General features: G+C 36.5%; 1 protein-coding gene across 2 annotated transcripts; it reads left to right on the forward strand.

The window, feature by feature from the left end:
* The first annotated feature begins 14,455 nt into the window (after positions 1–14,455).
* Positions 14,456–56,063, forward strand: PCDH10 (protocadherin 10). Of its 2 annotated transcripts, none has more exons than XM_081538317.1 (5): positions 14,456–17,935; positions 19,527–19,585; positions 20,138–20,244; positions 28,263–28,568; positions 35,650–35,924. In XM_081538317.1, exons 1-5 carry the CDS (start codon positions 15,305–15,307, stop codon positions 35,688–35,690), a joined length of 3,144 nt encoding a protein of 1,047 aa, XP_081394443.1. In that variant the 5' UTR covers positions 14,456–15,304; the 3' UTR covers positions 35,691–35,924. The 2 variants fall into 2 exon arrangements, with proteins under 2 accessions (XP_081394443.1, XP_081394442.1); XM_081538316.1 differs by lacking the exon at positions 35,650–35,924 and adding an exon at positions 55,450–56,063 and having other exon boundaries at positions 15,305–17,935.
* Positions 56,064–72,089: the final 16,026 nt, after the last annotated feature.

A 72,089-nucleotide genomic window follows, 5' to 3' on the forward strand; every position in this document is an offset into this window, starting at 1 on the left:
AGCCACTTACTGAGAACACAATCTACTTCATGTCTGAGTTCTATTACCCTCACAAATTTGAGAAGGAAAAATTGATCTCCTTAATTTTAAATTAAGAGATCCTCTTAACCTGTTCTGCTTTTCCTATTCTCCATGGCACTTTTCACTTTCCAACATACTGGTTTATTTATTTATTACACACACACACACACACACACACACACACAAACACACACACACAAACAGTTGAAAACATCTGTATATTTTATTCATAATGTATTCCAGACACCCTAGTACATCATGGTGGTGGTGAGTCACCAAGTAGTGTCCGACTCTGTGCGACCCCATGGACTGTAGCCTGCCAGGCTCCTCTGTCCATGAGGATTTCCAGCCAAGAATACTGGAGTGGGTTTCTATTTCCTTCCCCAGGGGAATCTTCCTGGACCAGGGATCAAAACCGCATCTGCTGCCCTGGCAGGTGATTCTTCACCACTGAGCCACCAGAGAAGCCCCAAGTACATGGTAGGTGCTCCATATGTATTTCTTGAATGAATAAATGAATTAATCAATCAACCAAAATGTCTTGCCATTTTTCATTTCAAATTCAAGTCATATGGCACATTACGTGTTATTAACTTTGGAAGGACCCTATAGTTGATAAATTTGAGTTCATAAAAGTAAAAGATATAAAATCTAGATTATAATACAGCTCTATGCAAGCACTATGCAAACACAACCTAAAGAAATGGTCTTTTTGTTTTCTCTTAGGCTCTAGCTAAATATACAAAATAAGTCAGCTGTACTTATATTGCAATATCCACATCTTAAAGATGTTTATTTATTTTTTATTAAACCTAAGTATCAATAGGCTGTGGTTTTTCCAGTGGTCATGTATGGATGTGAAAGTTGGACTATAAAGAAAGCTGAGAGCTGAAGAATTGATGCTTTTGAACTGTGGTGTTGGAGAAGACTCTTGAGAGTCCCTTGGACTGCAAGGAGATCCAGCCAGTCCATCCTTAGGGAGATCAGTCCTGGGTGTTCATTGAAAGGACTGATGTTGAAGCTAAAACTCCAATACTTTGGCCACCTGATGCAAAGAGCTGACTCATTTGAAAATACCCTGATGCTGGGAAAGATTGAGGGCAGGAGGAGAAGGGGACAACAGAGGATGAGATGGCTGGATGGCATCACCAACTCAATGGACATGGGTTTGGGTGGACTCCGGGAGTTGGTGATGGACAGGGAGGCCTGTCATGCTGCAGTTCATGGGGTCGCAAAGAGTTGGACACGACTGATCAACTGAACTAAACTGAAGTATCAATAGTGGGAAGGATTGAGATCTCAACCAAAACTTTCTTAGGGAGTCATATCCAGTGGGACTAGGTTAGCACTAAACATATCTGTTTCAAGTGAAAAGATACTCATACTTAACTTGCTATTTCACTCAGAAGCTATCCAGGAGAGTAAATTATTCAAAAATAGGGAGGATAAAACCTGGGGCCCATTTTATTTCTCCAATCCAAAAAGGAGACTATGGATTAGCCTTCTATTTTAGCAGATGTCCATGCCTTCATTTTATTTTAAAAATGAACTTAATACATTTAGCCAACGTCTCCTTGGGTTTCTAGAGGTTTGTTTCTATTTCAAACTCCAAATGCCTAAGAACGTTCAGACTTCAGAATGTTGGAGAACTTACACTTCATCAAAAAACAATAAATTTCATTGGGAAGTACTTTAAAAATACTCAAGTTTAGAGAATTTATCTTACTGACCTTGGAAAAGGGCAGGAAAAAAAATCTGAAGAAATAGTTTCTGAATTTCTTTGTCTGCTTATTTCATATCGGAATTCATCATGCTTATACATCAGCTTGAGAGAACCAAATGATCCTAAAACAACCGGCCAGCAGTGATGTGAGCATTTGCAAGCAAGCACATCTCCTTGAAAATTATAAGCTACATATGGGCCAAAAATTGCAGAATAATTGAGTGCATTAAGATAAATAAACAAATTATAGTGGCAAAGAGGACAAACCTAACAAAGAAATACTGGAGAAAACATAAATCCAAAGTTAGGATTGCTTACTTCTCCATATAATAGTGTGTAATGTCTGCCCTACACTGATAATTACTGTCTTGACCCTGGGTAAGTGTCTATCTACTCAGCTCTCAATGTTCTTCTCTATACATGAAGAATTTGAATTAGATAAAAGGATTTTAGCTTAAGAGAAAAAGGGGTGTAGTATTTCACAAAGTTCAGTAAGTAAATTAAAACAACAGAAAAACTGCAAGACACCAGGTCAGACCTGCTTACCTCTTAGGCTCTCACTTCCACTATCCCTGCCCTCCCCGTGCCACTCCTACCCCATTTGTCTGTGGGTAACTTTCAGGAAACCCTAGATGCACTTTGTGAAAAATCTCTGGAAGAAATGGTTTCAGTGGACTGCTAACTTTCTTATTCTCCATGAGGTGCCACAGTATGGCTATAGATCATCAATTTAAGCTTATTCTGTTTTGCTACATCATTCATAATTGTATTATTGTTCTCATGAATATAATGCATTTAGAGTGGATAGCAGGCGTAAAGAATAGCAATTGTGTACTTCACATGCTCAAAGATAGCTATCCCACCTCAGGACAGTAAATTGAGAAAGTATTGCATTTTTACAACTTAGCAATCAAATCGTATTTGCCTATAACTATTATAACAGAAAATGTAAAGAGACAATAAAAATTTCTCTGTCTTTGGTTTGATATATAATTCTTAAAAATCCTTTCAGCATTAAAATTATGATTTTAATATTAAATCAACTGCCTAGGTGAATATTATACTCTTTCTAGTGTATCTTTATTTGATAACATTAAAAAGAAACTTCTTAAAAATGTTTCAGAATAAACCTGATACTGAAAACACTTTTTTTTATCTAACGGAGTTTATTTCATGCTCTTACAATGACAAAGAAAGAGGAAGGAGGGGTTTAAAATGGGGCTAAAGAGACAAAAAGCTAAAAAATAAAATTGTTAACCAACTGAAATATCTTCTATATACCTGCAGTAAAACATGGAATTTAGCTGTGTATACTGCCACCTATAATTCACCAAACTATAACACATTTCTCTCAAATAAAAGAAGGAAATGCACAAATGCTCTTGAACACAATAAAAATTCTGCAGTGACTGTGTGACCATCAGCAATTTAAGACAGCACCATATTACAATAATGTCCTAAATGCCATAGCCTTTTTTTCTCTATCCATTTTATTCTTAATTATTACAGTTGAAATAAAACTCTAACAGTAATAACATTTCTGCCTTTACATCTAAAACTCATCTTCACATGTGGGTAAAATTTAAGAGCATAGAAATAAAAAGAGGAATTCCTATTACAGTTTCCGTCTATGAATCAGATCTCATGTTCCCATGCATGTATGTCCTTATTTTAAACACAAAAATATTACATAGTTATGAGATTGCCAACTAAATCCAAACTACTCGCTTAAGGAGGAAGAAGAGCGGGTTTTTAGACGGGCCTTTATTTTTAAATTATAATTAAAATTTCCTATCTCAACAGAGCTTATTTCATAAGTGTTATTAAAAAGAATCATGACAAAGAACAATAGATCTTTAAAATAAATAAATCATATAAATTATATGTTCTAGGATGATATCTACTCATTCCTGCCTTTCTGAGACAAACACAACCTTAAACTACTTCAGTTCTATCAACAGAAGAAATATAGTTAGTCTGACAAGGAATAATACACTAAAATACAAATAAATGAAGAAACAGAAACGTTTAGAAAAAATCGAACGTGAATTCAGTAAGAAATAACCATACAACAACCAGTAATTTAGTTTTTTCTGATGAGAAGAAATCGTCAAAACTATCTATGCATGTTAGAAGCATTCTCAGCATTCCAAAAGGACTCTCCATTAGGAATCTGAAAAACAGGTCATTATTTAAGGATTCTCCAACTGAGAGAGGGCTTTCCAGGTGGCCTAGTGGTAAAGTATCTGCCTGCCAATGCAGAAGACACAGAGACACCAGTTAGATCCCTGGATTTCTGGGTTGGGAAGATCCCCTGGAGAAGGAAATGGCAACCCACTCCAGTATTCCTGCCTGGAGAATCCCATGGACAGAGGAGCCTGGTGGGCTACAGTCCATGTGGTCACAGAGTCGAACACGATTGAGCACACAACTGAAAGAAGCCTCTTTCTAGAGTTTCTAGAACCTCAGTATCAAAAACTGGGATTTTTTTTTTTTTTTTTTACCCAGCTAGTGAAGAATGTATGTAAAGGCTAACAATCCTAATTCCTTCTCTTTTCAGTGTCAAAAGGAACTCATCGTGCTGCTAACAGAGATGTCCGAACTGTGAATCCTGGAGTTCCCCTTCTAGAATCTGCCTGTGTTGTCACCATCAGCAGGTTCGGTTGACAGAGGCTACTGAGCAGCAGCTTCCAGGAAAGGATGACAGCTCTGCTCTAGAAGCGCTTCCTGTTTCTGCTGCCCCTTAGATATTTGGGGATTTTTTTTTTTTCTCCTGCTTTCTGGAATAGATCTGAACAACAGGACATTAAACCCTTTTGAGAAACTTAGCTGGAGGGATGTAAATACTCTATATGTGAAAGGTGGTTTTCAATTCTAAATGGAAAAGAGGTATGAAAAGGATAACCTCATCAACTTGCCCTCAGGAAAACAAATTGATTTCCTGTAAATGCCTGATTTACATAAGACGGAAACTGACCAATGAATAGCTGCCATCAATCCTGCTCAAGCCAATGAACTTACCGCTTGGACTCCGGCTGTGCTCCCGCTCTTTCTTTGCGCTCCCGCTGTGGACCCCCTACAGACTTGAGCCTGGGTTGCTGCAGTTTGCATTTACCAATTCTGGAATGAACTCAATTTCTGGTAATTCAAGCTTGACTCAGTTTACTCCATTATTCAGGCTGACAGATAACTACTGTAGATCTAGTTATTCCGTGGTTTTATATTTGAATTAATGCTCAAATCCACCCCGAGTTCATTTTTGTATATTGCGTAAGATGAAAAACTAAATCTTTCCTTCATCACAGACATGGAACTTTTCCATTGTAAATCAAGCAAACATATAGTATCCTCCAACTCTGATCCATCCTGTTTCACTGATGCATTTATATATTTTCTTACACGGAAAAATACAGTTTTATCTACTGTGCCCTTTTTCTTTCTTATGTGTGTGTACTTTATATTTACACTTAAACCCTTTCATTCTGGTCAGCTAATCCTGGTTTTATTAGCCTGTGAAAAACCTCTCAGATTATTCTTAATCCTTCATGTATAAAATAATTATGATATAATTACAGAACTGTTTCTAAAGTCCATAATATCTAAACCACAAACAATACAGGCCTGTCAGTTATGAAAAAGGAAGCAGGGGAATAAGAAAAAAAAATACACATACTATGGTAATCAAAGTTCTTTTTGGAACTGACATCCCTTCATTTCAGGAGACTGAAGAACAGAAGGTAAAAGCAAGACAGTGTCCCCTCTGACTTAAAATTCAGGACATTCATTGCTTTGAATCTATCAAGTCAATCAACCTTTCTTTTAAATTTAACCCTGAAACACTTCTAAATTATAATATCTCCTGATTCTACCTGAGGCAGCAAATGTCCTCCCATCTCAGTCATATTTACTTTTAACATCTTAACATGCTAATCGTGGGGGACTGCTTCTTAGCTTGCCCTTCTGACCTTATAAAAACAATAAAACAATTCAGAATACTAGCAGTTGTACTTATTCTAGTCATAGTTATATAGTCAATGCAGTATATACGAAATAGGATGAAAACTAGAAAACAAAGAACATTAGAAGTTGATAACATCACTTTTGAGTAGTAGCAGTTCTGAGAGAGAAGGAATGCATTTCATGAGTTGTAAATGAGAGATCAAGTGTTTTGCACACACTTGTACAGTGATTTTCCATTTTAATTTGGGTTTCTTTAGAAATAACCCACTTCAAAGACCTTTCTCAAATACAGATTATTAAAAATATAGCCTGTGGAATTGAGTATAACATCTTAGGTATATTTTAAAGATGAATAACAGTGGAAAGTTAAAAGGTCAAGCATTCATTCATTTAGTCAGCACATCTTTATTAAGCATTGGTTATGCAGCCAACAACTCTATCAAAAGTGGGACCATTCAGCTGAATGTTTGTTAGGTTCCTTGGGCTTATGCAATACATTTCTCCCTTATTCGCCTAGCAGAATGAAAATACGTTTTTGTTAGATACTTGGTTAGGTGGTCTAACCAGACAAGATTTTTAAAGTATTTTGAGAAAAGCAGCTATCCTCACGTCACTATTAAATTAGAAGCAGCAGCCAGGATTCTCAAATATATATGCTAATAAATAAGCAATAATATTAGGTTTTACTATAATTCTAAGGCTAAGCACTGGCTATTAGCCCAATCCATACCAAAAGCATTACTCAGGTGTGAAAGCTAAATGAGGCTCTCAGCCAACTCTGCTGACCTTAAATCTGGCCAAATTCTTGTGGGTGGGGATAGGGAGGAATAAATCCAATGAAACAAAATTGAAGCTGCCTTGGCATTATAGATGTAAGTAACTGGGTCCAAAGTCAGGATGTTGGCCTGTAATTGAAAAGCTCAATTTGCTGTTTTTATGATCTCCATAGAAAAGCTTTTTGCTATCACTATTTTCACTTCTTTACTGTGCAAATCCCTCTCATCTACTTTAGATATGTTTTTTTCTGCTAATCTGTATAGTACTGTCACCTTTAAAATCATAACACAAACTCCCCTTTTCTGGAAATCTTTCACACAATCCTAAAATGTTGACAATTTTAGAAATAAAACAACATTATTTTATAATGAAGCACCATGTTTCATTTAAATGACTTTCTGAATCTACACATGTTTTATCATATAAACTAAAACGTATAGAAAATTTAAACTTATCTAGAAGAAAATTAAAGTGTTAAAATAAAAAAACATGATTATGAAGAGAAACTCGTTGATTTTTATATTTTGATGTTTAATTAACATTTAGCTAGTTTGGTCTTCTTCATTTATGACTTGCATTCTCTTTAAAATTATAATATCCTGCAAAACAAGGACAATGCAAAATTGTCCTCAAAGTAAATACTTTAGTATGGATTTCATAAAGAAAATTAAAAACACCAAGAAAACCAATACTAATTATTCTTCATAAATATCTTATTTAAGGACTATCTCATTCAAAACATCTTGCTAAAAAAAAAAAATCTTGCTATAATATTAGTTAAAATTTATTGAAAGTCTACTATGGGTTAAGAGTTTTACATGTATCACTTCAATTTAAGCCTCACAATGACTCAACAAGGTCAATTTTTGTCATATTTTAACAGATGTTTAGGATGTTTAACACACTTTGACAATGTTTCAAAGAAGTTAAGTAATTTGACCAAGTTCAGATATTTGCAGAAGCAGGGATTTGAGCCCAGTTTGGTTTAATTCTTCATAATTTACTGTATCATCACCCACCACAGTTAAGTGCCTTCAGAAATAAGTGACATACAGAACCTTCCTTTGAGGGCCTATATTACACATATTCTGAGTTATTGGGCACACTTCTAAAAGAAATATTATATTTTTCTTCTATCAGTACTTATTACCAAAATAATAATACATATTTCATACTTACAGTAAGTAAATAAGATTCCATCTTCTTCTTCCTTTGGTGATTTCTTCCTATATTTAAAATTGTTTCTATGTCATTTCCTTTCATTTCCTGCAGGCACAAGATTATCAAATAAATTTCATTGATTTTCAGAAATTTCAAATTTAAACAATCTTTTTTGGAGTAACATTGATGAAATTAGTATAAAAATGATGGTTGAAATTTTGCTTAACAAAACACTCTTTCCTTTTTAAAGATCAGTTCAGAAATACATACCAAAAAAAACCCCCGTATTTGCTCTGTGTAAAATAGGTACATGTCTTAGTTCTTCCTAGCTTTTAACAATCTCTAATAAACTAAGTGAAAAAGCCAGTACTTCTTGGACCATTGATCAACTTATATTTGTTTCAGGAATGGATGAAGTAGAAGTGTCCTCCGTTTGGACATTGTTGTATTATTAGTTTCTATTTTCAGTCACTAAAATCCATGATTCCCATACCACACACTTCAAATGTGAGAAAGAGATGGATGCTTCATAACCTCACTTGTAAGAAAACGTATTCAAGTTTTGGTCTCCTAATAAATCTCAAAAAAAAAAAAAAAAGCCTCCTCAAATATGTTTATGAACTCCTCCTTGGCTCAACTCAATGAGGTACTAGCCATTTTGACTGGTCTAAAATCAGTACTTCTATTTTACAAAATCTGGATTAAAGATGAACTTTAAAGATTGAACTCCATCTTTAATCTGTAAATTAATTCATTTTTTGTTTTATCTCCAAAGTAAATCCAATCAGATAGACCAGAGGAACATCATAGTGGAGCCTCAACCTGAGAGCATCAGAAGGCCGGGATTTGAATTTTGTACTAATTTGCTGAGTTACTTAAATTCTGAACATCCTGAGTATCATTTATCTGTAACATTGGGATGATATTACCTGTAGACATGGGGGGAAATACTACAACTTATCTAAGAATGCTTGACATATACTGGCTGTTTAAAAACCATGAGCCACTTTGACCTTAAAAAAAAAAAAAACAACAACGAGAAATTGCAATCAAATAAAGCATTTTACAGTATAGCATAGACAAGCCTATTTAAATAAGACATCATAGAAATCAAGTTTCTTATACAAAGAATTATAGTAACCAGCCAAACTGAGAAAGATACTTTTCTTAAACTGAAATATCTGTTCTACTATTTGTTCTGTTTACTATTATAATTATAATTACCAATGTAATTCTCACTCTACCTGTGATAGTCTCTCTGTGGTGCCTATCTCCAATAACATTTTCAAATCCTTTAGAAAATAATGCTATGACTTGTAACCCTAATCACAATTTGAGTAATCTCATTCTGTATTTATAAAATCAAGGGGCTTCCCCTTAAGAAAACAATTTATACTTGTCAGAAAACCACTAGTATTTTGCTGACTGTATCAGTGTCAAAAAAGAAGCAAACTCACTGGGGAAGAAAAAAGAATTCTAGACATCTTTACTCTTACTCATATGAACTTAATCAGGGCTTGCAATTAAATTTTTGAAATTGTTCTGTATCATCCTTAATGTTTAAAGCTTCATTTCTACCTCTGGGCCCATCAGTAAAACCCACATATCATCCCTGTTAGCTAGCTTTCTAAAATGTGATGTCTTGTAGTTTTATTTACAATCCTAATCACATCATTGATTTCAGTAATCTTCAGTAAGAGTAATTATTAATGCTGTCAAAAGCAGAGGCTAGGATTCCATTTTTTTCTTTTCCTTTAAAAAAAAAAAAAAAACCTGGATAATTAAGATTAAGCTTAATAATGTGACTCTAGAGGCCTCTGGGTAATTAGAAGTTTCCTATGATTGACTATGTAATACAGCAAAGATAATGTCTTCACTTAAAATTCTACACATACCCCCAAAATACTTATATGAGCCACAAACGGTTAAAAAAATGCTAGGAGTAGTCACTCATCATAACACAGAAGTAACTTAAGTTTCTTTTTCAAACAGGCACCCCACCAAATTCTATCTGATTGAATATTTTTCTGTAATTTAAGACAACAATAAATCTATCTTGTCTACTAATGCCCCCAAAACTAAGGCACATGACATTTTTACTAACTCAGGTGTGTCTTAAGGATACTAAGAAAAATTAAAAAATAAAAAACAGGATAAACCAATATAAAGAGATGAGACATTTTAAAGAAATCAGATTTTTCAGTATCCAAGGCAATTTTTTATAGAAGGATAGGATGAGGTAATGCATTTTGATTTTCAGAAAAAGAGGTCATGATGTAATAAAGATTGTCATTCCATATCAGATCTCTTTATATACATTCTGAAAGAAGGTGTGGAGCAAAGCATAAGTTTCCAAAGGATTACCTATTTTTCACTAAAAGACACAATATGTGAAGGAGCTGACAAGAATGTGAGTGTGCTCAATGTTGATCACCCACCCCATACTCAGGAAATATATTTGGAAACAGTATCAAACACTATTGCCTGATTTTAAAATACTCCTGGACTTCTTACTGATCAATATCTCTTAGAGAAAGGATACGAGTATAGCATCTGAACTGAAACAGTATTATTAGAAAATGATATTTTGAGCATTAGGATATATAATTCATGTTGCTTTCATTTGCTCAGACCATTGTAAAAAAATCCATAAATCATTTTCTTGTTCATGTATTGCTTAAGTGCAATTTGTCATTTTGCATTAAAGGGCTGCTTCAGCTCATCAGTGCTTTTAATTCACTGTTTAGAGTTTAACAAAATGCTGGCCCTGTCTGATAATTGAAAAGACACTGAAATGTGAAGCCACACCAATATTAACAAGGTTAAACAAAATGGAGAAAACGTTTCTACATTGAAAATCAAGCAACACTTAATAGCTAGTATTCTCAGTCCCCCAAACAGGTTGGTTTGTCCTCCATTGGGTTCAAAGCATTAGAACACAGTAATTGAAGAGTTACCTGAATGCTTATAACATATAGCATGTATATGTTATAAATCTTTTCCAGCAACTCTCATCAACACTCACTCTCCTGAAGATGAACAAAAACGAACAGTATGGCATTGGTTCCAAAGCCTTGTCTTCCCACCTCTGAAGTTAGGTTACTCTGCTACAAACAAACCGATTTCATGGTTACCCATAAGAGCTGCCATACAGTCCAGGTCCTTTGCGGTTGCTCTCTGCACTGTGCTTGCTGGGAATAAGTACAGTGAATCACCCAGCTCAACCCTGGCAGGGGTTTGGCATTTGAAAGACTCCTTATTGACAATTAAAAATTTTTTTTCTTCAATTTCTTAAAAAAAAAAAATTCTCTCAAAGCTCTGGGCACACTGCAATAATAAGAGGATTTAGAAACAAATTGCTTTCAAGTCAAGTTAAATCACTGCAAACACTCACTCATCCAAATGCTAGTTAACAAACTTGTTTGCCTTCCGCCTTTCCCTGAAAAGGGTAGGGAGGAAAGCAGCCCCGTTAGTTAGTTTCAAAGTTTGTAACTACTGTATACAGAAAACGTGACTGTGAGATTCTTAGTGCCCACCCTCGCCTGCTGCCCTTAGAGGACAATGAAATTAACGAGGATGGTTTATCACTCACACACCAACGAGAACTTCTATGAAAACTGATTTTGATAACCAACCCTCCAAATAATAATAATAGCTACTTTCCCCCATCTGTTTTAGGATACAGTTTGCGTTGGCACAAAGAGTTGGCGCCCCTGGGAAGGGCGTGGGGAGGGAGGAGGGTTATGTTAGGGATTGCTTCTCTCCGCCGGTTTCAGTTATGGGGGGGAGGGGGTGAAGGACGCTGCATTACAAAATATTCTGTACGTCAAAGAGGTTGTCAGCCCCACCACCCGGGCTGTTATTTAAGTAATCACGGCCTCACTAAATTCTGGGGTCCGCCGAGTGAAAAAGCAAAGGGGGAAATCTGCTCCATTGACACAGCAAGGAAGAAAGTACACGGGTTTTATTTAAGAAGTATATTTAAAAGACAGATTTAAAGTGTTGTTTTGTTTCTTGGGTGACGGGGTTGGGCTATTTAATGGTTCCAGGGTAAGGAGGCAGAGAAGGTTGCTAACGCCAATGTCTGAATCTTGGCCCGGGACAACATGCTCTTGCAATTACCCTTGGCTGGAGCGACTTAGAGGGAGGCGGACCGAGGGCTCGTGTTTGTTCTCACAAGAGGAAGACCCCGTCGTCACCCAACCGATTCCAGGGCGCCTCGGAGACAAGAAGTCAGAGAGGCGAGACCTCTAGAGGACCCCGGCCGGCTTCGCCGGCGCGGATCCTAGCCTCTGCGACCCAAGAAATCCTGCAGAGCCCCCAACAGGCCGGCCCAGCCGAACCAGAGCCCCAAAGCACAATTCGCTGGCTTGTCCTGAGCCACTTTCGCCGCTAGGAGACGCCTGTAACACACGTTTGTGGCGAGTTTCCCTTTCAAACACAACTGCTATCAAAAAAAAAAAAATGCAGCTCAAGTATTACAGTGGATGTAGCGATTATTTACAGGAAAATCTGGCCATCTCTCCACGTTCTCATCTCCACCTCGAGAAGCTCTCTGGCTCTAAGCGAACGTTCAAAGTCTGCTCAAACTTCATCTACGTTTTGAGAACACAAACCCCCTCCCGCAAACAGTTTCTGGATCTGCATTGTCATTCAGCCGCATACTTCTCCCACGCAAACACGCGCGCACACACAAGTGTTTCCGTACGTACAAATGAAATATTAGAAAATTACCGTCATTTAAAAAATGCTCCAGGATTATTCTGATGAGTCAGCTTGAAGACCTCAAAACATTTCATTTCAATCCTGCAGATCTAAGGAAAAATCAGGAAGGGGAGGGGGAGAAAGTACAGATGCAATGCCATTATTAATATTCAGATACACTATAATCTCCTTTTCATTGATCCACAGGTCTTTTTAAAAACTGACGCTCCATTCTCAGCTGCAGACGTGACGCTAAAATCATTTTAACTGCAGCGGTTTTCACTTGGCTTTGGCCAATCGTCAGTTTACTGCAGCTGGAAAAGGAATAGCCATTTTTGCTAGCATCCTTTCCTTCCAACCGCTCAAAGGCTGGACCTATCTCCATGAAAGAGCCAATGGGGGGCGGGGGTGCCTAGAGCAGCAGACAGACACTCGCGGGACTCGCAGAGGCAAGCCTCCGTCTATATTCCTGGCCATGGCCACTCACTCTTCTTAATTCCCTGCCAGGAGGGAATGACAACATACCTCAGGATCGAGTAAACGACTCTCCTTTTCCCGCAGGTTGTGGCGGTGTTACTCCCGGGTCATTCATTACCAGAAAGCCCCAAGGGATCTTTCTATCTTGTAGCATAAGAAGGCAACTGAACAAGGGCTGCATTGGTTGAATAAACAACCCCCTACAGCCCGTTAATTAATACACAATTATGCCTTTAGGAATCTTTTTGGAGAATTAACATTCAATCCACTCTAGCATTGAAGAGTTCGCGCTATATTTTAACTTCACAAGAACTGGGTGCGTTTACGCGCCGCTTTGCCCCCGCGCTTCGCCGGGAATGAGCACTCGGAGCTCCTCAAGCGCATCCTTCGGGGCCCCGGAGGTGTTGTGGGGATGCTCCGTTGGGGCTTATACAGAGCGGTGCGCGGGACCATGCAGGATGGATACGAGCGCCGTGGATGGATGTGCAAGCGCGTTCGCAGATACTCGCAGCCTCACACACACTGGGGCCCCGCGTGTGCACGGCCCCAGCCCACGCACCTGCCCCCAACCCCGCCCACACACGCGTTCACAGCCGCCCCGCTGCCCTCATCCTGCGGTCTTGCTCCAGGCTGGGCAAGAATCGGTGCTCGGGTCTCGTGTAGGGAGGAGGGGGAGATCGCCAATTGTCAGAAAAAGCAGAAAAACGCTTGTGCGCGCCGCCGCAGCGTCGCACTTGGCAGGGGGAGGCGCAGGGATATTCAAGGCGCCTTGCAGCGAACGGCAGAGCTCCGTGCCCGAGGCCAGAGAGTCAGCGCTAGGCTGGCGGGCTGGAAAGCAGAGCTCAAATGAAACTCCTCAGTCGTTGATCAAAGGGCTCACAGCTCAAAACAGGCCCCCAAGCGAATTAATCTTTTGGTAAGATACTGTGTATGTACGTTTAGGAAGGGAAGAGGCGAGTATAAAGCGTCTGCACGTCTATAGAAGCCGCCAGCGTTCATCCCTGGGCTTGCATCCCCTGGCTGTTTGGGACCCACCTCCGCTCCACACTCCAGCTGTCTCACCCCTTTCCCCCGCGGCCTCTTCAGACCTTCACACTTAGTTTGACACAGCCTACGCCATATCTGTTTTTAAATGTCCTGCTAATCTCCGCCAGGGTCCCTTAATTAGGTAACCCCTACCAATTAGTGGCTTCTCTGCAACTTTTTCCTGTTTTTCTCGGTGACTTATTTCCACGATCAGCAGCAAGGAAAACACCTTAAAAGAAAACGAATGTTAGCGTCATTGGAAACCCCGCTCCTGGGAGAGGATACCGCTGCTGCTATTATGTTTTCGCACTTGCTGATGCAAACAGGGAAACCTCTCTATTCCCTCTCCATTACCTGCGGCTGGGGACTGGGAACTTTCCGCGGCAGAGTCCCCAGCTAGCACCTCGGGACCTGCCGGGCTGTTCTCGCTCTCACACTCACACTCACACGGACAGCGCAGGAGCGGGTTCCATCCCGCCCGGCCCAGTTACTGCGTGACGCGCCTTCTTGACGGCCGGTTTGTCCAATTAGCTCTGACTTGGTGGGTGGTGCTCCTTGGCGATTGGTTGGCAGAATGAGGGCGCTGCGCAAAAACAGAGAAGCCGAGCGCTCGGAGCTCAGAAACTGCCAGCCGAGATCGCAGGCTCTAGGGCTGAGGCAGGAGGAGGAGGGAAGAACTGAAAAGCAGAGAGACAGGTTAGAGGAAAGAAGAGGCTTGGGAAGGAAACAGCAAAAAAGAAACTGCTCATCACAGTTACTGAGAGGCAAACGACGGTGGAGATGAGGACAGAGAGAGGCAAGACTGTGACAGCCAAAAAAGACAAATAGAGAGAAGGAGGAAAAAATGCCAAGAACATCCATCCGGAGAAATGAAGAGAATGAAAGTTTTATGCTGCAGAGCCATTCTATGCTTTTCCGGCACAAAATTCCCTCGCTGTTTTTAAGCCCTTTTGCATTTGCCAGCCGTTGACAGTAAGAGGCATGTTCAGCGGTGCCAACAGCATCTCCTCTTCCTTCTCCTCTTCATCTTCCTCCTCCTCCTCCTTCTCCTCCTCCTCCTCCCATCAGCGAGAAGACAAACCGAGGACAGTCTTGAAATACCGAAATTTCCTCCTTGGGATTTGCCAGCGCCGCGTTGCGCCAAGACTGTCGGAATAAAGGACGCTGACTATTGTATTATTATTTTATTAATTGGTCAGTGAGAAGATTACAGATGAGGAAAGGGGACGCCTGTCACCCTTCCTGCTCTAAGATTAAAAAAGGAGGTTGAATTGGGGGAAACCCTAAAATGAAGCAGAAGAAATAAGATTTGTAAGGACAGAAAGCCACAGGAGCCCCCCCCCCCATAGCGCACTTTTATTTGTATTTTTCATTTGAGATTTTTTTTTCTTGGTGGTGGGGGAGGTGTTTGGGTGGCTGACTGGCTGCGGGAAGCTGCTTCCTTTCCCTTTGGAAATGATTGTGCTATTATTCTTTGCCTTGCTCTGGATGGTGGAAGGAGTCTTTTCCCAGCTTCACTACACAGTGCAGGAGGAGCAGGAACATGGCACTTTCGTGGGGAATATCGCTGAAGATCTGGGCTTGGACATTACAAAACTTTCGGCTCGCGGCTTTCAAACGGCGTCCAACTCTCGGACCCCTTACTTGGACCTCAACCTGGAGACCGGGGTGTTGTACGTGAATGAGAAGATTGACCGCGAGCAAATCTGCAAGCAGAGCCCCTCCTGCGTCCTGCACCTGGAGGTCTTCCTGGAGAATCCCTTGGAGCTGTTCCGGGTGGAGATTGAGGTGCTGGACATCAACGACAACCCCCCCTCCTTCCCGGAGCCGGACTTGACCGTAGAGATCTCTGAGAGCGCCACGCCGGGCACCCGCTTCCCTTTGGAGAGCGCATTCGACCCAGACGTGGGTACCAACTCCTTGCGCGACTACGAGATCACCCCCAACAGCTACTTCTCCTTGGACGTGCAGACCCAGGGGGATGGCAACCGATTCGCCGAGCTGGTGCTGGAGAAGCCTCTGGACCGAGAGCAGCAAGCGGTGCACCGCTACGTGCTGACCGCGGTGGACGGGGGAGGAGGGGGAGGTGGAGAAGGAGGAGGCGGCGGCGGCGGGGGAGGGGGCCTGCTCCCCCAGCAGCAGCGCACCGGCACGGCCTTACTCACCATCCGAGTTCTGGACTCCAACGACAATGTGCCCGCCTTCGACCAACCCGTCTACACTGTGTCCCTACCAGAGAACTCGCCGCCGGGTACGCTCGTGATCCAACTTAACGCCACAGACCCAGACGAGGGCCAGAATGGAGAGGTCGTGTACTCCTTCAGCAGCCACATTTCGCCCCGGGCGCGCGAGCTCTTCGGACTCTCCCCTCGCACCGGCCGGCTGGAGGTGAGCGGCGAGCTGGACTACGAAGAGAGCCCGGTGTACCAAGTGTACGTTCAAGCCAAGGACCTGGGCCCCAACGCGGTGCCTGCGCACTGCAAGGTGATCGTGAGGGTGCTGGATGCTAACGACAACGCGCCGGAGATCAGCTTCAGCACCGTGAAGGAGGCGGTGAGCGAGGGCGCGGCGCCCGGCACGGTGGTGGCCTTGTTCAGCGTAACCGACCGCGACTCAGAGGAGAATGGGCAGGTGCAGTGCGAGCTGCTGGGGGATGTGCCGTTCCGCCTCAAGTCTTCCTTCAAGAACTACTATACCATCGTGACCGAGGCCCCTCTGGACCGAGAGGCGGGGGACTCCTACACCCTGACCGTGGTGGCTCGCGACCGGGGCGAGCCTGCCCTCTCCACCAGTAAGTCCATCCAAGTCCAAGTGTCAGATGTGAATGACAACGCGCCGCGCTTCAGCCAGCCGGTCTACGACGTGTATGTGACCGAAAACAACGTGCCAGGCGCCTACATCTACGCGGTGAGCGCCACAGACCGTGATGAGGGTGCCAACGCCCAGCTAGCCTACTCTATCCTGGAGTGCCAGATCCAGGGCATGAGCGTCTTCACTTACGTGTCCATCAACTCCGAGAACGGCTACCTGTACGCCCTGCGCTCCTTCGACTATGAACAGCTCAAAGACTTCAGCTTCCAAGTGGAAGCGCGGGACGCCGGTAGCCCCCAGGCGCTGGCTGGCAACGCCACGGTCAACATCCTCATCGTGGATCAAAACGACAACGCCCCTGCCATCGTAGCCCCCCTTCCGGGGCGCAACGGGACTCCGGCGCGCGAGGTGCTGCCCCGCTCGGCTGAGCCCGGCTACCTGCTGACCCGCGTGGCCGCGGTGGACGCAGATGACGGCGAAAACGCCCGGCTCACCTACAGCATTGTGAGGGGTAACGAAATGAACCTGTTCCGCATGGATTGGCGCACCGGGGAGCTCCGTACAGCGCGCCGGGTGCCGGCCAAGCGCGACCCCCAGCGGCCTTACGAACTGGTGATCGAGGTGCGTGACCACGGGCAACCTCCCCTGTCCTCCACCGCCACCTTGGTGGTGCAGCTGGTGGATGGCGCTGTCGAGCCCCAGGGCGGTGGCGGGGGCGGTGGCGGGGGGTCAGGAGAGCACCAGCGCCCCAGCCGCTCCGGCGGCGGGGAGACGTCGCTGGACCTCACCCTCATCCTCATCATCGCGCTGGGCTCGGTATCCTTCATCTTCCTTCTGGCCATGATCGTGCTTGCCGTGCGTTGTCAGAAAGAGAAAAAGCTGAATATCTACACGTGTCTGGCCAGCGACTGCTGCCTCTGCTGCTGCTGCTGTGGCGGCGGGGGGTCGACCTGCTGTGGCCGCCAAGCCCGGGCGCGCAAGAAGAAACTCAGCAAGTCGGACATCATGCTGGTTCAAAGCTCCAACGTACCCAGTAACCCGGCCCAGGTGCCGGTGGAGGAGTCCGGGGGCTTTGGCTCTCATCACCACAACCAGAATTACTGCTACCAGGTCTGCCTAACCCCCGAGTCCGCCAAAACCGACCTGATGTTCCTTAAGCCCTGCAGCCCATCGCGGAGTACGGACACTGAGCACAACCCCTGCGGGGCCATCGTCACCGGTTACACAGACCAGCAGCCCGACATCATCTCCAACGGAAGCATTTTGTCCAACGAGGTAAGGCTGAAGCGAAAGGACCACCATCTCTCATCTCCTCCATCCGAAAGCCTCCTCTAGCGCAGCCCTTGTATCTCTGGTGCACTGTGTATTTATTTTTAGGATATTAGCTTATTTGTATCTTTGTGGGGGCAGGAATGGAAAGCCGCCTCTCCCACCCCTTCCTGTGTAACTTAAACTTCGTGTCGTCCCTAATTTTCTGCGCTCCACCCTTCCACATTTATTTTCATTCCCCTCCTTTGGTGCTTTGCCACCTTGGACCTTCCTTCTTCCCTCTGGCATCTTTCCTTTAAAATCCTAGTCCCCTCACCCCACCCCACCCCAGTCCTGTCGCTTCTTAGAAAGCTGGGAGTAAAGGAGAAAGTGCCTGAGGGGAGAGGGAAATGCAGGGAGGGACCTTCTGGCACCGGCAAAGGTCTTTTTTGTTCTTTGCATTTGTCCCAAGCATAATAAAGTTAATTGTTTGGCTTTGTTTATCGATGCCTTCAGTCGTGTGTAAAAGTAAGCTGTAGATTGTTTAACTTTGCACAGTTGTCTAAACTCGAATGCATGTTTTAGCGAATGGGTTATCAGATCCTTGTTCTCTGAACTCGGGTTGCAAAAAAAAAAAAGCCTTCAGTTCTACTCTGGACAGCATTTACAGACGTTCTTGAAGCCCAACGCCCACACAGTGTGAATCTGAATGAAGTTGCTTTGGCACAAACCCCTGTAAGCGTAAACTCACCGAAAGGCTTCAACAGTTGTTGTCTTACATATTCCTTTTAGCTAATAATCACCTTCTTGCCATCGTTTTTGATGAATCACTGCTGTTGGCTTTCTTCATCAAAGAATTTGGCTTGTCAATTCCAATTTTCTTTTCTAAGATGGAGAAGTGGCAAAGTTGAAAGGAGGGAGGGAGAGGGAGGACAGAGTTAATTTCTGTAAAAGAAAGTTTGGACCGGAAAAGGTGTGGGGGGGTGGAGGCGGGGAGGAGACTGCAGAGTGTGTTTGGAGGGGGAAAGAATTGGGGCCAGGAGGGAAGCGGGTATTATGAACTACTTTTTTGGCAGGTTATTTTATTTATTTTGAGTCTTAGATATTATTCATTGACTTTCATGAATATTTGTACAGCTCATTTGTATCTTAAGCACATTTTGAAAATAAACAACAAAATAATTCCATAAAATATCCAACCTTTTGGCTTATTGAGCGTGCTGTTTTTCTTGTGTCAACCAGTATGCACCTAAACACTTTGTTAGGCCACTGAAAGAAAGACTAGGTTGACTCTATTGGAGACAATAGTTTATGAGGGCCAGCTCTGAGGTTATTTGCATTCTCTCCTTAAAACACACACACACATTTAAAATTGGCCTTTCATTTGTGTCTTTTTTTAACCTTTACTGAAAATCTAGATATGCAAAATCTGCATATCTTCTTTCCTTTACTAGCACTAGTCTTTATAATAACTAGTCTGAGATCTTAGAACAGCTTAGAAATTCCTTAAAAATGTACACAATTACTTAAGCTAGAAATAGTTCCTAACCTCAAAATCAGACTGTTAAATTAAACCCATAGAGTTCGAATGCTCTTGATTTATTTATCTTTTTTCTAGACTAAACACCAGCGAGCAGAGCTCAGCTATCTAGTTGACAGACCTCGCCGAGTTAACAGGTATGGACTCCTTTTTTTTTTTTTCCTAGCTTGATGTATAGACAAATTATGACCTACTAATAGTAGGAATTAGGTATATTATTCAATATCAAAATGGAAAATGATAAAGTAATTCCAATTAGGACAGGACATAAATATTGATTATATTAGGTTTTCTAGACAACAAATTAAAAAATACTGGTGTGTTTCTTTTATATACAACCACTAAGTATATTTGAATATTTTGTCAGGTTACACTCCTACACTGCTTCTGATAATCTTCCTAACTATTCTGGACATATACATATATATCTGTCCTATGAAAATGATATAAACATATGCTCAGCTCCAATCATAGAATAATGATTGAACTTTACATGCCGTAAGGGCTCAAACTGACTTTTGATGCTCAGTGTTGGAGAGTTAGGCTTAAGGTTTTAAAAACTAGCTTTAAGCAGAAGTCAAGAGCTCTAAGCATCTGCAGCACCATCGGTGACCATGTGGTGGCAGAAGAATGTTTTCTGTGTTTCTTCAATCTTTTTTATTCTAATATTCACATTTTTGTACTTCTAGTTCTGCATTCCAGGAAGCCGACATAGTAAGCTCTAAGGACAGTGGTCATGGAGACAGTGAACAGGGAGATAGTGATCATGACGCCACCAACCGCGGCCAGTCAGCTGGTAAGTGTGATCAAAGGGCGATGCTGACTTTTATAGTGGTATTTTTTTAAAATAAATCTTGAGAGGATGATGTTTTAGGTAGTTTTTAGTGTTAGTAAACCTACAGAAAACTGGTGTCATGCTATGTTGACAATTGTATACTCAAAGGGACTTGTAAAGTCTAATGTTCCTTTAGAGAATGAAAGTTAGAAATTCACTGTGGAATACGTGAAACCAGGAGACATTTCTTTTTTATGTCGTGTTCTTTCCGGGAATTATATTGCATACAAAGGACATAGATTTCTCACCTAGTCCAGTCCCCAGTCTTCAGTCAATTAAGCTATTATTAGACTTTCTTATGGATGAAATAACAGAAGATGAATGAAATTGGTTGACCTGCACAAGGTCACAAGAGGATAAGTGGATGACTGGGAACCAAAATCCTAATTTTCTCATTTCCAGAGCAATGCATTTTACATACCACTGAATATTGAATGAGAGAAGAAATGGTGATTAAAAGTCATGAATAGATTGAAAGCAGGATTTCCAGTTCTGGGTTCTTAGGTTTTAGGACATTAGTAAACATTTGATAATGTGCATTTTCTGAAGCATTCCTCATATTTTCAACAGAATCCATGTTCAAAAATTGACCTCTGGGTATATTTGTATGTAAGCTTGAAGGTATTCCCTGATGGGAGTTGCAATGTGATACATATTTTTTACTTTGTTTTACTTTATTTTACTTTACTTTTCTCCTGTATACATATCCACGTTAAGTTTTATAGAATCCTGATAACTCTAGTTACTAATAATTAAAGAAAACACTGAAAAGAAATAAAATATGTACCTTAAAATAATGAAAACAATTTCACAAGGTTTGGATTTTCTTTCTACTCTGTTTGCATTTCAACTATGAAGGATGCTTTTTAAAATTTTTTTTTTAACTTTTTCTCTTTCAACTGAGTTTTGTGTTAATCTGATACATAAAGCAATACAAAGGCAAGCTAACTTCTGTCACTTCTAAAAAACACCCACCATTGGACTGTATGGAGGTCCAACTTCATTCACTTGAGCTTTAAGCTCTATTTTGGTTAGTGATTAAGCCATAGGGAGATAGGGTCCTCATTTTCACGGTAACATTGATCCTCGAGAGCACCCATTCCTTAACACACTCCATGGACCTCTGAAAGGTGTTGAGGCAGTGTGTCAAAGGGCAGTACCCGCCCCGCCGTCGCCTGGCAGCAGTGGTGGCTGCAGGCCTCTCACTTGGCTCCTGTGTGGTGTGTCTGAGGCTGCCTTGGCCTTGGGAAACGCAGGCAGGAGGAGGGGAAGAAAAGACTGCTCAAGGGTCTCTTTATATTGCTGCAAGTCATTAATATGCAGACCTAACGAGACTTGAGAACTGCCAAGAATCCCCGGAGGTCCCTGCCCCTTGCGGGCCTTCACGCTAAGTGAACAGAGCGTCTATTTAGTGTCTGGGAACCTGACAACAAACCAGATCTTGCCAGAAGTTTATATTTGAGTACAAAGTCCCTTTCATTTTTGGCCTATATATGACATATGATTTATTGTTATCTTTTAAAAGGTGTACATTTGGAATTGCTCATTCCTATTCTTTTTTCAGTTTCTGATTTCATAGTCAGCCTTTTAAAGCTTTTGAAACAAAATGTTTAACATTAAAAAAAAAGAAAATCCCCCGCTGCATGTTTCCTTGGGTGTATTTTATTTCTTTCCCACTCCTCCTTACTTTTTTTTTTTCTGTAGCACTCCAATCTCAATGAACATTTAAATTAGTTTAGTCCCTCAGACATAATGAGCCATAATAACTTAACTGAAGAAAGAGAAAGGAATAAACATCTGCAAAAAGTGCTAAATTTGGAAGATGGATGGGAATATGTTCTTATCAATGTGCCTTCCCAGCGGCTCTTTTATTTCACAAGCACTCAATGTTGCCATTTTGGTAATATTACTTACAAATTACTTGAGATGTCAAAACATGGGAAAATGTTAAATGCTAAATTGTGTTTGGAAAACATGTTTAAAAGCAGGATAGTTTTCATTTTTCTTATCAAAATGGCAAATTCTTTTTTTCTGTCGTTAGGTTTTTAACATGTAAAAGTATTACAGAGCTAATAATCTGTGGATCTGTGTCATTAGCATTTGTAGGGTTACCACAACATACTGGGCACAATGAGAGCTGTTTTTGAATTGTATTAACGCACTTGTATTAAGAAATAATTACACATTTGTGTGCTGATTTGCAGTCACATTTAATATATCTAGTTTTATTGTTAAGATGATTTTGAGTTGTTTACCATTTAAAGTATAAATCCCTAAATGCAGAGAATTAAGATGCCTTTACTTAATGACTTTTTTCCAGTCCATTCCTTGTTGTGTACTATAAACTTCACACCAAGTAGCAAGAGTATTTCCTAAAAGTTAAGCCTATCTCAGGCAAACAGGTACATCTGCTTTATTTCTTTGTACAACCAGGTATTGATGATCTTCCAATTTTGCAATATTTAGAGAATATTCTTCATAGCACATCTGTTTCCAGGTTTAGGATATGAACAACTTTTGAGCTAATAAGCAAATTCCACTCAGCTTTAGGTTTTAAAAAGGAAAGTTAGACTATTATGGAAAAATAACACTGAAAAGATATGAATTCTGAATTCTCTAGTTTCTACCGCATTACACGTTACATAGTATACACTGTTTAGCTTAGCTCTTCACCTGTTTAAACTTCCTAAGTCTTTATTTATTCCCACTTTCATTTTCCGTGTTAACATTAATTTGTATTTATTTATTTGGATACGCCTTCCGTTTATTCTTCTATGAATAGTTTTCTTTTTTGTTCTTTCTCCCTTCTCCCCACTTGCTTTTCTCCTCTTTAAGCCATTTGCAGTCACCAATCTTGTTCATAGAAGGGCTTTAAACACGGAGGCAGCTGCACAGAGAATCACATAAGCTTTTTCAGTTTTCCACTGCACCTGGCTCCATGTGTGGAATTCTTCGACTTGACCACTGGTCTGTGGCACTTTCTTTCTATAGCCTTGTCAAGGTGCTTTCCGTTTTTTTCAGTGCTCTATTGATGTATTGGTTAGGTATGGCAGAAGTCCAAGGAGATGTGGTAAATGCTTGCATAAACCATCACAAGGGGAGAAACTGATTAATCACAGCTTAAATGGCCAAAAAAAAAGGCAAAGTGAACTTAAAACTAGTATATGTTCAGTTTTATAATACCATTAGATTAAAAGATATATTTTTTGTCTGATTTAAATACTGATACTTTTTAGCTGTATAGTCTTAAACATTTTAGTATTATCAGAGGTAGATCTAAGGAGATCTATTTAGCTGTAAGTAGTTGTGTTTTTTTTCCCCCATTTATTAAGTACTTACAACGTGCACATTAAGATTAAATTTGAATTTATTTTTAATAACTGACCTTCTTAAAATGTATACTGAAGAAGAAAACCCTCATAAGTTAATGTTACTTGTTATAGTTTACCTGAAAGTTTTCAAATTTCTCTTCTTCTAAATTTTTCTTTCATTTAAAAGACAGCTTAACTTCTAAATGTGTTTATTTCTTACCTAATTATTATGAGACTTGTACATGACACATGGTCAAAACTTGACTATAAATTTAAAAAGTGATTTATATTATCAGTATTTTCATACTAGTAGATAAACATATATCATGAAATAAATTAAGCCATTGTACTACTACTGCAATATCAATAAGAATTTTTGGCCTATCATAAAGTGAAACATTTCCCTTTCTCAACTCCAATAAGAATTTAGATACTGGCAATTAGCTTCTGGCTTTATAAATAAGGTGAATTTATACCACAGTCTGACTAAGCAAAAGCTTTTTGCTAAGGTATCTGGCGACAATATGAGCTACAACTAGGTAATGCAGAGACATTTACAATTGAAAAAGACAAATATTAAGAGAAAATGGAGAAAAATATAAACATATTGAAATATGTTAGTGAGAAAATTTTGATGTGCATGTTTTGATTTTTTCATAGATGAATTATGTTGTAAAATCTCTGCTCCCAAACCAAACCAAAAGCTACAGAAATTTTGGTGATTATTGTTAATATCTTAATTTCTCCAGTGTTAAATAATTAAAAGAAGACTTAAATTTTCCTCAAAAATATGTGTGTTGATTTTTTAATTAATTTATCATATTTGGGGAAAAATACATTTTTTGAAGGCTTGGTACATGAGAAAGGTCCATGTAATTTTACTGTATTGAATTCATCATAAAACAGAACAAATTGACTACAATTACATTTTTGAAATCACAGTTTGTTCTCAGTGGTAATATTACCAACTATACGGGATCAAGTTACTTGCTAGTTTAAAAAGATGTATTTTAAAATTTGTCTAAATATATCTCTATATAACAGGCAGTCTATCACTTCAGCTGTCGTGCCATGTAGAACAGACCATTTCTGAGAAGTGGAAAAAAATAAATTGCAAGAAATTGCAAATAAAATCTGTATATAGAAATGTTTCTTAGGAATGACCAAAACTTCAAAACTCAGGTGTGGCCTGTAGTTTTCTGCTATACAAGTCTCACAGGTTCTAAAATAAGGGCATGTGAATGAGAAAAAAAATGATGTTGAAGTTATTTTCTCTTGGGCCTTCAACTTGAGATGTTAAAAATTTCCAAAAGCAGTGTGCAAGGTATGCATTTTTAAATGTCCCATGTACTGAAATACACGGCATTCCAGTCCTTTGTGCAGTCATTGACCACCACAAAACTTAAACATGCCTCTGCTTGTCTGGTCAATAAAATAATATACTTAATTTGGACTAGTGATACATGAAAAAAGATAAAGCCATTTTCATCTTTCACTGGCTCCCTAAGGTGAGGCCAGGTAATGGGCACAATTTATTTGGTTCTCAAACTCTACATTTAAGACGAAAAAACAATGTTTTTTCAATGAATATTTCTAAAACTTATTTGAAATTTATTGATATACTTTTTATGTGATTAAAAAAATTGTTTCTACATCTGATATTTTCCTCATGAGAAGTTAGTACACTTGTTTTGTCGGTAAAACGTGTGAAACATATTCATGCACAAGGTGACCATCTTCCCTCTCCTTGTAGTTACATAAAGCTGTGTTATCACCATGGGGATCCCACTTTAGAAGGAGTAGCTCATAAATTTATGAGGAACATTATATACAAGTGTTGTTCCCCTTTCAGGCAGGTAACACTGTTTATCCAACAGAAAACTTTATATTTCTCACTTTTCTTGTTATGCACATAATAATTTTTTTGTACAGGTTTTCAAGTCAGAGAACTTTATTTCCTCATCTAAGGGAATTTTAACTAGCATCTAATAAGTCAAAGAGGCAGAAAACCATACACTTCAAGAGAAGTTAGCACAATTGAATATCAACTAGCCATAAAAACAAGTTCTAATAAAAGTACCTTCTAACATCTCATAAAAGTACCTTCAGATATCTTAAAGATAATACGGAGACTAGATCATTAAAATTTTTCTGTGTATATCCTATTCAGAATTATAAGAATCCTTGGGTACAGTGCTCAAAAAGATGTGAAATACTATTAATGGTCTCATGAGGTGTATTTGAAAGGGTTTTATCAGTTATGTGATGAGAAATTGTATTAATTCCAAATTTTGCATTAGTACCCATCTTTATCAGGATCCGGTAATACAATTCTATCTTAATATTTGAATTTTTACATCAACTTCAAGTTTAATATGATATAAATTTATTTTTAAAATAATTGCTCATAATTGACTTTTAATGGTACTTCCATCTATCAAAAAGACCTTTTATTCCTTATCACACTATAAATGGGGAGTGTTTAGAGTACAGTGCATCAAAATACAGATCTCTCTGGTTCTATAGCTTCTAGTTACCTGCTGTGTCAGTGTGCATCAGAGATATTCTTCTTCCCTTCCTCTTTTTTTTTCCCTAATACCTATCTCCTTATAGGAATAGAATAATTTAACTTCCCTGGTGTCTAGAAAATAGTTGACCTGTTTTACTTGCTGATCTTACTCTGATTCCTTATCCCAGCTTCAACTCACGTTTATGTTCCTCTATAATGCACTGATCGGTAATTTACTTCTGGGTTTATGCATGACAATTATCAATAGATTATTATAATCGAAGTCAGGTTTAGCATTTACATGCTGCTGCTGCTGCTGTTTAGTCGCTAAATCCTGTCAGACTCTCTGTGACCCCATGCACTGTAGCCTGCCAGGTTCCTCTGCCCGTGGGATTTCGCAGGCAAGAAAGCTGGAGTGAGTTGCCATTTCCTTCTCCAGAAGATCTCAGTGCAAGGGTCAAACTCCCCTCTCTTGTATCTCCTTCTTGGCAGGCAGATTCTTTACTACTGAGCCACCTGGAAAGCCCCAACATTATACATAGTTTAATTTAAAATTTAAAAAGTCACTACAACATGAGATTAACATATGATAAGAAGTTTGGTGTTATTTCTTTAAACAATTTACATAATTAATTGTTTTAAACTCCAAAATACTTGAGGATAATCTGGGGGCTTAGTAATTATTAAAAATTGATTTCTTTGTTATTATATAAAGAGCTGTTAAAATATGCACATAAAAAGTAAATTATTGTATGTCAGGATTTTACAGACTAAAACTTGCTCAAGAGCTCAAATCACTCATAATATTTATAGAAGAAACAATCAAGTGTTTTCATTACACTCTCTTGATTAAAAAAATAATCCGTGGTTTTTCCATACCAGGCATTTCATGCATTTGAGAGTTTCTGACGTACAGAATAATCACTCTTTGGTTATTTCTAATTGATCCTGTTTTTAAACATATTTAATAAATGCATTGCTCTGTCTAGAAACACATTAAAATGTGATTTTTGTTTGTGTGCTTACTTTTTTACATAATGCCAGTTATCAGATTGAATAACAGTATTCTGTAGTGCCCCAAAACCATATTTTGCTTAAGAGACTGAGTGAGCTTTCTTGGATCATAAATATCATGTTTAATATTCTTGTCAGTCTACAGGAGACAATGAAACTTGAAGATGTCATTTGAAATCTTGGTATTCTAGGATCAGTAAGCAAACATTTCTGTGTTGTCTGGGACAAGTGTTTTCCAATATAGAACAAGTAATAAGGTATTCATCAATAGAGTCTGCAGCTGACTCACCTTGCACTTGGTTACCTTGGTTTCACTAATTACAGTCATTTGTTCTGGGTTTGTCTAAGTGGTAAATGATAAGCAGTTTGTAGTAATATGGGCTACAAGAGTGTCACTGAAAAATAACTTGTAGAAAGTCATTTTCTAAGAACCTAAAAAAGCATGCTCTTGGCCACTCAGGGAATCTTGTTTTATTCTTATTATTTATTGGTGTATTGATATGTATGCCATGTTTCTGTTGAATTACACTTTTTATTTCATGTCTAGATCTTATCATCTAAATATCATCACTCACACTTCCCATATTTCTTCCATTTTTGTCTCTAAGGAAAAAAATAGGACTTACCATCATTAGAAATTACAGGTAATGAAGGCTTTCCATTTGGGTTTTATTTTTTCTGTTATGAATTTCAGAGATTTTCCTTTTTTTAATATTCATTCTCACTATTTTATAATTATTTAAATAATTTAGAGTCAATATTTTCCCCCAACATCCTGACCAGTTTAGAAACATCTATCTCAGAGCCTGTTTGCCAAGAGTCCTACCCTTTACAAAATAATATAAAGTGATTTTGGGCTCCTGTCAGGTTAACAGAAGAAAAATCTGTTAAGATACCTTTACCCATTACTCTTTACATTGCCTGTAATTTTTCACTTCTAAGCTGGGAAAATTCCCTGGAGGAGAGTATGGCAACCCACTCCAGTACTCTTGCCTGGAGAATCTCATGGACAGAGAGGAGCCTGGTGGGCTACAGTTCATAGGGTCACAAGGAGTCGGCCACAACTGAGCGACTGAGCACATACACACGCAGCTGGTCGTGTTGGTGAAGCCTCCATCCATAGCTTCTCTGTTTTCTGCTCACAGGTATGGATCTCTTCTCCAACTGCACCGAGGAATGTAAAGCACTTGGCCACTCAGATCGGTGCTGGATGCCCTCCTTTGTCGCTTCTGATGGACGCCAGGCTGCTGATTATCGTAGCAATCTGCACGTTCCTGGCATGGACTCTGTTCCAGACACTGAAGTGTTTGAAACTCCAGAAGCCCAGCCTGGGGCGGAGAGGTCCTTCTCCACCTTCGGCAAAGAGAAGGCCCTTCACAGCACCCTGGAGAGGAAGGAGCTGGATGGACTGCTGTCTAATACACGAGCGCCTTACAAACCACCATATTTGAGTAAGTATTACATAAAAGGCTGTATCAAAGTTTTCCCTTTCAGGAAATAAAGTTCAACATTCCATTCTTCTTAGTAAAAATAGAATTCAAGTTGTTTTCAAAAACAAAGATAAAAGTGACTCCGGGATGCAGGCAGCACTTTACAATAGAAAAACAAATATACTTAACAGGAAGACAGGTTCCTGGGTTAGGATACTAAATCAAACATAACTTCTGATGTTGTTGAAAACATTTTTCAAATGATCTTCATATTTCCTTTGAATCTTGCTCACCTGTTTACTTGATTTCCGTGTGTTTTGAAGGGCTTATGTAAGGTGGGAAAACATCTTTTGACACAACTCACAGAGAAATTTTGTTTTCTTGTCGATATCAGCATTATTGTTAGTCATCCTTTTCCCATAAAGATATTAAACATGTTAGGCTAAGTTCAGAATACATTGCATCCATCAGTTTGATAATTTTGTGTAGTTTAGTAATATGTTGGCATGGACTCAAGTCACTTATCAGAATCAGAGGAACTACATGATGAAAGCATAGCAATACAGCAATATTATTCATTTATTTACAACAATAGGTTCTTCTTCTAATATTGAGACTTTGATAATTGTACTCAGCTCTTTTGATTTTGGGACCCTCATCTCTAAGTGGATCATTTTATACAACCAGCTGAAAAACAAATGCTTTAGGATTCTTTAGTATATTTTATTCAAGGGTCTTGGTAAGGAAATTATTCCATTTATTCTCTGCTATAAAGGAATCTTTACTTTTTAGTTAATGGTTAAATACCACTAATGATTCAACATTTTGATCAAACCACATCAACTAATATCTGATAAGAATGGAAATTACAAAAATTTAATCAAAAGATGATTTTTATCTTGTATAGCAAATCCAATGTACATGTCATTTTCTTACTTTCATCTTCCAGTGCAAAAAATATAAATAATGGAGCTATAAGTAAGAAACAAAAATGAGCCACTGCAGATATATCATTTCTTTTATGACTTATGAAGTGGGATGAAAAAAATACTTAAATGGAAGAAAAAACTAAAAGAATTTAGACCTTTTATGTAAATGTGAAAGTCATGGATTAAATACATGGAGGATAAGGATATGACTACAACTCTGGATATTGATGATAAGAGTTAGTTACTATCTTACAATTAAAATTGTGAATCTGCAATTGAATACATGCATTCTGATAGCAACAATGATGAGACTGTGTACTTAGAAGGATTGTATTCAGTTTTTCAAATTACTTAGGAATACCATTACCCCAGAATGACATAGCATATTAGCATTCCAGAACTAAATAATTATGCCTCTCTATAAATTATTGATATTTGTTTTGCTTCATTTTATAAAGTTTTGAAATATGAGGGCACAAATACTTAAAGTATTTTGTTGAAATATCTAACAAAATATCTTATAGATATAATTTGGATGCTAAAGTCTTAATGTTTAACTTACACATCCACATACACTATGATTTAAAGCAGCTTAAAATCAAATTTTAATAAATAAGGACTATTATTCACTCTTTGCCCCTCAAACTAAATTCTGGATTTAAAATTTTACTTATCAAAGTTTTCCAAATTTGAAACAACATATTCTCACTAGTGTTTCACTTAAAGTAAGAATATACACTACAGAAATATATTACCAGTACTATCAAGGCAAAAATTCAAAGTGTATATGATTCAGAGTAATTCAAATGTGTATTTCTAAATAAATATACAATATTTTCTGTTAGCATATATTAACTGGTAATTCTACATTAAATATAGTGAAAAATCAGTTTACCCTCTTTAACTCTTAGTGAATACCAACCTTGATGAAGTTTCATTTACATTATAGAACTGAAATTTTGAACATCTTTAAAAGTCTTTCTCTACTGACTAGTTTTTCTTTTTAATTTTAAAAATCATGGTAACATTTTTTGTTGATAAAAATTTTAATGCTGCATATATTATAATGCCAGTGTCTCTACTTTAGGAGTCTAGTATTTTCACTTAGATCCTTGATTTCAGGGATTATGAAATATGTTATCAGTTATATGTGCTGCTAGAAATCAAAGAATGCATGTATTATTTTACTAAAAAAATTAAGATTTTTTTGCATATTATCCAGACATGTATTATAATCAATTAATTTTGAATAGCAATTTATGTCTTCTGTTTAGTCAGCTCAGCTCACATTGCTCAAAATTTAGGGCTTGGGGTAAAGTGTGACCAGGGTGAAAAAGAAGCAGAAAATTAGCTATTTTGCTGTTTTTATTTATACTTTCCTCAGTTCTTCATATAACTTTGGTCATATCTGAGCTCTTTTTAACTTCCAATGTTTAATGTCATCTTAGACACACAGTTACCTTTAAAATTACTTTGTGCCTCTGACTTAATAAGCATAGTCAATTTTATGCTTAATCTAACTATACAAAACTAAATCAGAACCATCCATTCCTGACTATTTTGCCCCCAAATTCACATAGTGGTAGCTGTTAATATGTGTATCATTTATCATCAGGAATGGAAATATTCTCATCTTCTAAATTGAAAAGCACATCCCTTATGTTACTAAAAAATCTAAAAATTAGCACTAATTACCTGTTTTAAAATCAGAGTGTTTAAATAATTCTTGAGAAGGCAGTTATACTTTTGCTAAACATACATTTAATATTTAAATGAACATAATGTACATTTTTATGTTAAAGAAAGTAGCTGTATATTTAGTTACTCTTGTGAAGCCCTAAAAAAAAGCCTAATGAGGCTAGCACTGTCATTTAGAAATGATCCCAAGGAAATGGTGATATGCTTAATAATACAAATGAGGTCATTGTCTACACCCAAGAACTTTCCAACTTTCCATTTCTACACCTCTGATCGCTAGAGTTAAAATTAAAAATTGGAGGAAAACAACTTTTACACAAAAGCATGTATATACATGTTTAAAAAGTGTACTTTGTGTTTCTAAAAAACTACCTGTATTCAATTTTATTTCCTCCTTTTTCAATGTATAAGAAAAGATCTATGAAGAGTATACATAATGCACTTAACGAAATGGAACTTACTTTTTTTAATCAGGAGTGATTTTGAACATATTTGTTAATACGTAACATCATTAGTCATGAGCGCTTTACGAGCATGCCTTCTCTTGTTTTTGTTATGATGTAGATTTCTAATACTCTAGTAAGGATCAAAGGAATACACTGAAAGATTGAGGAAATAAATTTAAACATGTAGAGTATGGTCATACAGTGTTTAGATTTATCTGAAAATGTTAATAAATTTTAGCTTAGCTTTACCTTTCATTTTTACTAGAATAACAAAAAATATTAAAATACAACTTTAACTTTTAATAAAAGCTAATAATTGTTTTCAACACTTACTAAAATGAAATAAAAATATTCTCTGGAGTTTAAAATTCCTTATATTCTTTCATATGGAATTCAAGAATTTCTTTAAAACTATAGACATGTTATGTAAAAACAACATGTGTTTCAAGTGACACGGTAAGTTAAACATAAAACATTCTAGATAGTCCAAGCAAATAAGGAACATAAAAATAATTTAAGTTCAAGACTATAACTGGTAAAAGTTATGTCATTAATGTAATTTAGAAAAGCCCAATATTTAAAATAATATATTTAATATTGGGGACTTCCCTGATGGCTCAGACGGTATAATCTGCCTGCAGTGTGCAAGACTCAGGTTTAATCCCTGGGTTGGGAAAATCCCCTGGAGAAAGAAATGGCAACCCACTTCAGTATTCTTGACTGGAGAATTCCCATGGACAGAGGAGCCTCAGTTCAGTTCAGTTCAGTTCAGTCGCTTAGTTCTGTCTGACTCTTTGCAACCCCATGGACTGCTGCACGCCAGGCTTCCCTGTCCATCACCAACTCCCGGAGTTTACTCAAACTCCTGTTCATCGAATCGGTGATGACATGCAACCATCTGATCCTCTGTCGTCCCCTTCTCCTCCCACGTTCAATCTTTCCCAGTATCAGGGTCTTTTCAAATGAGTCAGAGGAGCCTGGCAGGCTACAAAGAGAAGTTGCAAAGAGTCGGATACGACTGAGCGACTTCACTTTCATTTAATATTATTTTTGTAATCTTTCTTGCTCATGATTTTGGCTTCACATTTTGAACATTATCTCTTCAGATTTTTTTTTGGTCTGGAAGCAAATATATCTTTCAGTTTAAATCAGCCTAAACAATACAGTACTAAAGGTATAAGGATTTGTGTTTTGTAAACCTGTTGATTTCTTGTCAAAAACATAATCGTTCCCTAAGAATTGAAGATAATTATAAGATAAATGACTAATGAAGTTTCATCTAAAATGTATTTGTGAAATATTTCTTTTATTTGTTTAAAGAATCGTAAAAAATAAATTATATTGAATAGAGTGAAAAAGCGTACATGGATATCATGATTTTTTTTAAATCCTAAATCCATGAAATTTTCTACAATCCTAGGACTGTAGGAAACCACCTATTGAAAAGTGTTGCAACTGATTCTGTTTTCATATCAAATAACATTTAGAGTGGTCCAGGCATGTCAAAAAATCACTCTAGCTGTCTCCTGAACTAACTTTGTTTTTGCCTACTTTGGAACCCTTTTGAAATTTCAACCCAAATCATATATAACATAGCGTTAAGAAAAGATGTCAGAATTTGGAAACATTGCATTTAAAATATTCCTGCCACTTTAACCTAGACTTCTCACTGGTGACCATCATTTTAGGAAAATTCTTTTTGGTATCTATATTAGTTCTACCTAGAGCTTCAAGTTTTTAGTTTTTTAAAATTGTAGAGTATATTTTGTTGAGTCACACCTTTTCCAATCCTTTCATTATTTTAGTTTGGCCTCTGAGTGTTGAAGTCAAGATTGTGTAGGAGCATATATAGAATTCAAAATAAAATTACTTTTCTTACCAGTACAGATTACCCTTATATCCATGTATAGTGTTGTCTTTGGGATTTGTATATTCCTCTAATGTCATAAACATAGCATCACTTTACCAAATATTAAATTCCACAAAAGGTATTTTTATATGTCGCCTTTTTAATATTTTTGTTTTTTAGGTCCACACATTACTAAATGAATGGACATCTTTTTCAGTATTTTTTTTCCTTTTCTTAAAATGGATATGTTTGTTTCTGTTCACTTTTTCTTCAAGCTGTGCTGCTTTTTTAAAAACTATCCTATTTCTGAGATTTTTGTTCTCTTACTTAATCTTCATAAAAATACATCTAGATTTGTGAGCCTAACTAATTTATTACTTTTTTAGTTTATCTCTTTGTGACCAACCTCTGGTCTTTGAATCACACCAGTCTTTCTATTTTTCCATTAAATTATTTTGTAGTTATAAATTAATCTCTCATAGTCAAAAAAGTTTACTCACTTCAACTCTGTGAGCAGGAAATGTATGACAACTCAAGATCAGGAGAAACCTGACCCTAGTTCATATTCCCTATATATCTACTGTTAGAATTCAGTGTTAACTGAATTTTACAATATTGCACTGCTTTGAAAAATGGTAATCTATTCGCAATTCATATCATTATTCCAGTTAACTGATGCAGCAGCTGACTGGAACCTTCCTATACTCTAGATAAGTGAGATGTTATAAGATTATATTGTTTCTTCTCCTTTAGTTGTTGAGTAATAATCTTCTGTAACTAATATGATTTAAAGTGAAAGCCAAAAAAACTCTTCTGAGGTGCAGATATGAAACAGAGCAGTTCATTTTAAATCTATACATCTGGCAATTTCTGTGGACAATTTGCATTTTACTTATTTAGACAGCAGTGCTTCTCTTACAACATGTCATTTAAAAATTTGTGCCTTTGGGTGAAACTAGTTAGTAGCCAATTCTCTCTTGGCATATTTAGACTCATTATGCAACTATGCATATTATAAGTGCAAAGTAATTATGTGATGGGAAATGAATTAATGGATGAATAAGTGTTATTAAAGTAACCAAATTTTCTTTAATGCTGTCATCGTATTTTAATTTACACACACGTCTACACACAGTTTTGATATCTCTTGGAGAAGGAAATGGCAACCCATTCAAGTAATCTTGCCTGGAAAATTCCATGGACAGAGGAGCTTGGTAGGCTACAGTCCATGAGGTCACAAAAGAGTCGGACAAAACTGAGTGACTAAACAACAACTACACACAATTTTGATATCTCTAGGCAAACTATCTGGTAGCTCGGCAGTAAAGAATCTGCCTGCCAGTGTACAAGATGGGGGTTCGATCCCTGGGTCGGGAAGATCCCCTGGAGAAGGAAATGGTAACCCACTCCAGTATTCTTGCCCGGGAAATCTCATGGACAGAGAAGCTCGGTGGGTCACAGTTCACGGGATCACAAAAGAGTTGGATACGACTGAACAACAACAGGCAAACTCTCTTTTTTCAATTAAAAAACATGTTTTAAATTGCTTATATTTCTCTCTAAATAGTGTCTATAAGCTTTTATGAGGGAAGACAGAGTTTGAACTCACTGAAAATACTGAAATACACCTAACCAAGGTATTGTGTGAAATATGATGATTTTTTTAATACTTTAAGATTTTAAATTTCTTTTGATTTATTCAAAGAATTGAATTCATATCCTAAGGAAGAAATATCTTTGTTTTTAATTTCTTAACTCTCTTAGAATTTTAATTGCTCCCCTTTCTTACCAGGTCTGTAAAACAATACTTTACATGTTTTACTTACTAGCAGCTTTCATACATAAGCTCTCATCTTTCACATCTTTTAAAGCTAGTATATTTTCCTTTCTTTGCTCTGTTATAGTCACACTTATTCTTCTTACGTAGTTCCCAAGTAGGAGGTGTTTATTTGTGTGTTATTAATTACATTTTTTAATTCACTAATACATGGTTAGATAAAATATTGAAGGTCATACAGAAAAGACAGTTAATAAAACTAATTCATATATTTATTCAATGTTTTACACTGCTTAGTAATTCTTTATCTACTTAAAACCGTTCTTTTTGTGCACACTTTGCATTTTATTGAATTAACATTTAGCATATTAATACTATTTATATACCTCATTTTATATTACAGATCATTTTCATCCTCTTTCTTATTTTGTACATTGGAAGTAAATCCATATAAGCATTTGTCCATCACGTGAGCCTAACAAAGGAAGATTATCAATTAAAATATAAATAGAATTATCAATCAAAAGAAATATCTACTTGGGAATTTTTCCTGTCTCATCATTCTGAAGATCATGGGTCAAAATTTAAATGCATTAATTTATAAAGATATTGTATATAAGTCTGGAATTTACAAGTTCAGTTGCTTATAAATATCATTAAACATTGTTCAATACTCAATGTGCCAGACTTTTTTTGAGTGAGTCTGCGTCTTCTGAAATCTGTTTAGTAGAAATTAGATAGCATCATTTAGACAATGTAGTTTAGAAACTGTTTTGGACCATAAGGTTCATTCTTCAAGATTATATAATACTACTGAGTCAAGACTAAACTCAGCATAATGTGGATCCACTTAATGCTTCCCAAATAACATTAATAATAATAATCTTGGAAGTTTTATATTAAAGTCCAATAAGACTCCCTAATTACTGCATTAATGATTTCTAATAACCTACATCAGTTTAGGTGGGGACAGCATAGAAAATTTGAAAGATTGAACCCAAAAATGTAATCACATACAAACTGACATGAATAAAAACAAGTCATAAGGTATAAAATTTAAGGAAAAAAATCAAGTCTTTATTTCTTATTCTTTGATACAATACACAGCTTTATGTGTATACTCTAGGCATTTAACTTCTAGGTACTTCTTTCTTCTAGAGATAGATTATTTTTAACTGTAAGGATTAAAAGATTATATGTGAACTTTATTTCAATAAAAGTTCTATAACCTGTACTTTAAAGTGCTATCTAAATCATCAAGCATAGCTTTTAAGTCATTGAGTTCAACAAGTGATTATAAATATATTTTCTGTGTTCTATTTTCATGATTCTGTTGTATGGATACGGTTATGCATATATGTATTCCATAGAGAAAAGCATTATATTTTTAATTTAGGTTTAATTTTTAATTGTATCTATCAAGTTCCAGAGAAAGAATAAACAAGGATTATGCTTAACATAAGAGTAAATTTATTTAACCAACTGCTACTTCATTGTCAGAAGCTGTTAACATGATAATGTAGTGCTTTTTGAGGAACAGATGAGTGATGCAATCAAGTTTGGTTGTTTCTTTATTTTTTTAAACTACTGGTTGTACTTTTGAGGACCAGTTCATATTACATAATGTAGCGAAATTAACCATACTCTGTAGAGGAAATAGATGTCTATATTATAAGGAAGACATTATTTTTACTGCTTGTAAAAACATTGTAATCAGTAGGGCTTTTTTTCTTTTTTAATGTTGATGTCGACCAGAATCCCACACAAGATTCTAACATCACTTGTGTTGGATGTAGAACTGTATATTTTACACAAAGTAGAAAATTGACATTAGTTTGTCATCAAACATTCCAAGATTCATATATATACCAGTAACTATGTTTCAGCTGAAATGTGGATAATTACTGTAGTATTCCATAAAAAGCATGTTTGTAAATGTTTTTGTCAGAAATTTCCGAAATAAGTTTTTAGAAAGATAAGAAAAACTTAAGCCTAGAAGTAATACATAAATAAACTCAATATCAAATGTATGTTTCCAGGGTTATATTGTTAATAATCCTGGGTAAAGAAATAGGCTAGGACACTTCTCTCATACTTAACACTGTTGGGCTTTGTCTCAAAGGGCAACATATGGTAGGAAGTTTTTGAGTCAAAAATGGCAACAGTAGAGAAAGTATGTGTAGTAAGATGTCTTGATGATGTACAGTTGATGGTGTATTTTAGATAAAATACTTCACGTGTAGGTTTAATTGAAATGGTGGTAAGTCCTCAGATAAGAAAGTTAATGTTGTAGTTTTACAGTTGGTATCAGTTTGTGTTCAGAAATATGTAGAAAACCTAGAGATTGACCTATAGAATTATTGTACTTTTCATCTTTAATAAATCTGATGCCAGAACTAATCGCCTTGCTAGTGACTAGTAATGTGGCTTTCGGTTTTATTTACCATAGAATTGTTCACCAGATGACTGCATCGGAGGTCATGAATCTAGATCTTTCCTGGGGGAATATAGCTTGGTTCTTGACTTATCTCAGTCTTTTTGATAAGAACAATGGTAACAGAGAACAATGTTATGTAGAACCCATACATTCTACTAAGTTATGTTTTTAAGCATTTGAAATGATGGATGATTTCAAGCTTATTCAAAAAAGAGAATAGTTTACTAAACTCTCCACATTCTCCAGTTTAAACAATTATTAATTCTTGGCCAAATTTGTTTCATCCAAAAGCTAATACACTTCCTCTTCATTCAGATTTTGTAAAGCAAATCCAGAAACCCTACTGTTGAATCCATAACTATTTCAGCAGGTTTATTAAAGTTTAGCATAACCACAAAAATATTCTCTCTCCTTAAAAATTTTCTTACTATTGTTCATTGCCTGGTCATTGTTCAAACTTCCATAATTTTTTCGTAACTCTTATTTGCATTCATAATTAATTTTATTCATGATTAAAGTCAAGTTTGTTGATAGAAACCCATCTTTATTTTAAAAGTTTGATTAACGTATGATATGTATATTGAACAGACACGGCATGCGCATCATACCCATATAGAAAAGTACAAAAATCACAAATGGATAACTCGAGAAGTTTCCAGAAGGGGAGCGCACCTGTGTCACCTGGAAGCACATTAACTGAGTACCGAGTCCAGTAGCCAGAACATCACTAGCATTTCAAAAAGTCCACCACTCTGTCCCCTTTCAGTTACTGCCACTCACAGGATTACCTAGCCAAAGATTAATTTTTGCCCTGGGCTCTAGCCAAAGATTAATTTTTCCAGTTATAAAATTTTATATAGTTTGAATAAATAGTGCAATATACTTGAGTTAACTAGAATATAATAGCTGGTTATTCTCTCTGATAACATAGGGAAAGCAAATATAGCTAAAATATATCAGTGTGTAAGCTAAAAAGACAATTTACTTAGGATATTTTCTCCTTGGATATGATTTCTCTTACTATCTTCGGAGTTCTTACCACATCTAATATTTTTTAAGTGCTTGATATAGCTCATTATATCTTCTTATTGAAACACAATCTTCTGTTAACTTCATGGTGTTTTACAGAAACAAATACTTAAATGTGTTGACTTGAATACCAGATTATGACAACAGAGTAGAAAATTTGAACTGTCTCTATTGCACATTTCTTTGAACCTCGATTAGAAGATCGTGGCAAATTGGAGACTAAGATGCTTAAAGGAGATTCTGAATAAAGTAAAGATTAACATTTTGGAAAATAGCATATCTGAAGAGAGTCTAAAAGGTTTGAGGGACTGCAAATTGAGAAGAAAAGGGGATTGGTAACAAAGCAAATGTTGTATTTAAACAAATATGACACAGATAAGATAGCGATCAGTTAATCTGTCTTTATCGAGAGCAGAAAAGAAAAAAATGGATCTATATTGAATCCTGAGAGATTTAAATGGCACGTTTTGGTAAATATCCTGACGCTGACATTGGTATTTGCTCCTGAGAGATATGGAAACACATTACCTAGAAAGCTTTACAAACTACAAACGTATGCATATGCCAACCGTGATTTGGTAGAATAGCATTTTCTAGTCCTGTGATGTATTCCTGCAGAATGCTTTTCTAACACTGGGCCTGGTTGAAAAGAGTGAGGGGATGAGGCTCAGTTTTACTAGGGGAGAAAAGAAAGGCAGTTGAGAAAGCCTGTGCTTTTATATATTTCCTTCCCTTCCTGTTTCTACGTAGATGACTTCTTATCTTTTCTGCTTTGGAATTTTGGAAAGGAAGTATTTGGTTTCTTAAATCCTTTTTTTCCTTCTCACACATGGAATTGCAATGAATGATTAAATGTCCAGGAACAGAAATTAAGAAATCAGTTTTAGAAGGAAACTTGGGAAAATAGTGCAAAATCTGAGTATGAAAATGTCTAGTATATTTTATGTATGTACAATAAATACCATTGGGTTTGTCTACTAAATGTATATATTATGACTTAAAGATTTAAGACTTCATATTATATAATAATAATTTTTAAAAAGAATGCATGACTATAGATTTTAAATATCTATATGAAGATATTTTAAATATTTTAAATCTCTTACTTCATCAAATATTGAATCCTTTCTTCATTGAGTTGGCTTGTTTCTCTTATAATAAGAATTTTCCACTTTAGGTATTGTATTTTCCTCTGCTGAGCAATTTTAAGGAAAACTCTTGGTGTTAGTTACTATGAAGTGGCTCACAAATAAAATGAAACAGCCAGCATTAGTGATTCAAGATCAAGTTGCCTACTCTCCTTAAACCTAGTAGTGATACATGCTTTCTTAATTATTTTGGAAGATCTAGCAAACAGGCTATATATGATCATTATATATTGGGTTGATTATTTTGGAGAGTAAATTAAAATGTAGCATTAGCATAGTAATGTGGAGGCATGAATTCATTACACACTTAAGAAAGGAAAAATAAAGGGGAATTGTGTTGACTAAACATTATTGCTAGATTTAATAATAGTAGCAGCTACTACTGAATGACTATTTAATATAGGCATGAGAACATGAAATAAGGTGATAGTTATTCTCATCAGTCAAGGGTGATGAAATAGGCTCTATGAATCTCAGGTTATAGTACATAATTTTAGAATTATTTTAGAATATTTTATGATTATATAAACCCACTCAGTTTTATATAGGTAAAGGGGGTTTAGTATTAGACAATGTAGCAGTGACTTTTTTGGGTAAAATGGAGTAAATTTTAACTCCTTTGAACTTGAATTAAACTGAAGATTTGAGAAATCTACATTTTAAAATTATATTATGAAATGATGGGAAGATAATTATTTCTCAATTATAACAACAAAATATTGACATTATTTAAATGTTACTGGGAAAAGTATACATTTTTAAGTGCACGTTTACTTTAGAATTGGTTTTAGGAAAATACTTGACATTGAATAGTTTCATTTTCATCTCATACTTAAAACTGAGCCCAAAATCTAGAACCACCATCCTGGAGAACTTAAATTATTTTGAGTTTGGAGGAATTTTGTAGAAATGTTTGTAGGAATTCTTCATAGAAATTGTGATTTCTAAATGCTCGTAAAAAGTGTGCTAAGGTATCTGGTATGAGGGAATATCACGTTCACTTTAAACAAAAACATTTAATGTAGTTCACAAAGGACATATTCTTTTGCTTTGAAATTAATTTTAACTCTATGTCTTTTAAAAAATCTTTTAAAGTTTTTCACATTTCAACACTTTCTAATTCTGAGGGGTAGACATCCATAGGTCCTATTGTTTGTAATACTGTTCTTTAATGTCACAGCCATTTAAAACTGTAAAAAGGTTTTTAACCAACTGTTTTAAACAAGTCTTCCCAAACAATGTGACCCACATTCAAGAAAACTTATTATTGAAGACCTACTATACTGTGGGCGTGGTGGTCTTCAGTTTTGTTTGCCCTAGATCTAGATTATATGAATGTTCTCAAGACTGGCCAAATATGAAAATGATTTTGGGTCATGAACTCATCAGAGTGATGTGAAAATAGGATCGATATCATAATTTAAAATACAGATGTAATAACTGAATCAACTGAAGTACTCCTGGAAGATATCCAGGGGAAAATACTATGATAACTCTGGTTAAAAATGTGTAAAGGGCATCCGATCAGCTTTATTACTGGTGATCACAGCCTCAGGCATCCTCACTCTGTAAGGACACTATGCTTCATGCACAGATAAAAAAACTGAGTTTGGGTCATCTCAGTGACATCTACTCTGGGCCGTGCTAGAAACATGCAAAAGCATTTTTAATTATTGATATCCCTCCACTCCATACCTCATACAAACCTCCTTTGAAATAATTTTGAAAAAATGAATGAATCCATCTCAGGCATATTATAATACCAGTGAAAAGTTTTCTTTTTTCTTTATGAAGCTGTTCACGTAGTTGGACTGTGGTGTCCTTGTTGTTGTTTAGTTGCTAAGTTGTAGCCGACTCTTCTGTGACCCCATGGATTCTAGCCCACCAAACTCCTCTGTCCATGGGATTTCCCAGACAAGGATGCTGGAGTCGGTTACCATTTCTTTCTCCAGGGGATCTTCCCGACCCAGGGATAGAACCTATGTCTTCTGTATTGGCAGGTGGATTCTTTACCCCTGAGCCTCCAGGGAAGGCTGTGGTGTCCTTAGTAAGTACTTAAAAAATACTATAGTCTTATTACTTTCAGGACAGATTCTTCTAAGCATCACTAATTTTATTCATTTTGACTTTATGATAGCTTGGAATGGTTAAGTTTCACAAGACATCATTTTCTGATTTTGTTCTCAAAGTAGGCATGTATTTCCTTTGGACCCTTAGCTTTCTACAAAATTACACGAGTGGGTCTTTATTCTGATCTTCATGTCAAGGAAGTGAGGTGTACTTAATAGCTCCAGTTACAGAGCCAGTCTGCCAAGGTTCACATACTGACCCAGCCTGTTACTAGCTGTATGACCTCTGTAATTTCTTTAACCTTCCTGGAACTCATTTTCCTCATCTGTGACATAGATCCTCAAAAGCTCATTGTGGAGATTAAATTATTTAACATATTTAAAGCAGTGAGTGCCTGGCCCAAAGGAAGCACTCATTAAGTGTTCAAGACAACCATATATTCAGTTAAAATTGGAACAATGACATCAGCCTGAGTATGGAGAAAATTTAAATTCTGGGTTTAAATAGAACTAATTATGCTTTCTTTTACTCTCAGAGAAAAATCAGACTCCAAATGTTCTTTTCATGATATATCACTATTTTACATCTGCAGTATATAGTCTTTCACATAATACATATGCTTCAAAAGTACAGTATGACTATTTTTCTTTTTCATCTGTGAAACCAATGAAATGTGTAGAAGAGAACCAAAGGTATAATGCACAGCAAATACTAAACTTTATTTGTTTCATAATGATGTTAGTCACAAAGCATGGTTATAACTTTTAACATTTCGTATTCTCATTATTTTACTTAACTTCTTCATTTCCAGTGAGTGAAGATATTGATTATATACAATAAACAGTAAAAATAATCTGACAAAGAATACTCTTTTTTGGAACAAGAGATTTGTATTTCATACAGAAAGCAGCAGAATATATTTGATGATTGTAGAAAAATAAAGAACTTATTATTTCTTCAAGTCAAAAAAATTTTAAAGTGATACAAACAGATAGCCATATCCAATTTGACTTTGTCTGAATTTTGACAATTGTACTAACCCTTTAGAGTAAATTCTGGCCTTGGGCAAGATATTGTTATTCCAAAGAGTTCTGATAGCCCTGGATGAGAGACACAAATGCCCTAAAATTATCACATAAAGTAAATGTAAAGAGTCTATTAGTGTGGAAAATTGGGTCTTTCTATAAGATATACCAGGTATCTATGTCTGCCATAAATCAGTCTTTACACACAGAAGCTCAAAGTTTTTCCTGCCCCCTTTTTCTTCTTTAAAATCCTGTTATCTGGTAAACCTGATTCTCTCAGTCAGCCTTATATTTATATTTTTATACTTTTGTCTTTCAAAGTCAGAAAGAACTAGAAAATGATGTCATAAGCCCTTTTGACTAATGCCTGAAAAGCTGCCCAAATTTTACTTTTTGTTTATGTCTTATTCACTGGACTCTCTCCAGTATAATTCTCATGATTTTATGATTCTCTATTTTTCTGTCTTCTGCCTTCCACTTCAGTTTTGCATGAAAGTGAAAGTGTTGGTTGCTCATTGGTGTCTGACTCTTTATGACCCCATGTTCTGTATGTAGCCCACCAGGCTCCTCTCTCCAGGCAAGGATACTGGAGTGGGTAGCCATTCCCTTTTCTAGGGGATCTCCCCGACTCAGGATTTGAACCTGGGTCTCCTGCATTGCAGGAAGATTCTTTATCATCTGAACCACCAGGGAGGTCCATAGATATCATTATTTTCCTAGAAAGCAAGAGGCCTAACAGCTAAGTTGTTGTTAGGTGCCCAGTTGCTTACATCATATGTGCTTATTTCTTTTTGTTTGGCTCCTATGAAAATAAAATTTTCATATTTTTTATAAAATAGTGAAATTTTCCTGCATTTATAGTGCTGTTTCCCAGCTATGAGAGAAATGACATCTTAAAACAGATTTAGCTTTTTTTCACCTAATATATTCGTGAATGATATTAAACTGTCAACTGTATTAAGCATTGTCTCTCAAAATGCAATGGTTTTCAATGATTCTATGTTCTAAGTTTACTTTGCTAGAATGAAGTGGCTTTGGTTATCTTTGGGAAAGATCCCTAAGAGCAGGGGTCCCCAGTCTCCAGGATCTAATGGCTGGTGATTTGAGGTGGAGATGTAATAATAATAGAAATAAAGTGCACAATAAATATAAAACATCCTCCTCCACCCTAGTCCATGGAAAATTTGTCTTCCACAAAACCAATTCTTGACACCAAAAATACTGGGGACTCTTCTATCTTAGAGTGTAATCAAAGAAGAATTTATAGAATTCTCTTTGGGGGCCAATATTGGAGCACTATGTGATTTTTAACTGATAGACAAAAATTACAGACTTTCATGAAGAAAAGTATGGGATTAGAGAGCAAAAAAAAATGAAGTGAATATTCTAGGTTTCTAAATCTTTCAAATAAATCCAGGATGAATATTGGAAGTTAAGTTTGAAAGTCGTGTTTTGGATAGGTTCAGACATGATTTGAATGATAATACCAATAGTAATAGTAGCTAACAATTGTTAAGAACTTAATATGTTCCTGGCATTATTCTAAGAACTTTTCAGACATCAATGCATTTAAATCCTACAACGGCCAACTAAAATAGGTATTCTTACTGTCCCCATTTTATAGATTATAACATTAAGAAAAAAGAGATGGTGAGGAGCCAGCCCATGGTGTATGCTGGCATCTGATTCTAGTGTAAACATCTCTAACCAATTCACTCTTAAATCCCTGGCTTAAGAAATTGGATGCTAGAATGAAGTCAGCATGGATTTGCTGCATGGGGTTTAATTTTTGGTGTTGTACTAACAGAGAGTTAGTGCAGTTTCAAACTTTGTGGTAATATGGGCCCGATGGAGAATGAAAATGAAAGGATTAGAGAAATTTGGGGGAGAAAAAAGTATAGCATTAGAATTCTAAATGTAACAATAAAAGGTAAAGGAAGTATTAATAGTTATCAGGGATAGTTCTCAGGGCTTCCCTAGTGGCTCAGACAGTAAAGAAGGTAAAGAATCTGCCTGCAATGTGGGATACCTGGGTTTCTATCCCAAAGGAGCCTGGTGGGCTACAGTCCGTGGGGTTGCAAAGAGTCAGACATGACTGAGCGACTAAGCTAAAGGGTAGCTCTCAAGTCTTGAGACTGGATGATTGGAAGAAGATTGCACCTGCAATCTCACAGTTGTGAGATGGTATAAACAACAAATGTGCTTTCTTTTTTAAATTAAGATACTTAGACATGAAAAGTAGACACTATGAAAGATGATAACTGAAAATACTAGTAGGTTGAGATATAACAGAACTTATTTTTGCATAGGAAGTATTTGATCAAATGTATGTGACCTTTAAGATGGCTCAGTGGTAAAGAATCTGCCTACAAATGCAGGAGACATGGGTTTGATCCCTGGGTCTGGAAGATCCCCTGGAGAAGGAAATGGCAACCCACTCCAGCATTCTTCCCTGGGAAAGCCCATGGACAGAGGAGTTTGGCGGACTACAGTCCATAGGGTCCCAAAGAGTTGGACATGACTTTGCCAGTAAACGACAGCAGCAACAATGAGAACTTTAATCACTTTAAATAGGTTATTTTAAACTCTATGATTAAAATTGTCCCTGTGTCATCACCATTTCTGTGAGTTGCAGACCAGATGCTTCTAGGGAGTGATTTACTTTACTTGTGAGTGTCTCTCTGTGAAAAAAGAAACCCTGAAGCAGTATTTTATTTTAAAAAATATTAACCAAAATCTTTATGTAAATCATATATAAATCTTATATATGATTAATATTAGTCTGTGATCCTTATAAGCCTAGTCTGTCTTTGTCAAAATTTGTGAGGAAAAAATGTCCAATGCTTTTCTAGAGGTCCCTGGTTTTTATTGCTGCTGATGGAACCCTAGGCTTGAGGTTGTTGGGATAGAATGACTTCTTTTAGCAGCTCATAAAACTGCTTTTTTCTGTCACAATTATGCTTAGAATTGAGTTATCAGCCACAAAACATCCAGGCAGTCATTTTGACTGCAAAACATTTTGTCACTTTTGGAAGATTTAGGGTGATGGAATGCAAACTATTTCCAGATGTGTGAAGTATAAACTCTAGATCCTTGCTTTTTCTCTGTGAGAAGACACAGATACACTTTCCTTTGCATTCCCTGAACCCAGACATTTCTTCCTAATTCACCAAAATTAATGTAAATCCCTCTACCTTTCCGTTTGACTTCCATTGTCAAATAATTACAGAATATATTTACATCCATAAACATTTGACTGTAATGTTCTCCACTTTAAGAATGTTGAGAGGCTTTCTGTTTTGGCTGCAGCAATTCACATTTTTCTTAGCTTTAAGGGCTTTTTTGTTTAAACCCTGCCTGCATTTTTTCTTTCATGCCATTCAGTGATTGCTGGCTCCTTTATACACCACGTCTCCCAGGGCCTTATACTTTGGCATTCCTTTCTCCTTCTGGAATGCTCTCTCATCTACAAATCCACTCCCCACCGTGTCTGCTTGGACATCTACTCATCAATCAAGATTCAACTCCTTTTACTTAAATGGGAATTCTTCTCAGACAACAATATATATATATATATATATGTTCTCCTTGTGACTTCTTATAGGTTTTATATGTAATTGCTGTTTTTAAAATATCCTGTAAAACTATTGTTAAGCTATTGGAAGGATAGATCTCTTAGATAAGAATCCATGTGTATCCATTTTAAGGTCTCAAAACCCAGAACTTTGTCTGGAGTGAAGTAAATATCCATAAAAGCTTATTAGACTACATCAATGAATCAATAGATGAAACATCCTGAAACCAAAAAAAGCAAGTGCATTTTTTTTCTCCTTAGTTATTTAGATATCTCCCCAATTAACATAAATTAATATAATTACAGTAAACTCTGGATGGGAAAGCAAACATTAAGTAAAAATAAGGTAATCTTATACATGTACATAAAACACAATCCACTACAGAGAAACAAGTATGAGCAAGAAATTGTTGATAATTCAGGACAACTATGGCTAGAGGCAATTTTCTGGCTTTCCTGTAGGTTTCTGGGGTTTTTATGTGAATTTTAAAATCTTTGGTATTTTTGCTTTTCATCATTATCACATAAGTTATTTTCAAATTTTTTCGTTACGGCATTGTGGCAACTAAAGAATATCTCAGATGCTTTTTTTTAAACAAAGATGCAACATTTTTATTTGGCTCTATGAGAACTTTATTATGAGACATGTAGGTATGTTCATACTCTAGTTATATTTTATTAATGATATAGATATGTTACGTATAACTATACATTATCAATACTATTTAACTAGAATCTCTTACTGGCCTTGCTGCTGCTGCTGCTAAGTCGCGTCAGTCGTGTCCAACTCTGTGCGACCCCATAGACGGCAGCCCACCAGGCTCCCCCCGTCCCTGGGATTCTCCAGGCAAGAGTACTGGAGTGGGTTGCCAAAGGTTAATTATTTAAAACTTGAACTTGTTCCTGGATTTATTGTGATACTTTCCATAGATAGTAAATGTATTACATGACTTTTCCTTTTATATTTTACTTTATTGGGTGGTTAAATATTTGCAGTAATTAGGATAAACCTTAATCAAACACAAAGTTTACAGTTATGGAATGTAATATAACCGTTTAAGGATTTAAACTTTGTCATTTAATTAGAACATAACTAAAATGATTTTTAATGTTTAACAAGCATGATGATAATCTTATTTTAACAATTTAGCATTTTTGTGATGTTTTAAAGCTGGATTTGATTCACTGCTTATCAGTTTTCAAATCTCTAATTATCCTATTCTAGATTAATTTGAAAGGCCAAGAGGGAGGTAGTTTAATGAGTTTCCAGAATAGAACTGAAATGAGAATGTATATTTAGGTTTAAATTTTAGAATAAATAATTAAAAATTATACTTCTTATGGAAAGAAGAAAGAACATTTAATCAAATATGCTATGGCTACCTCACAGAACAAGTATCTGACTCAAAATCAAAGTTAAAATTTAAGTATAATACAAAAAAATTTAAATGACAAGATTGTGTTCATGTATGACCATAGATAACTTATTTTTATATTTTATTTTTATCTCCTTTTGAATTCTGCCATTTTAACTTTAAAATCATTTTAGATGGAAATATGTACAAATTTATTATATGACGTAGAGTGCTATGAAATAATTAGAGGCTATAGTGTAATATTTTTCTTGGAAACACAGCATAACATTTTCCTAAGCGATAACTAGTATCATATGTGGGATCTTGTAACTGATGTTTTGATACTAGGGTTGCCAGATTTAGCAAATAAAAATACATGATACCCAAATATTTCATGGAGTATACAAACAATTATTCATTGTTTTTCTGAAATTCAAATATAACTAGACAGTCTATTTATTTGGCAACCCCACTCAAGAAGTTATTGATGCTGATGTCTCTATATTCCTGTATCTCTAACCTGTTAGTGTTTTTTTTTCCCCCCCTAGATACAGAAAACTAGTGGTTAGCTTTCACTTTTCATTGTGTCAGCATTTCAATCCTCTTCTGACCATGTAATTCTTGTTATTAATTTGTTGTTTGTTTTGACATAGAAGCAACTAAATGATGTTAGGGGAAGTCAAGTATATTAAATATATAGCCATACTTTAACACACAGTTTCTAAGTCACTTGTGCTATCTCTATTTTTTTTATAATAACCCTATAAAAGTCATGCTATTAGTATAATATTTTATTTACCAGCCCAGAAGATTTTACACTTATTTTCATAGCTTAGCTATCTAAAGTGTTAAATTATTTTGAAATCTTATCCCTGTGTAAGTAGGCTATTAGTGGTTAATAAATTAGATACATGGCTATATATTTCTAAAATGAAAAGCTTATGCATTTATTCCTAAATTTTTCCCATCTTTCATTGCTGGAATTTCTGCTTGGTTTTCACATAAAAGATGAAGTTGTGAATGTCACTAATGGCTGGTTTAATATTGTGATACAGTGATGTTGGTTGTTGTAAATAAGCCTATACAGGTATAACATCCCTCTTCTTAGAGGAGTGACTAATGCCATGCATGAATTTTCCAAACTTTTGCTTGGAAAATTAATGTTATTTCAGCCTCACAGGGAAGTAACTAATTTGATCTCCTTATAATGCTGTTTTGAAGGAAACTACTTGAAATGTCAGTAAATATTATCAACTCCATAATTTTCAAGGAAAAAAAAAACCCTGAACCATTTATTCTTTAAAGAAGCATATGGATATCTTGCTAGAATTTAGATACACGTGATAATGGTATTTGTCTAAGTTAAATGAAAGATCCTTTGTCCTTATTAAAGAGATAATTGAGTGGATTGTCTTCACAAAAAATTTCACGGCTATTTCTTTACTGCCGTGTAAAGAATATAATTTTCAAATAGTCGTGGAACAAATCATAGTTTCTATATCTTGGTACACATTATGGTAAAGTTTTCCAGAAATTGTTTCAATGACAACATAAACATGGAAACATTAGAGTTTCATTTCCTAAATATGTGCCTATGTAGCTTCAGAGATTTAAAAAATAATTCAATCTTCAGACTTGATTGTAAGATACCATTGAGGCAAGGGGGTTTTGTTTGTCAAAGAGATGGTGGCCAAAGTTTTCTAGGTAGGGTTATGTCCTATTATTTTTTCCTCCTCGGGGAATATTCGTTAAGCTTACAAGGCATAATTTCTGACATTTCTAGATAAGTTTGTAACACATCCATTGAATCTATAAAATTTTATGCAAATACATCATTATGGTAAAATTTTTAAGCATGTATTTTAATGCCAAAGTTTAATTCTTTCGTGTTTAAAAAAGATATTTAAAATATTGACAATTTTTGTGTCTAGATGATTACCATGTGTTTTTAGATATCTTGCTTAAATCAATTCAAATAATGATAAAGTATATTGTCTAATTAAAGGAGTTAATTACTATCAATATTTTTGATTTAAAAGCACTCTTAGTTAATATAATTAATTAGAGACAAAGATTTTTAAACAAAACAAAATTGAGTTACTATAATTACATCTACCCTGTTAAAAGTATTAATGATAGTTGACAAAGTTGCAGTAACCCATAGAGTAGATATTTTTTGATGAAATAGCCTATTGCCTTAGTAGGCTTCCCAGGTGGTTCAGTGGTAAAAAATCCACCTGCCAAACAGAAGACTCAGGTTTGATCCTTGGGTCGGGAAGATCCCTTGGAGAAGGAAATGGCAACCCATTCCTCTATTCTTGCTGGGAAATACTGTGGACTGAGCCGTCTGGCAGGCTACAGTCCATGGGGTCTCAAAGAGTAGGTTACGACTTAGCGACAGCACCAGCATCGACTTTAATAAGAATGTATTTTTAAAGTATACATACACATACACATCACATATACATCACATACACACAAATACACAAAAGTATGTAGAAATTTTAGAAGCTTATGGATCCTCTATCGAGAAGAAATTCATGATGTTTCTGAAGACTCTCTTCCTCAAAGCTATGTGAAGGCAATGGTATTCTCTCATACTTTTGGACTGTGCTTGTAGACAAATAGAAGCCTGTATTTTCAAGACTATTAAATCTTTTAACTAACAACAAAACAGGCTTTAAAAATAAGCTCCAAGCAATACTAAATTCTGAAATTTTCACAGGTAGTGAATTCGGGACTTTGCATAGTGCATGAACTCTGCTTGATCTCAAGGGTAACTTCCAGCTTACGAAATTAATTCCATCTTTGCACAAACCATTCTTAATAAGCAAATGATGTTCAATTCATTTTTATTTTCTAATCTTAAATTGATATACAGTCTACATCATAACTAAAAAATAAATGTATTGGTAACCAGATTCTTAGGTAAGATGGTGACTATTTAGGGGCGTCAGAGTTGCTAGACATTAAGTGCCAATGTTTATCTCTTATTTTAGAAATGATTCATTTTACTCATTTATTGGTGTACATTTGTAATCCACAAAACTACACTTGTCGATTTCTTATCTCTTAAAATACCCTTGGATTTATCTTTTAATTTAATAGGTATTTAATAACTGCCCAGTATATTGTAAGTGTTGCATGCCTATATAGACTAAACTAAAAATAAAACACTTGGTTGTATGACATATTTCTTACATGAATGTTCTAAAGGCATTTTTGAGTCATTTATTTCAGTTTCCTTTCTAAAAGATTAATCAGGTTTACAGGTGGAAATCACCTCCTCCAAATGAACTCTTTCTAGATGTAGTCTATAATCTCTTAACTCTGTCAAAGTAGAATAAAGAGGTGTATTGTTTGATGAAAGGAAAAAAATAAATTTAACATGAGGGTGGTGTGGACAATATGAAATAAATATAATAACTCAATAATACATTGCTCTGAGCTACTGTATTTAGAAATACAATCTATATTATACTAACATAAGGCTTTTGGTCTTTGTAATTCATAATAAAGCATAGCATGTAATGGTTTTAATTATATGCATATCTAATTTAAAATATTTTTGTAATTTTTGAGAGGGGGAAACATAATATGAACAATATGCAACTATATGAAAAAAGAAAAGCAAATATAGGTATTCAAGTGGGAAGATAAAAAACAAAGCAGTAACTGTTAATAGTTAATGCAACTGTGCTCATTTAAGAACTTCAGGGTTGAAGAGAAAAAAAATTCTTTAGAGACATTTTTGAAGAGAATCTTCAAAAATGGTTTGAGAATGAGACAGAGGAAAGTTAAAAGAACTGATTATTCAGCTGGAAAGATCTCTAATGGGGGTTTGCTTTTAAATGCTCTTTCAGTTTATGATAGGCTTTCACACAGGGAACAGAGAGCAGGTGTTTCAGACTCCTACAAGGGCTAACGGGCTTAAACTCTTGTGTGCTCGGTTGACTTTATACATAAAGAAGTGTCCTGACCGTGAGACTCATGAAACATTTGAATGACCTCCCAAGTCGCTTACTGATCTCAGCTTCTAGAAGTTTTTCACTGTAGTGGAGAGTCTCAATCATGTGGGATATTTGAAGGCTGTTCTTTCTTTCAGTGGCGGAAATAGATTAGATCACTTCATAAGCTTTATTTATTGCTTTAGCCTCTGTGATCTACATTGTCATAAAGTATAAAGGGTATTATGCTTCTTGCTACGCAAGCAGAGGAATTTGACTCTCCAAATGATTAAATTGTCGTTTTAATATATCATACAAAATTATTTTTCACCAGACTTATTAAACAATAGTATGCTGAATAAATAGAATACCACTAGTGATTTTTTCAATTATTTTTGCAAGATACATATTTATAGTCATTCTTCTTAAGTCATTAGAATTTTTAAGTGTTCAACAGTTTAATATCATACTTTATAAATTACTAAAGGCAACAACATGATTCTCCAATATAAGAAAAAAATTGCATCATGGAACTTTCATTAAAATTGTACGTATATGCTGAAAATCTACATATATACATGGTAAATATACACACACATATATGCTAAATCATGAGAAGGTGGGTATTTGAATCTCTTCTACATCAATAATAATTTTTCATATGTAGTTAAGACTGTAAAATAACTGTCTTAAATGTAACATTTTTATGACTCATTATGAAGAATAAATGCAGTGAATGAATTGAGGTAAAAAGGAATGGCAATCATCCTTTTCCTATTACTTTTGATTTGACTGAACGTAAAATATTTCATTTATATCAAGTGATTAAATCCCCGCAGATGCTAATGAACAGCTAAGGAAAATGCATTTGTGAAATGAAAAGAAAAAGCAGAAATTCTCCAACTATGCTTTGATAATTCCAAAATATATATAGAATGCATCAGAAAGCATAGAGATTCAATGTATTTGACCCATAGTCTCTAGGCTGAAATGCTTCAACAAATGCATTGCCATAATAGTTAATACTGTGGAACAATTGTCCTTGGTACAGAGTCTAAAATGTAAAAAGATCGATGTTTCTTTTTTATTGTGTGCTACTTGTTCAACATTAACCCATTCAGCACCTAAAGAATAATCATTATTCAGTATTCAAACTTCTTAAAAGTTTTGAAACAAGATGTATCTAACTGTAACTTTAGTAAATAAAACATTTTATTTTCTCTAGCTTGTCTAGCAATCCTTAACATTTAAAAAATTAACTTTTGAAGTAAAAGAAATCTTCCCTCTCCATTCTAATTTCTTCTGACCATCAACCTCAGTTCTTACATTTGTCTTATTCACATTTGCATTCCTGAATTAACACATAGGTGGGAAAAGGTAAATTTAATGAAAGGTGGTTTATATTACTGGAATCGGTGCAGTTTAAATAAAAGCAGCACACATGTAACCCTAAGCAGCAATAAAATAAACCTTTTAAGCTTTTGTTTATATTTCAGATATTAAATAAAATGTATGCCAAACTTGTATTCTTATAACTGTGAACTATTTTCATAACACTATTTTTTTTGGTACTCTAATTAAATCAAGTAAACATATAATATCTATGCTAATAGCTTTTTTCATAAGTGATCTTTTAACCTAATTAGAGATATTTTACTGATTTAAACCTGTGTTAGGTTCACTAATTTCTGTATTTATATTAAGATGCAGATTTTCAGTATAATTCATTTTTTTCCCATAGAGCGTTGGTTTATGGGTTGAAATAGGTTATTCCTGAGTTTCTTTTGGTTTTGAACTTAGCAGAATGATAGTTCCTATAAATCAATAGTTTCTGATTTATACTGTTTAAGAAAAAACTTCAACCTGTAAGTGATATCTCCAACTTATTTTAAAAACAAAAATTATATTATTTGTAAGATGATGGTATTTTCTGGGTTATCGGAAAAGTGCAAGAGCATGTCTTGTGTAGTTATTAATAGTGCTCTCTTTCAGCGACACAGTTGTTCAGTTTAGACAATAAGTTATTCATTTTATAAGCCCAAGTTTCTATGATGGCTGAATATTTGAATTTCCTGGAGAATTTTAAATCTTGATTGATATAAACAAAATAAAGCATTCATTCATATTTATCAAGTTTATCATGAAGCAGAGAATTTGAACGCAAGGGCATATGGGAAAGTAGGGTTTGATTCTTCGAAAAGAGTAAAGTTTCTATTTGCTCTAGAGTACTATGTGTAGCATTATGACCAAGGAAGTTATAATAGCTACCGTGTGGTCCCTGGTTACAGCTAACTCATTTTATAACTCATGATGTTATAGATTATAAAATACATTTTGATTATTTTCAATACCAGTTACTACACAGAATAAGTATATACTTGTTTTCACTTTCATTTCTGTCAGTGGTGGTACCTGATTTTTACAATTTTATTTGATATGTCTTTTCTAAAAGGTGAACAAATGAAGAAATGCTTGATGATCTGGTCAGAAACTGAGTTTTTGAGGAAAAAGAAATGAGATAGCAAAAACAAATTAAGAATAACATATAACTTGAAAATCTACTTGAAATGAGTAGAAATACTATACAAGAGGAATTGAACTCATCAGCGTGTTCTTACATTCGTAAGAAAGAGTAAGAAATATAACTATTCACTGGATTGAAACAATTCAGTTGTGCTGTTTAGCATAGCTCTTAATTTCTGAGATACACATACATGTGTTTTTTAATCATGATTGAACTATCTTGATTTTTAGCACATTTTTATTATATATCTTATGTGCCAGATACTGAGCTAAAAGATGCAGTTTCTCTTCTCATTGTGCCTGAGGTCAAATATTACAAAGATAATGAATAGCTGGGAAGAAATAGCCTTTATTTTTTGTAAATAAATTAAAACTTAAAATCATAAATCTGTATGATTGAATCTGGCTATTCTGCTTCAAAACTCAATAGCACATTCAGTAATATCTTTTTCTCCCCTTCACCTCCTCCCACTTTAGGAGAAAACTGATTCCTTTGAGGGGATAAATTTACCTTAAAAAATTATAGGCCATAAAAACACTTGATCTTTATATCATTCTAAAAAATTAAATAAAACAAACCTTAAAAATGTGAATCATCCTTTAATTTTTAACTACATAAACACTTCCTGGTATAGTTTTCTCTTATGATATGTAGATTTAGTATATGAAATACAGAGCTTATTAAATTAAATATATATCTAGTTATTCATAGATTTCCTGAAGACTTATTCTGGAAATGTAAGGACTACAAATTTTTCCTCTATTCTGACTGCATAGATAGTGAAGTGGGAATTGTTTCGTACATAACCTTAAAAAGTTAATAACATAATTAGGCGTTGGTATTTAAAGCTCACATTTCACTTGCAAAACCAATTTGTATAAGTGTCAAAATTGTCATTTTCAGAAAGTCAAACAGAAGAATGACTATGACTATTAGAAGCCAAAGGGACATGGAAATATTCTACCCTCACAGGGGTCTTTTATGGGGATACAACTTGTTTCTTACTGTATTTGTTTCTTTTACAATTATGTGCAATTCTAACCACCAAAAGTCAGGCTGTTTTTCTTAGAGTATTTTTCTTTTCTTTTTCACAGCACGGAAAAGGATATGCTAGTCAATTCTACAGGACTTACCTGAAGCAGCATGATTTGCACAAAGTCGACCAACAAAAAGCATCAACTTTTCAACTTCATTTATCTTGGCCATCCAGTTAGTTGTGTGTAACTGAGTATTAGATTGCCGGCAGAGTATCATGGCCAATTATAGGACCTAATTGCTCTCAGCAGGCCTGAGAAATGAGTTGAAACGTGCAGAACTGTAGAAACTTTAGGCAACTGATTTTGCCTCTCCGATCAGTGTGTGCCTGTTTACAGCACTATATATCTTTCTCTCTCCAAATGTCACTGAGCCCTTTAGATGTTTATATTCACCACGAGAAGCCAGTCATAAAGATAAAGGAAATTTGTGCATTATAAATGCAATATCACTGTTTTAAACTTGACTGTTTTATATTATTTTTGTGTGATCAAGTGTTCCCCAAACTATTCCAACTTTACAAGAGAGATTGTGATTATGTTCTTTTCACCTGTGGGTTATAAAAAATGTTGTATTCTGAAGACCCACAAAATATCAAAGACATTCTGTAGTTTATACACCGTGTTGCAAAGTGTTTACTGTACTATTTCAAAGCTTCTAAATAAATATAAAATATATATATTATATTATATAATTTTCCTAAAATGTGGTACAACTCAGTTGGTTTTTAAATGGATTCATACAATCCACATCATATAATAAAATAAAAGGTAATTCAGGGTCCCAAAGATAAACATATGAAGGAAAAGAAAATCATTAATAGTTTTCTCCCAGTTTTCATATCTTTTTCAACCCTGTTTTTCCTTGTTTAAAAAAAAATGAAGCTCCAAGCTACAAAATTTTGTCAAGAACTCGTACTGAATTTTCAATGCCAAAGATATAGCTGTCGTTGATATCAAAAGAGCACTGAACATGTACTCTCAAAATATCTAACAATCTAGATTATTTCAATTCTACTTCTACGGCTTTGAATTTAGAATCATTTAGAGCTTTTATAAAGAATCTATACATTTACCTGTATTTGTTGTTAGCAAAAAAAAAAAAAGCACTGGTGTCTGTACATTTTGTGGTGTAAAATATGTAGCTGAAAATTACTATTTTAAATGAAGTCCTCAATCATACAACTCACACAGAATTTTGTTTTACATAGTTTTGCATAGTTTCATGACTTCTAATAACACACTACACATATAAAATCTATAACTCTATATGAATATATAGAGATACATAAATATTTAAACTGGTAAAGAATAACCATAAGATATAAAGGATCTCTAAATTTAAAACAAATAAATTTGGAGATAGAAACATGGTACATTACTGTTTCAGTATTATCTTATGTGTGAGAATTATAGCTTAAATGTAGTCGTTATTTTATTAAAGAAAAATTTCTTCATGAGTCAGCCTTGAAAAGTGAAGTTTTCCTTTTATGTTTTATGTCAACCAGGTTGATTATTAAATTTAGTAATCTGCATTTTCCTCTTTTACATATATTCCTTTTATTATACTGCTGTTTATTGCTTGTTAAAGTACAAATAAGAAAGGGAAAATCAGAAGATGTGAGGTAATCTTCTAAGCAAAAACCAGCTTTGTCACAGTTCCTCTCTAAAAAACTTCAACATTATATCTAAATACTTTCTCAACCCAAATTGCAGGCAGATTTTGAAATATTTTCCTTAATTTTAACTGATCACATGTTCAACCATAGTTTGAGCCAAACTGTTATTAAAGAACAAACTAGACTTGACACATAACAAATGTCTTCCACCTAATTTTATGTCATTTGAATGGGAATATTTTCCTAGATTTAACAATAAAATGCATATTAATATGCATATATATTCCTAGGTCATTGCTGTGTATATTTGAGTGATATCTTGGTATCACTTATTTCTCTTATCAAAATAGATATTAGTATGTCACAATCCCAATCAATTTATGTAAGAAAATAATCTTTGTAATGCTCCAGGCTTTTGGGGACCTTTTAAAAATATATGAAGCCAATCCATCACATATGACACAAAAAGCACACACATTCACTAGAGGCAGCAGTAAAATTTTCTCAAAATTTTTGCATTACTACATTAATATTTCAGATGATAGACTATTTTAGTAAGAAACTATATGTTTTTAAATAAGTTAACTGGAAAAAAATCTGCTGATTGTAATTGCTTTTAAAACAAGAAAATTATTTTCTTGTTGAATCACTCTGCTTTAATTAAAACATTTCACTCACAATTTTACAATTATGAGGGGAAACCCACATCCATCAGACTTATTACATGCATTGAAAATAAGTTATAGTCTACAAGTTATACTAATTCATCTGACAAAAAAATTTTATTTAATTATTTAGTCTTTCATATCATTGAATATAATCCCCCTTGAATCAACTTCTCATATCATATGTTTGTCCATTTTTTTAATATATTGTAGTAAACACATACTAATTTGCATTTTAGTTCTTAAATCTTATGATCTTCAAAAACAACAAATTTTTTGCCTAATCTGTGGTACAACTAGAATGATTCAAACATAAAATATTAAATGATTAGTTGTTAATCTATTCATTGCAACCAGCATAAATCAGAAGTTACAACACAGTAAGCATATGACTTTATTAAATTGGCCAAAATGTTAGCTACCAGTGAGGGGGATTTTAAGATGGAAAGATTCAACCAACCAATAATGAAGTTTTCCAAATGAACATTTACTAGGTTTGTATGAAAAGAAAATTTAGAATAAGTTTTCTATTTAATCTAGTCATCCTTATATCCAATCTTCCATAATTTTATACATGTCAATGCAAAATAATATCCAAATTATTAGATAATATTCCATCAATGAATTATTTCAGAAAAGAATAATCATGACATTTACTCCTTGTTAACAGGGTTAGTTTTAGGGTAGTAAAAAGTCAATATTTTCCTGTGGAAATGGTGTCTTGATGTTTCAAAGGTATGTCAAATGACAATTTTTAGAAATATTTCATCCATATGTAAAATTCTAATTTTTAACTTGTGAACATAATTTTGTGAAATCATTTTAAATCAGACATTTAAATATTGCATCAGAATTACTTTACAGATATAAGACGTCTGTATCATTACAAGCATATCATCTATCTTAGTAAATACTAAGGAAATATGTATATTTATTTTATGAAGATATTAAATGCAATGCCTTTATCAAACATTGCAAAGTGTTACAGTAGAAGATTTAAATATTTTAATTATTTTTCTCCTGTTTCATTTCTTAATAGTGTTATAATTTGCAGTCAGATCTTTTGTAACGTAGAAACCCTTCTGCATCTCCAGTAAGAAGAAGAAAGAAAATCCTTACAGTTTTTGACATAAATTTCAATAGCTTTGCATTAATTGTACCATTTAACTTCCAGAAGTTATTTACTGGAGTAAGGTTCATCTTTAATATAATTATTCAGTCAGAATGTTGCAAGTGTTCAGCAAGATAAAGAAAATAATTCATGTCACTGACTGATAATAGAACTGTTATTTGTCATTGCATGTGGTTTTTTTCCCTCCTCTTTATATTTCTGTGTGTGTGTGTGTTTAATATCCAAGGAATTCAAAAATACTGAAAACACTGATATACTTGATAATTTTTCTGAAAATCTTATATTTTTCATATTGCAGTTTCTTAGGTTATCTTTTTCAACTCAAATTTTGTAGTGGTAAAGGCTTTGCACTTAACATCCTTTTTATGTTCCTTTTTAACAAAGAAAAACAGAAAATGACAAAATTCCATATTTTTTATGCCATGGAGTAGTAAAATTACTTTATATATTGTTAGCATTTCAAGGAATATCCCTCAAACAAAACAACAAAACCCTAAGACAGTAATTTGTGAAACTACTGTTAGGTATTTTTTTCCTTCTAAAACTTGGTCTAGGTTTTAGATTATAGCGTTCTATGAGAATGGGTGGTTGTTGTTGTTTGCTGTTTAGTCGCTAAATTGTGTCCAACTCTTTGCGACCCCAGGGACTGTAGCCTGCTAGGCTCCTCTGTCCGTGGGATTTCCCAGGCAAGAATACTGGGGTGGGTTGCCATTTCCTTCTCCAGGGGATCTTCCTGATCCAGGGATTGAACCTAAGTCTCCTGCATTTTCAGGCGGGTTCTTTACCACTGAGCTACCAGGGAAGTCTGTAGGTTGTTGGGTGCGGCCAGAGTATTGCAGGCAATAATATGACTAAAATTCTAATACCTTTAGTGTGCATGCATGTATTTCTAACCACTGCTATTTTTAAGTATTTGTAATATTAGAAAAATGGCTTTTATTTCTTGAAAACTTGTCACATGCTTAGTTTGAAGTTTTACACTCAAGATGTTTTTGAGTTGCATGAAAATAATGCATTAATAATGCAAAAAAAAATAAATTTTCATATGAGACTCAAAAATTTCTGAGTGACAGAACTCAGACTTCCAATACATTCATACATGCTTGAGCTGAAAGTAAACAGGGAATTTCAGCTCAAAACACATTTTTGAGACAGTATCTGTGAGTGAAAACAGGGTATTATAACAAAAGGTGAGTTTAAATCTTAACTATAGTGTTTGTTACTGTGAATGCTATAATAATACATAAGTAAAATGAGTGTAAATGTAATATATTATTTTATACTGCTGTATACATATGAAATAAATAAAACTAGGATACATATTATACCATTTTTCCATGCATGGGTCTTCCACTTACGCCTGTGGGAGCTTTGAATAAAAATCAGTGGCAAAATGTGGCCCTAAGTTTAAAAACAACTAATGCTGATTTAGTAATTTTAGTCTTAATATAACAGGTCTAAGGGGACATCTGTTCAAAACCGAGTCTCGTTTGAAGCAACATATGCTAGGTTTAAAGGATTTCACTATATTTATAGTTTTGAAAGTAGGCATTTAGTTCCATATGAGTCTCATGATAGCCACAATGAATATTTTATACATGTATTTTTCCACCTAATGTTATACTTTCTTTTAAATTTTTTAAGTTGCAGTAATACAAAAGTCCACAAGGATCAAAATAAAGTTATATGTAGGATATGGGTGACTTCAAGCAATAAAAGAAAAAAGTTTTATCTGAAATTTTAGAAGCAAACGCTTTCATATTTAAAGTCAATGGAAACATTTAAAAAAATCATATGGGTATCATTGCCCAAGTTGAAAATATGAATTAAGGTATAGAATTTCCTATCATGTAAAAGGAATCTGAATGAATCTTATAGAAATTTATGTTCTTTAATAGCTAAAAGGTAATAGAAAAAATGTGTGGTTCTTAATGCCACGTGTGGTTTGCATAACTTATTTTCTTGAGTTCAAACTACACACATCTGGACAGAGGTTCATGTTATGAAACAAAAAGAGAAGACTAGGTATTTGAACATGTAATAAAGCCAACCTGATAATGGAAAAGAACTAAATAAAATATACAGGAATGATGGTTCTCAATTAAATTTCACAGCCTTAACTATAAGTAGCTTTGGTTCCCCTGTACACCTGTATCTCCTATCCCTTATGATTATCTGCTCTGTGAATCATATCATGGACTCTTCTATTTAATCCAGATTGTGAATTTTCAGAGGTAAAATTTTATTAGATTCTCCACATATACTAAGGTTTGACAATGAGGGAATGTAACATGGTAATATCTGTCTTCAAGAAAATTCTATTAATAATTTGCTTTCGGAACCAAAGAAATCAGAGGAGACTATTAGATAATAAAATGATCAAATGATTCAGTGATCACATTTGTGGTCAAAACCCAACATTGAGTTGTGAGAACAATTCAATATATTAAGACGGTAGCATAAGATCAAAAATAAGTATTTAGGATACGAAAAACGTCAGTTCAGTTCAGTCACGCAGTCATGTCCAACTTTGCGACCCCAAGGACTGCAGCATGCCAGGCTTCCCTGTCCATCACCAGTTCCCGGAGTTTATTCAAACTCATGTCCATTGAGTCGGTGATGCCATCTAACAATCTCATTCTCTGTCTTCCCCTTCTCCTCCCAACTTCAATCTTTCCCAGCGTCAGGTTCTTTTCCGATGAGTCAGTTCTTCACATCAGGTGGCCAAAGTATTGGAGCTTCAGCTTCAACATCAGTCCTTCCAATGAATACTCAGGACTGACCTCCTTTAGGATTGACTGGTTGGATCTCCTTGCAGTCCAAGGGACTCTTTAGAGTCTTCTCCAACACCACAGTTCAAAAGCATCAGTTTTTAAGTGCTCACATCCATACATGACTACTAGAAAAACCATAGCTTTGACTAGATGGACCTTTGTTGGCAAAGTAATGTCTCTGCTTTTTAATATGCTGTCTAGGTTGGTCATAGCATTTCTTCCAAGGAGCAAGCATCTTTTAATTTCATGGTTGCAGTCACCATCTGCAGTGATTTTGGAGCCCCAAAAAATAAAGTCTGCCACCGTTTCCGTTGTTATCCCCATCTGTTTGCCATAAAGTGATGCGACTGGATACCATGGTCTTAGTTTTTTGAATGCTGAATTTTAAGCTAGCTTTTTCACTCTCCTCTTTCACTTTCTTCAAGAGGCTCTTTAGTTCTTCTTCACTTTCTGCCATAAGGGTGGTGTCATCTGCATATCTGAAGTTACTAATATTTCTCCCAGCAATCTTGATTCCAGCTTATGCTTCATCCACCCCGGCATTTCACATGATGTACCTTGCATATAAATTAAATAAGCAGGATGACAGTATACAGCCTTGACGTACTTCTTTCCCTATTTAGAACCAGTCCATTGTTCCATGTCTGGTTCTAACTGTTGCTTCTTGACCTGCATACAGATTTCTTAAGAGGCAGGTAAGCGATAGGGCCCACATGGGGTCTCACCGATAAGATGGCTGGTTATATTGACCTCGAAAACAAAGATTAAAATCACAGTGATCTGTGAGACTGACCAAATTGTCCAAATGGCATCCTGTTATCTCAGTGGCGCCTATCTTCTCAAAGCTGCGAGACCACCTGATTCCAGACCTCTGGCTCCATGACCATCCCTTTAGAGAATTTTTCATTGGTGGGGTATAAGAAGGATGCCGTCAGAAAGGGAGGACACTGGTTCTCCTTAAGAGCCAGTCACCCTCTCTTTTCCCTCTAATAAATTTCCCTTTTCTTGCCTGACTGCCCGGCTTGCTCTCTTTTTCTCTGCACTCACCTTACATTCTGGTGCTAAAACCCAGGAGCGAAGATGCACCGCGACTGGGTGGGCTCCTCTCAGGAGCCCGCCTCCCGTGGTCCCCTGGCTTGGACCTTGCTGAGAAACTGAGACGCGCTCTGGGACGGGACTCTCCACTGGCCTTGCTGGACTGACATCCACACACCGGCCCACATTTCATCCAGTGGTTGCCAGGATGAGTGAGATCCCATTCCCTCGGATCCTCTCTGTCTCACCTCTTTCCCAAGCCCTAGCGCTAGGCGGGAGGATCCCCATGGCCCTCGGGCCCTCGGCCTTGTGCCCCATCTGACTTTGGAATAGGGGACGCCCATTTCAAAGCAGACTATTATTACTCTCTGAAAAAGTCCTGAGAACAGGGATGCCTTTTCTCTAGGACCTTTCTCCTCACTTTCTCTCACCCTTGTCTAACCTCCCTAGTTGGCTGCAATGGGAAATTCTCAATCCCAGCCCTCAAAATTTACTCCTCTAGGATGCCTTCTCCAAAACCTAAAAGCCTTGGGCTTCCAAGGGAAGATAAGACCAAAACGACTTATTTACTATTCTAACAATGTCTGACCAAAATAGAGACTTGATAACAGGTCTCAATGGCCAGGAAACAGAACTCTCAATTATAATACTCTATGGAATCTTGATAACTTCTGCTGCTGCCACAAGGGAAAGTGGTTAGAAATCCCTTATGTTCAGGTTTTCTTTGCTCTCCGCTCTCTCTGTGAATCTTGTTCTACTTCTCAAATACTCTTAGCCCACTCAGGGCCACATCCTCCTAATAAAATGTCTCCCCATCCCTGTTCAGACTTTTCTTCTTCCTTTGACCCTTCCGACCACAGCCCACCCCCTATAGCTCCCAATCCCCTTGGAGCAGCTCCAGATCCACCTTTCAGATTCCACCTTGTGGAATCCTTCAATTCTACAACCTCCACCTTAAGCCCCCTCCTCCCTCCCAGGCCTGCAGCTCCCAACCCCCCTCCCCAGCCAGGGCCTGAGATAAGCTCTGAGACCTCAGCCCCACCCTCTACCCTGAGGGTCCCAAGGCTTTACCCTGACCTCCCTAGATCTCCTCCCCAAGTTCCAGGTCTGAACAATTTTAAAACAGGAAACTTCACTGCAGGATCCTGCTCCTTCCCCTGCCCCAGTTCTCCCTTTACAGGAAATAGCTGGAGCAGAAGGCATTGTTCGGGTTCCTGTCCCATTCTCCCTCATCGATCTAGCTCAGATTGAAAAGCATCCTGGCTCCTTCTACTCAGACTTGAATAATTATCTAGAAGAATTCAAGTAACTTACCCAGTCTTACGACTTCACCTGGCATGATATTTACATCCACTCTTCTCCCAGAAGAGAAGGAATGAGGATGGCAAGCCTCTCAGGCACATGCTGATGAGATACAGCAACGCTGTCCCCTGAGATGATACCAACTGGGATTATCAGGCAGGGAGACCTGGATGAGCATATGATTGCTTGCCTCATTGTGGGCCTTCAAAGGCAGGGCATAAAGCCCATAAAGTGTCGACTTTGATAAGCTCTGGGAAATAACTCAAAAACTATACAAAAACCTGGCACACTTTACAGCCAGGTTAACAGAAGCACTACAAAAATATACAAAATTAGACCCCACTTCAGCAGAGGGCACCATTGTCCTTAACACCCATTTTATCTCCCAGTCATCCCCAGATATCCAAAAGAAACTAAAAAAGGCAGAAGAAGGCCCACAAACCCCTCAGTGAAACCTTTTAAATTTAGCCTTTGAGATTTTCAATAACCAGGAGGAACAGGCAAAGCTAGAGAAGGCCCAACAAGATCAGGCCAAATACCACCTTTTACCCACTGCCCTAAATGGCTCCAAGCCTCCATCAACCAACAAAGACAGGAAGCCCCCTGGGCCCTCTTTCAAATGCGGCAAAGAAGGCCACTGGGCCCTCTTCTACCTAAAGCCAAGGCCCCCTCCAGGTCCATGTCCCAGCTGTGGCATAAAGGGACTTTGGAAGGTCGACTGCCCAAATCCCCCTCCAGGGATCCGGACATCCCCTCCTGGTCCTGAGCAGGAGTCCTCCAACCCAGCTTTGCTTAGCCACCTTGGACTTGCCACTGAAGACTGAAGGTGCCCAGGGCCCAAGGCCCCAACTCGCATCACCTCTAAGGAGCCCAGGGTAACTTACAGTGGCAGGTAAGCCAGTCTCCTTTCTCATTGACAATGGTGGCCACTTACTTTGCTATGCCTGCCTACTCTGAAAAAACTAAGGTCTCTCAAGTCTCTGTTTGGGGGTTGACAGTTTAATATCTATGCCATGATTAACCGAGCCTCTCTACCCTGCACACTTCAAGATACCCCATTTTCCCATTCTTTGCTCATACTCCCAAAATGCCCCACTCCTATTCTTGGGAGAGACCTTCTTTCAAAATTCAAAGCCTCTATTACTATCCCAAGCCCACCCTCTAATCTAGCCTGGTTACTGCTCCTTAACACCCACCACTTCTGACATGCATCTACAACAGGCTCCTTTCTGTTTTTTCAGACAAAACTCTATGTACAATTCTTATCCTCAACTAGGAACTATACTGCCACACCTCTGTAATCACACTTCACATCTCTCCTTCCCTTCAGGCCAAGCTATCATGTCTCAGGAACTGCAGGACATTCTCTTACTTTCTCAGGGAGACTCCCTTCTGCATATGGTGTAAATACTCCTCTTGTGGGGGCTACACTAGCGAGTTCACTGTCAGTTTCAGAGACTACTAAAAAGTTCCCAGAAAGACTCCTATTCGCTATCAATTTCAGCTGTTGTCTTCTTACTCCTGGAATATTTTTCTTATGTGGAACCACTACTTATTTATGTCTTCCCACTAACTGGAGAGGAACATGAGCCCTGGTATATCTGGCCCCAGATATTTCTATTGCTCCTAACAATCGGATCCTTCCTATCCCACTAACTCATAACCAACCCAGACGGGCAATTCAATTCTATCATCTATTAATCAGTTTAGGAATAGCTGCTGGGATTGGGACAGGGACCCCAGGACCCACAACCTCTTTAAATTACTATCAAAGGCTTTCTAAAGACCTCACTGACCGCCTAGAAGAAATAGCTAACAGCCTTATCACTATCCAAAACCAGCTAGATTCCCTGGCAGCCATGGTCCTCCAAAACAGAGGATTAGACCTCCTCACAGCAGAAAAAGGAGGCCTATACCTATTTTTGGAGGAAGCCTGCTGGTTCTACGCCAATAAATCAGGCATTGTAAAGGAAACAGCAAGAAATCTGACAAACGGCCTCAAGAATACGCCAACACCTCAGCAATTTATAGGAAAACTGGTTAAGCAATTGGAATTAGGTACCCTGGGTCCTACCTTTTCTAGGCCCTCTCCTTTTCCCTAATTCTAACTTTCTGCTCATGTTTAATGTGTCTTTTTTCAAAATTTCTTCAGGATTGCTTACAAGCCTTCACCAACCGAACTATCCATGAGCTACTTCAAACTCACTCAGATTATCAAAAACTTCTCAAAGATGTGAGACCACCAGATTCCAGACCTCCAGCTATGTGGAGAACATCCCTTTAGAGAATTTTTCATTGGTGGGGTATAAGAAGGACTCCATCAGAAAAGGAGGATGCTGGCTGGTTCTCCTTAAGAGCCAGTCACCCTCTCTTTTCCTGCTAATAAATTTCCCTTTTCTTGCCTGACGGCTCGGCTCACTCTCTTTTTCTCTGCACTCACCTTACAGTAGGTGGTCTGGTATTCCCATCTCTTGAAGAATTTTCCACAGTTTGTTGTGATCCACACAGTCAAAGGCTTTGGTGTAGTCAATAAAGCAGAAGATGTCTTTCTGGAGCCTCTTGCTTTTTCTATGATCCAACACATGTTGGCAATTTGATCTTTGGTTTCTCTGCCTTTTCTAAATCCAACTTTAACATCTGGAAGTTCTCGGTTCACATACTATTGAAGCCTCACTTGGAGAATTTTGAGCATTATTTTGCTAGCATGTGAGATAATTGCAATTGTCTAGTAGTTTGAGCATTCTTTGGCATTACCTTTCTTTGAGATTGGAATGGAAACTGACCTTTTCCAGTCCTGTGGCCACTGTTGAGTTTTCCAAATTTGCTGGCATATTGAGTGCAGCACTTCTACAGCATCATCTTTTAGGATCTGAAATAGCTCAATTGACATTCCATCACCTTCACTAGCTTTATTTGTTGTGATGCTTCCTAAGGCCCACTTGACTTTGTACTCTAGGATGCCTGGCTCTAGGTGAGTGATCACACACCATCGTGGTTATCTGTGTCATGAAGATTTTTTTTGTATAGTTCTTCTGTGTATACTTGCCACCTCTTCTTAATATCTTATGCTTCTGCTAGGTCCATACTATTTCTGTCCTTTATTGTGTCCATCTTTGCATGAAATATTTCCTTGGTATCTCTTGGTATACTAGAGATCTCTTCAAAAAAATTAGAGATACCAAGGGAACATTTCATGCAAAGATGGACACAATAAAGGATAGAAATGAAAAATGTAGCATAGAAAAATATCAAAACTCATCATTTGTGATAAAAGCCAATAGTTCTTTCTGAAATATGTTTTTCAGATACATGTGTGAAATAGGTCACAATGTGAAATGTATTTCTTACTGTGAACATTGCCCTAAATGTTATAAAAGCACTGCACCATATGATCTATATTTCAAATTTAGACTTATTTAATGGCTGTGAAAAGACAGGCAAGATCTTTTTGAAAAGTTACTTCACATCTGAATCTTTACCTTTTAAAATATGGGGAAGTACACTAACTAAGCTGTAGAAGAGAATTAGGTGAATTGAGGTATGCTAACACAATAAGTGGCGTATTTTATTATTAATATTTTTTCTATTACTTTATTCTTGGTTACCTAAAGCATGGAATACGGTCTGAGAATGGAAATAATTCCTTTCTTAAAATTCCAGACTGCTTCAGAGTTGTATTTAAGCAATGCTAATTTCAAAACTTCAAGATGAAAATATACCTAAGTTTGGTACCCACTCGTGAGCTCAGTCCATGTGTGCCTCTTTAATTCTTGGTGATATGGTGTCCAGGAAATCAAAAATCACAGCCACTGACTTTGAGTCATCTCTCTCAACCCCTTTTTGACAATCTCAAGTTGCTGTCTGTCCATACTAATGAAAAGTGTATTTGTATGATTGCCCTGATCTTGGGTGGTCCCAGTCTGCAGTGGCTTAGAGCAGGGCCCGGGTTCCCAGCTGGAAATTGAGGTCGGGTCGCAGTGTTAAAAGCACCAAATCCTAGCCACTAGACCAGTGGTCAGTGACAAGGGCCTTGGCTCTTGGGCTTTACAGCAAAGAATTTCCATAAAGATGGAAAGTAGTGAAGAAAGTAAAGTATTTATTAAGAGGAAAAGAGTACAGTAAATGTGGATAAACATGGGGGAGACTCAGAGGGAGAATCCCTGAGTTATACCCTCTTGACAGTTTGAATTATTTCTTTGGGGCATTTCTTCCAGGTTTCCTTTGGTCAATCATTTTGATTTGCCTTGTTCATAGTCCATATTTGGTATATCTTAGGATCATCCCAAGAGATGTGCATATCTCTTAGCCGAGATGGATTTTACTGAAAAGGCCTGTGGGTAAATCATCCCTTGGTGTCACTCCCCTTTGGCCTCAAAGGAGCCTTTTGGTGCATGTGCGGTCAGGGAGGTCTTCTGACTTCAAGAATGAGAAATATATGGTCTAAGCAGGATCCAAACTACTCCCTCAATTGTCTTGCTATTCTCCTCTAGCAGTTTTGATCCACAGGAAATGAATCTCCAACCACTTTTCTCTGGGGGACTGGGGGGTCATCTTATCTCCTGTCCCAGCACTAGGTCATATGTACCTGATTTTTTGACCTGACCCCAATGCGCTTTCTGAATATCTTTATATTTCCATGCAAATAAATGAGTTGGAATTAACTGCCTATCTGACAGAATCACATTTTTTGCATATGACTTATGTTATAAAAGTGAATGTGGGCAGTATTCACTATCTGCTCAGTGGAAATTGGATTTCTCTGTAATCGTTCTAATTGTAGACTTCTTGAAGTTGTCCTTTCTTAGCTAGGCAAACTGTGTTCTCCAGAGCTGTCCTTCGGCTCTACAAAAAGTTTAAACATTTTTTCTCTCTTTCTTTTTAATCAATTGGAAGGTTTATGTTCTTGTAAAATAAGGCAATTCTTATTCATCTTTGACTAAGTTAATGCTTCTAAGGGAGCATTTATAGTTTAAAGAAAATTTATTAGTCCATGTAAAAATTTCTATTGAGAATATTGTGTAGATTAAGATACTTTTGTCTTATTTCCTCTTAACTTATGCACTTTTGAGAGCAGTTGATAATCACTGGGCAACTCCTCAAGGAATCCACTTAGGAGCAAGGTACATTTAATTAACACTGCCATCAGGTAGTCTGGAGCACAATTCCCATTCTCTCCCATCCCCTAATCAGCGTGAACGACTCCTCTTAATCATGACAAAGGGAAGAATACAACTGTTGACAGGGTGAATTGCATAAACCTGAAATTTTGAATTTTATTCTGAAAGTGTGAGACTTGTGTCACTCTCAGTTATGTTTCCTAATCAACAATGGATTGAATGGCCATTTTCAAAGTTTTCTGGAAATTATTTCTCTCAAAATTGATATCCGTGTGTGTGTGTGTGTGTGTGTGTGTGTGTGTGTGTGTGTGATGGATAGAGGCATTAATTGACACCAGAGAAACTCGTGTGGATGAATACATGAAGAGACAGAATTGTGTGCCCTTCTCTTAATTAGTGTTTAGTTCAGTTCAGTTCAGTCGCTCAGTCGTGTCTGACTCTTTGTGACCCCGTGAACCACAGCACGCCAGGCCTCCCTGTCCATCACCAACTCGCGGAGTCTACCCAAACCCATGTCCATCGAGTCGGTGATGCCATCCAACCATCTCATCCTCTGTCGTCCCCTTCTCCTCCTGCCCCCAATCCTTCCCAGCATCAGGGTCTTTTCCAATGAGTCAACTCTTCACATGAGGTGGCCAAAGTATTGGAGTTTCAGCTTCAACATCAGTCCTCCCAGTGAACACCCAGGACTGATCTCCTTTAGGATGGACTGGTTGGATCTCCTTGCAGTCCAACGGACTCTCAAGAGTCTTCTCCAACACCACAGTTCAAAAGCATCAATTCTGCAGCGCTCAGCTTTCTTCACCGTCCAACTCTCACATCCATACATGACTACTGGAAAAGCCATAGCCTTGACTAGACAGACCTTTGTTGGCAGAGTAATGTCTCTGCTTTTCAATATGCTATATAGGTTGGTCATAACCTTCCTTCCAAGGAGTAATCATCTTTTAATTTCATGGCTGCAATCACCATCAGCAGTGATTTTGGAGCCCAAAAAAATAAAGTCTGACACTGTTTCCACCATTTCCCCATCTATTTCCCATGAAGTGATGGGACCAGATGCCGTAATCTTAGTTTTCTGAATGCTGAGCTTTAAGCAAACTTTTTCACTCTCTTCTTTCACTTTCATCAAGAGGCTCTTTAGTTCTTCTTCACTTTCTGCCATAAAAGTGGTGTCATCTGCATATCTGAGGTTATTGATATTTCTCCCGGCAATCTTGATTCCAGCTTGTGTTTCTTCCAGCCCAGCATTTCTTATGATGTACTCTGCATATAAGTTAAATTAGTGTTTAGAATATCGAAATGCCTTGTTGGAAGTTAATAATATTTGGTCATCAACAAGCTGGGTTGAGCTTTTCCACCCTTGAACAACCAATGGTCAATATTTTTTTTTTTTTTTGACATTGTGTAAAAACCATTGCTATTTATTACTGGGCTACATGGGCCACAAGGAAACAACACAGTGGTTACAATAAAGTACCCTGAATAATGTTGAATTAGAGAGAGAAAGTGAGAAATGAGAGAGAGAAAAAGAAAGAAAATACTATAATATTGTTTCATTCTATGGTAAGTTTTAAGAGACTGAGAAGCAGTTTTGATTTCTAAAGTCCAAGTTGTCATATACCTATGTAAGTTAAAACAGGGAGAAAAGCAATGAAAATAAATGATGAGTAATTCTAGTTAAAACATTATAAAAAATGAAATAAAATGATAGAGATGCCCAGTAAGAAGTAAAAGAGGGAATGAATAAATTCATTTTATTTAAAATATAGTAATACCAAACACTTTCACTAAATGCCTGAGTAGATTCTTCCTTTGTTTCCACTGTTTCTTTGACAAAGATGTATGGATTCACATGTCAGTGTTTGCAAGCATTACTCAGACTCAGTGCAAAGGTGTCTCAATGACCTTAGGATAACGCACTTATAATTATAAAAACCAGAAAAGGGAAAAATAGGTTATACCATTAACAAGTCATTTGGAATCACGTTGTTAGGGGAAGCACATCGATTGAAACCGTCCACCTTGGCCAGGCACCATAGTAACCATTTGCGTGAGTTGTTTTAGACAGGAGATCCTGCTAAGGAACATGGAACTAATAAGCCACCACCAACCGGAAGAGTTCTGGAAAAGTCAAAAGGAGACACAATATGTCCGACCACCTCCCAGAATCCTTCTCTCTGGCATCCGTCTTGGCTGAACAAGGCGTGCACCACCAGGAAGGACTCTGAGTCAGAATGATTGGCTAAAGACAACCCGGAGACTAATCCCATCACCATAAAACCTGAGACTGCAAGCCATGTAACAGAGCCGTTCTCCTGGGTTCCCTTACCCTTCTGCTCTCCACCCGGGTACCCTTTCCCAATAAAATCTCTTGCTTTGTCAGGACATGTGTCTCCTTGGACAATTCATTTCTGAATGTTAGACAAGAGCCCAGTTTGGGGCCTTGGAAGGGGTCCCCCTTCCTGCAACAACGTGATACTGGTACAACTCATTTCATAAATCTATATGACAAAGTTGTTGCACTGCAATTATCAGTTCAAGATATTGCTGCTGAGGTGGGAAGCAAGTTTTCAACTGCAAATCAGTTATGTGGAGTGAATGAGGTATATATATTAAGTATATTTCAAGTTTAGACCTTAGCAGAGTTTTCGTTTAAGATGCAACATTTCTCTTAACACCCTTTGCAGAAGAATCTATTCCAATGTTAGATGCAACAACAGTTAAAAGATGAAAATAAATGCTGCAAGTAACTAAGTATTATCAAATTTAGATTTAGTAAGACAACTCATAACTGTGGGGGGATAAAAAGAGAGACCCAATGTTATATATCTCCAGCTAGGTAACAAATGAGCACAATTAACTTCAGACTGGCCCAGTAAAAATGGAGGTGTAAGGACAGAGTTGAGAGACATATAGAGACATGTCAAATGACAGATAGATTGAACCTCCTCTCAGATTAGATGGTCAGCTGACTGATGAGGGAGATGGAGAAGTTATCACCAGGACTATTTGTTTGCCTGAGTGGATCTTTCTGCCTTTAACAAGACAACAGA

Source organism: Giraffa tippelskirchi, chromosome 11 (assembly GCF_054371585.1).
Source record: "Giraffa tippelskirchi isolate mGirTip1 chromosome 11, T2T-mGirTip1v1.2.pri, whole genome shotgun sequence".
Classification (NCBI taxonomy): Eukaryota; Metazoa; Chordata; class Mammalia; order Artiodactyla; family Giraffidae; genus Giraffa; species Giraffa tippelskirchi.

Coding starts and splice junctions, on each gene's coding strand:
- PCDH10 (XM_081538317.1), top strand. CDS start 15,305: ATGATTGTGCTATTATTCTTTGCCTTGCTCTGGATGGTGGAAGGAGTC. Junction 17,936..19,526: donor GAAGCATTTTGTCCAACGAG/GTAAGGCTGAAG, acceptor TCTTTTTTCTAG/ACTAAACACCAGCGAGCAGA. Junction 20,245..28,262: donor CAACCGCGGCCAGTCAGCTG/GTAAGTGTGATC, acceptor TTCTGCTCACAG/GTATGGATCTCTTCTCCAAC.